The 64,713-nt window shown below is 46.2% G+C and overlaps 1 long non-coding RNA gene across 1 annotated transcript; it reads left to right on the top strand.

The window, feature by feature from the left end:
- Positions 1-4,079: 4,079 nt before the first annotated feature.
- Positions 4,080-30,881, top strand: LOC127395227 (uncharacterized). Its single transcript, XR_007891761.1, has 2 exons — positions 4,080-4,170; positions 30,410-30,881. It is a non-coding gene; the product is annotated as an uncharacterized LOC127395227 (long non-coding RNA).
- Positions 30,882-64,713: the final 33,832 nt, after the last annotated feature.

Here is a 64,713-nt window from a genome sequence, read left to right as displayed (position 1 = left end):
GGTGCTGAGACCTACAATGTGGATGAGAGAGAAGCCAAGCAGTTGGGATCCCTGGCCAGAGATGCTGGTATTGACAGAGCACTTAGTAGTAAGACAGGAACTACTACCCTGTGGGACCGACTTCTTTCAGCTGTGAGAGAGAGATATCCCCACAAGGGTGACATCGGATGGCGCCAAAGCAGAACGCCCAGTCTCGAGAAAGCCATCACCTACTTGAGAGAGATTGCTGTGCGAGAAGTGATCTATAATAACGATGGAATCACAGATCCTGATGATGTTGAGTGTGACACACAAATGTTCCGGAAGTTTGTTCAGGCTGTACCAGCAGCGCATGCCCATATATTCTCCTTCATGGGATGTTTTGAAGGTTACGAAATACCAACTGTACGTGAGGTAACTATTAAAGCACGACAGTATGGAGACATCCTCTCTGATTCCCTTTACTTCCACACCTCAGCCATTAAAAAAATGACTGACAGGAAGAATAAGATGCCAAATGGATGGGGAAGTAAACTCCAGATTCTTCCTAGAGACAACTGGTCACGTGTTGCAGCCATTAAGAAGAGACGTCCTGCTACGAGAGAGCAGCAAGGAAGACAGGACTCGCTGCGACGCCACCTGTGGTCTCTCTTGAAAAATCATTTTAAAGAGGACATGAGAGTCTGGGACAAGAAACCCACTGATGTTCTCCAGTTACGTGTGCAAGAGCTTCTAAACAGAACAAAGGCAGGAGATGGTTCTTCCAAGAAGAAGGTTGCACCAGTCAACAACCAGGATGGTTCATCGAGCTCTAGTGCTCAACCCTAGGGATGCCCTGCCTCCAGCCAGGAGGAGGAGAGGGACAACCGAGTTTATTGGACTGTGTGGATTCGGTGGCCTGGCACATTAGAACCACAAAGATATAAAGCTTTGGTGGACACTGGTGCACAGTGCACTCTAATGCCATCGAATCATAAAGGGACAGACTCTGTCACTATCTCTGGAGTGACAGGAGGTTCTCAACAACTGACTGTTGTGGAGGCCGGTGTGAGCCTCACTGGTAAGGAGTGGCAAATGCACCCTATAGTGACTGGCCCAGGTGCTCCGTGCATCCTTGGCATAGACTATCTCAGGAAAGGATACTTCCGTGACCCAAAAGGGTACCGGTGGGCCTTTGGTATAGCAGCTGTAGAGATTGAGGACACTGAACAGCTGCGTACTTTGTCTGGCCTTTCAGATGACCCTTCTGTAGTAGGGTTGCTGAAGGTTGAAGACCAACAGGTGCCAATTGCCACTTCAACAGTGCATAGATGACAGTATCGCACCAACAGAGACTCTGTGATCCCCATTCATAAGCTGATTCGGCAATTGGAAAGCCAAGGTGTGATTAGCAGGACTCATTCACCCTTCAACAGTCCTATCTGGCCAGTGCGAAAGCCTGATGGCGAGTGGAGGCTGACAGTGGACTATCGTGGCCTGAATGAGGTGACACCACCACTTAGTGCTGCTGTACCGGACATGCTAGAGCTTCAGTATGAGTTGGAGTCAAAAGCAGCTAGGTGGTATGCCACTATTGACATTGCTCATGCATTCTTCTCTATTCCCATAGCACCAGAGTGCAGGCCACAGTTTGCTTTCACCTGGAGGGGAGTCCAGTACACCTGGAATCGACTGCCCCAGGGGTGGAAACACAGCTCAACCATTTGCCATGGACTGATCCATGCTGCACTGGAGAAGGGTGGAGCTCCAGAACACCTGCAGTACATTGATGACATCATTGTGTGGGGTGACACATCAGAAGAAGTTTTTGAGAAAGGTAAAAAGATTATCCAAATTCTTCTGGATGCTGGTTTTGCTGTAAAAAGAAGCAAGGTCAAGGGACCTTCAAGAGAGATCCAGTTCCTGGGGATCAAGTGGCAAGATGGTCGTCGCCAGATCCCAATGGATGTGATTAACAAAGTAACGGCTATGGCCCCACCTTCAACTAAAAAGGACACTCAAACCTTTTTAGGGACTGTTGGTTTCTGGAGAATGCATATTCCTTGTTACAGTGAAATTGTGAAACCTCTCTATGAGGTGACCAGAAAGAAGAATGATTTCAAATGGGGTCCTGACCAACAGAAAGCTTTTGAGCAGATTAAAAAGGAGATTGTGCAGGCAATGGCCCTTGGACCGGTTCGAACAGGGCCAGACATCAAGAACGTGCTCTACACTGCAGCCGGACACAATGGTCCCAACTGGAGCCTCTGGCAGAAAGCACCAGGGGAAACTCGAGGTCGACCCCTGGGATTCTGGAGCCGGAGCTACAGAGGTTCCGAGGCCAACTACACAACAACTGAGAAGGAGATACTTGCAGCATATGAAGGAGTTAGAGCCGCTTCAGAAGTGATTGGCACTGAAGCACAGCTCTTTCTGGCGCCCAGACTACCGGTGCTGAGATTCATGTTCCAGAATAACCTTTCTCCTGTCCATCATGCCACCGATGTGACTTGGCGTAAATGGACTGCTTTGATCACCCAAAGAGCCCGAATAGGGAAACCTAATCGTCCAGGTATTGTGGAAGCAATTACAAACTGGCCAGAAGGCACCCACTTTGGAATGCCACCACAAGAAGTGGTGAGACAAGCTCAAGAAGCTCCACCATATGATCATCTACCAGAGACTGAGAAACAATTTGCCCTTTTCACCGATGGCTCCTGTCGTCTTGTAGGGAACCACCGGAAGTGGAAAGCTGCCGTGTGGAGTCCTACATGACTGGTTGCACAAGCAGCTGAAGGAGAAGGTGAATCAAGTCAGTTTGCAGAGGTAAAAGCCATCCAGCTGGCTTTGGACATTGCTGAGCGAGAGGGGTGGCCGAGACTCTACCTCTACACTGACTCGTGGATGGCAGCAAATGCCTTGTGAGGTTGGCTAAAACAGTGGCAGCAGAACAACTGGCAGCGAAAGGGTAAACCTATTTGGGTTGCTGACCTGTGGAAAGACATTGCAGCTCGGATAGAGAAACTGGAGGTAAAAGTGCGTCATGTGGATGCACACGTGCCTCTGAGTCGAGCCACTGAGGAACATCGACACAACCAACGAGCAGATGAGGCTGCTCAAATGTTCCAAGTAGACTTAGACTGGGAACACAAGGGTGAGCTTTTTCTGGCTCGGTGGGCCCATGATGCTTCAGGTCATCAGGGCAGAGATGCAACATACAAATGGGCTCGTGACCAAGGGGTGGACTTAACCATGGACACTATTGCACAGGTGATCCATGACTGTGAGACGTGCTGCAATTAAGCAGGCAAAACAGTTGAAACCTTTGTGGTATGAGGGGAGGTGGTCAAAGTACAGGTTTGGAGAGGCCTGGCAAATTGACTACATCACACTTCCTCAGAGCCGCCAGGGTAAGCGCTATGTGCTTACAATGGTGGAAACAAGTACAGGATGGTTGGAGACATATCCTGTGCCTCATGCCACAGCCAGGAATACTATTCTGGGTCTTGAGAAGCAAATTTTGTGGAGACATGGTACTCCAGAGAGAATTGAGTCAGACAATGGGACTCATTTTAAAAACAGTCTTGTCACTGACTGGGCTAAAGAGGATGGTATTGAATGGATCTACCATATCCCATACTATGCACAGGCCTCAGGGAAAGTTGAAAGGTACAATGGTCTGTTGAAGGCTCCCCTAAAGGCAATGGGTGGTGGAACTTTCAAAAACTGGGATAAAAATTTGGCAAAGGCCACCTGGTTAGTTAATACCAGGGGATCCATCAATCGGGCTGGTCCTGCCCAGTCAGACCTTTTGCATACTGCAGATGGGGCTAAAGTCCCTGTGGTATGTGAAAGAAACCTGCTGGGTAAAAGTGTTTGGGTCTATCCTGCTTCAGGCAAAGGCAAACCTGTCAGGGGTATTGCTTTTGCTCAGGGACCTGGACATACCTGGTGTGTGATGATGGAGGATGGTGAAGTACCTCAAGGTAATTTGACTTTGGGAGAGAATCCTTAATTTGACAGCTGGTAAAGTATAGAGCCTGTATGTAATATATGGTATGGAATAAGGGGTGGAATGTCCTGGTTTGAGCCAGGATTAAACCAGTTTTTCTTTTCACTGATTTTTTTTTCCTTCAGTAAGCTTTCTTTTAACTAGCAACTGTGTGTTCTGCTAGGCTGATAAGACAGTGGAATGTTTTTCTAACTACTGAGGTTTCAAGGTTACACCTTCACTCCGCCGGCTCAGACACTATGGGGAGATCTCTGACCCCCCCGTGGGAGGCTGAGTTAGACAGACAGCAAAATTGGCCAAAGATATTCCATTCCATATATCTACATAAGCTCAAAGGAAGGACAGAGATCTGAGAAGACAGTTTCCTCCTTCTTCTTCGCCTCTCTTCCGTCCATGGCCGGCGTCCGGGGAGGACTCTGCTCATCCATCACCGTCGACCCTTAGGCTCGAGCTCTCCTGACCCTCATAACTCTCCGCTTTCTCCAGCAGCAGCTCCGGGATTCCTCGGGACTCTTCCCGGTTCAGGGGAGTGCTGTGGGAGTTGCTGGGGGTGGGGGGAGGCGAGAGGCTTTTGCCCATATCTGAATATATCTGTATATAATTGTATATATTTTCTTGTATGATTCATTAGTGTTTTAATTAAAGCTGTGTAGTTTAGTTTTCAATCCAGCTAAGTCTCTCTCTTTTTCTCTCTCTCCTTCCCTGCCTGGGTGGGGGGGGGAGGGGATCGAGAGCATTGTTGTCGGACCTGAGTCAAATGGTGACATCCTCCTAATGCACCCCAAGATACCATTGGCCTTCTTGGCCACAAAGGCACATTGTTGTCCCATGGATAACTTGTTGTCTACCAGGTCCTTCTCCACAGAGCTGCTCTCTAGCAGATCACCTCCTAGCCTGTACTGGTGCATTTTGTTGTTCCTTCCCAGGTGCAGAACTCTACGTTTGCTGTTGTCGAACCTCATTATATTCCTCTTTGCCCAGCTCTCCAGCCTGTCCAAATCTTGCTGAATGGCCGCACAGCCTTCAGGTGAATCAGTCAATCCTCCCAGCTTCATGTCATCAGCAAACTTGCTGAGAAGACAGTCTGTCCCGTCATCAAGGTCGTTGATAAAGATGTTGAACAGGACTGAACCCAGCACTGATCCCTGAGGGACTCCACTAGTTACAGGTCTCTATCTGGGCTCTGCACCATTGATCACCACTCTTTGGGCCAACTCTTTGTTAGTAAACAGTAGGTCTAGCATGGCACTACCCCTGGTAGGCTCACTTAACAGCTGTAGCAGGAAGTTATCTTCCATACATTCCAGAAACCTCCTGGATTGCCCCCTTTCTGCTGTGTTGTACTTCCAGCAGACATCTGATAAGTTGAAGTCCCTCATGAGAACAAGGCCTAGTGAATGTGAGATATCTCTGAGTTGTTGAAAGAATGTCTCATCAGTGTCTTTATCCTGGTTGAGTGGTCTGTAGCAGACTTCCACTAGGATTTCAACCTCATTGGCCTTCCCCTTTATCCTTACCCATATACATTCTGTCTTGGTGTGTCTAACATTGAATTCTAGACAGTCAAAGCACTCAACATATAATGCCACCCCACCACCTCTCTTGCCTTGCCTGTTCCTTCTAAAGAGCCTGTAGCCATCCATTGCAGCACTTCAACCATGCGAATCATCCCACCATGTTTCCGCGATGGCAATTATATCATGGTCTCCCTGGTGCACAATAGCTTCTAACTCCTTTATTTCCCATGCTACGGGCATTGGCATATATACACTTGAGCTGCAGTACAGATATCCCGACCACTTGAGTGGTTACTAACCTATTATTGAACCCTGTGTTTTTGTTGTCACATTTACGCCCATTTCCCACCTTGAGTGGGATGGCAGACTGGCGGCCATCCTTAGGCTCATCTCTGGTGAGCCTGGTTTCATCCCCCTTCAAACCTAGTTTAAAGCCCTTTTGATGAGCCCTGCTAACTCGTGCCCCAGGATCCTTCTCCCCCTTCGGGTTAGGCTTCCCCCACCTATTGCCATGCCTGGTGTCCTGTAGGTCCATCTATGATCAATAAAGCCAAAGTCCTGTCGGCTGCACCAGTCCCAGAGCTGGGAGTTAATCTTCTGGCTTTTCCTGTTTATCCCCTCATCAATCCCTGCTACTGGTGGGATAGAGGAGAACAGCATCTGTACTCCCGATCCCCTAACCAAATGTCCCAGGGCCCTGAAGGCCTTCTTCATTGCCCCTAGACTTCTGGTAGCTAACACTGTCTACTTGGAATAACAGTAATGGGTAGTAATCAGAGGGCCGAAGTAGGGTAAGGAGTTTCTTCCGTGTATCCTTAACCCTGGCCCCAGGGAGGCAGCTGACCTCCCTAAGAAGTAGGTCCGGCCTGCATATAGGGCCTTCCGCTCCCTTTAGAAGTGAGTCACCTATGATAAGTACCCGCCTTTTTTTCTTAACTTTTTGATGCGAGGTACGGACTGACTTGGCCTCAATGACACCTCCAAATTTGGTGAACCATCATCCACATCACCATTTGGTTCTCCCTGCAGAGCATCATATCTATTTTGCAAAATCTTCAGTTTTCACAATGTTTTCTGAAACCATGAACTCTTACTATACAAGAAGGCAAAAAACAGATGAAAAAAAATTATTATGACAGTTTTATGATTATTGATCTTGCTGACAGTAAAAATGGGTTTTTAGCTGCTTATATATTTTCTTCTAGAAAGTTTGGTTCACAGGGGTTTTTTAGGGTCTTTTTGTTTGGGTTTTTTTGGTTAATTTTTTAGTTAATTTGTTAATTTTTTTTTTGTCAATTTTTTTTACGTTAATCTAGTGCCAAATAATTATTCACCAAAACAGGAAATAGAAATTTACTTTAAAAAGTGACAGTCTTTTAAAAAAAAATTTTCTTGCATACCTGGCTTGTTTGTCTACTTGTTTAAATGAAACAGGCAGACATGAGTGTTAGCATTATTCTTTCCTTAACTGTTCTGCTTCAGTTTCACACCTGGGGAAGACTGCATAGTTCCTCTCCTTTTCTGCTTTTCGTTCTATAAATCTTACATTTCTTTTTAAAGATAGAGCCTAAAGAAAACCTTTAATTTTGAAGCAATATTGTAAAGGTTTGAGCCAGGATTAAGCCAATTTTCCTCTTACTGATTTTTTTTTTCCCTTTATAGAGCTCTCTTTTAACTAGCAGAAAGTTTTCCAGTTAGTGGACTGATAACTCTGGAATGTTTATGCTATTGCTGAGATGCCAAGGCCACTGCTCTACTTGTTGAAACTGCAGCCTCTTCTGCTACAAGGAGGAGAAGAGTCGTATCTGCAGCCCTCCCGTAGGGAGGAGTGGGCTAGACAGACAGCAAAATTGACCAAAGTATTCCATTCCATATGTCTACGTAAGCTCAGTGTAAGGTCAGAGATCATGGAAGTCAACTTCCTTCCTGCTTCTTCTTCCCTTCTCTTTCGTCCATGGCTGGCATCTGGGGAGGACACCATCTATCCATCACCATTGATTTCTAGGCTCACGCATGCCTGACCCACATAACTCTACCCTCAGCTCCTGTCTGCTCTGCCTCTATCTCTGACAGCAGTCCAGGACATTTCAGAACTGCTCACAGCTAAGGAGAATGATGCAGGAGTTGCTGGGGGTGGGGGGAGGCAATAGGGTTTTGCACATTCTTGGACACATTTGTATATAATTATTACATATTTTCTTTTATCATTAGTATTTTATTAAAGCTGTCTAGTTTAGTTTTCAATCTGGAAAGTCTCTCTCTCTTCATTCTCTCTCTCCTTCTCTACCTGGGTGGGAGGGGGAGGGGATCAAGAGCATTATTGTCTCTGGTTCAATTGCTGATTCTCAATCAAACCATGACAACAATTTATTGGTGCCCAATGTGAGGCTTGATCTTAAGCCCAGGCTATAAATTCTCACTAATTGGTGAATGTAAAAAATTCTACCTCTGATGGGAGGAATCCCTCAGATAGCTATGGGCAATGCTTCTGCTGAATATACTGATGGATTGAAAACTGAACAGACACTTTCTGCAATGTTTCTGATGGACCTTTTCCCAACATGCAATTGTATATGTGGTATGCAGCCAGGATAATACTGCTCTGTGTAGCTGCTCTTGTTATTGGTTTATGGTTTATCAACAAGACTATAGTCAAAGCCATAATCTATCATGTGATAAGGTATTTAGTGCTCACAGGGTTTTTGATACTGTTGTATAGGGTGGCACTGTATAGTAAGGATTTTTATGTGAACAGAAAGATCTATGTTGGTAAAGGCAGGGTCAGCTTTACCTCTCCGTTTTCTCCCAGGCTGAATCTCCCAGCTTTTGATCTAAATGGCATTGCTTCAGTAGTATAAACACTCACTGCTGAATGTTTATAATGTACTGCGGATATGTAGAGTGATCACAATCCACTTCCTCACAGGCAAGGTTGCTGCCACCACTGCTGCTGCTGCTAAGACTAAGGCCACTCTGTCACCGTTTGACTCAGTTTGACAACAATGCTCTCGATCCCCTCCCCCTCCCACCCAGGTAGGGAAGGAGAGAGAGAAAAAAAGAGAGAGAGACTTGGCTAGATTGAAAACTGAACCGTGCAGCTTTAATTAGAATACTAATATGTGATATGAGAGTATATATGTATATATATATGTGATTATACAAAGGTGTGGGTAGAAGCCTCTTGCCTCCCCCCACCCCCAGCAACTCCCACAGCACTTCCCTCAGACGAGACAATTTCGAGGAATCCCGAAGCTGCCCCTGGAGAAAGGCAGAGAGTTACGAGGGTCAGGAGGGCTTGAGGTCGATGGGCAGATGGTGTTTTCCCAGACGCCGGCCACGAACAAAAAAGAAAGAGAGAGAGAGAGAGAGAGAAGAAGGAAGGCAGACAGAGAGGCGAAGCGAAGTGGCGAGAGAGCGAAGCAGGAAGGAAGGAAGTTTTCTTCTGTCATCTCCGACCTTCCCCCGAGCCCACAGAAGAAGTCAGGAGTGAGGAAGACATCACCTTGATTGAAGAAGATTGGGTTAAAGATCAGTTAAGGAAACTGGACATCTTCAAATCCATGGGCCCTGATGGGATGCACCCATGTGTGCTGAGGGAGCTGGCAGAAGTCATCGCTAGACTGCTCTCCATCATCTTTGAAAAGTCCTGGAAAATGAGAGAGGTGCCTGAGGACTGGACGAAAGCTAATGTCACTCCAGTCTTCAAGAAAGGCAAGAAACAGGACCTGGGTAACTACAGACCGGTGAGCCTGACCTCCATCCCTGGAAAGATGATGGAGTAGCTTATTCTGGGAGTCATCTCTAAGCACATGGAAGAAAAGAAGGTTATCAGGAGTAGCCAGCATGGATTAATCAAGGGGAAATTATGTCTAACTAATCTGATAGCCTTCTATGATGTTGTGACAGAATGGATAGATGCTGGGACAACAGTGGATGTTGTCTTCCTTGACTTCAGTAAGGCTTTTGACATGAAGCTGGGAGGATTGGCTGATACCCCTGAAAGCTGTGTGGCCATTCAGCAAGATCTAGACAGACTGGAGAGCTGGGCAAAGATGAACCTAATGAGGTTCAACAAGAATAAGTATAGAGTCCTGCACTTGGGGAGAAAAAACACCATGCACCAATATAGATTAGGGGTTGACCTGCTAGAAAGCAGCCCCATGGAGAAGGACCTTGGGGTCCTGGTGGACAAGAGTTATCCATGTGTGGAGAATGGCCCATCTTCCCCCCCCACAAAAGACTAGTGAGGTTGTCAGTCCACGACACAATGGAACAGCTATGTGCCCTTGTGGCCAAGAGAGCCAGTAGCACCTTGGGATGTATTAAGAACAGTGTGGCCAGTAGGTCAAGGGAGGTTCTCCTCCCCCTCTATTCTGCCCTTGGAAGACCACATCTGGAGTATTGTGTCCAGTTCTGGGCTCCCCAGTTCAAGAGGGATAGGGATATACTGGAAATAGTCCAACAGAGAGCTACAAGGATGATTAAGGGACTGGAACATCTGTCATACGAGGAAAGGCTAAGAGACCTGGGGCTGTTTAGTAATGAGAAGACTAAGAGGGGACTTTTTTAATGTCTACAAATATCTGAAGGGTGGATGTCAAGAATGGGCCAGTCCCTTTTCAGTGGTGCCCTGTGATAGGATGAGGGGAAATGGCACCAAGTTACAACACAGGAAGTCCTACCTCAACATGAGGAAGAAGAACTTCTTTACTGAGGGATTATGTTTCCTTTGCAAAGGCATTTCAAATCTCCGTGCTCTGGCTCAGGAGAATTGCTCTGGCTGTATGGGGCAGCAACACTTGTCTTCAAGTCAAAATGGAAAGTAATTTGGTTTAGGTAACTAACAGGGCTCCAGTCTTAACTCTCTATCAATTTTGCTGTGGTGAAAATCCCCCACTTTCAGTATGAGAACTTCCTGCTTGTGCATTAGAAATCACAGCTTCTCTCCAGCACAGCTTAAAAATAGCTTTATTATTTACCTGTGGTAGGACTTCTCCTTTGTGATCCTACTCTTAGGTGGGACCTGAACCCAGCCCAGCAAAAGCTCTGGCTTCATGTTGATGGAAAAGTTCTCATCCTTTGTGCCTCTATTATAGAATAAAGTTTAGAACTAAGCTAAGTTACACAAAGAAATAACAGCAGGATGACATCAGGGAAGAAACAACCCTCTTTGGATTTGTTATTATTTATTTCTATCACTTCCTATGGAATCTGAGGGTTCCCCATCAGCTCACTGCCTCTCACATCTTTTTTGGATGCTGTATAAATGTGATGTCCTGTAAGTGACTATTCCTGGAGGAGATGATCCTTTTTTCTTTGCAGTGATGAGCTGGACTGAACCCCAGTGTGGTGAAAGCTAAAGGACCTTAAACTCCAAAGAGGTGCTCATGTCCAGCAGCAGAGCATCCCACTAGAATGAAGGACATGGAGCTCCTGGAGAAAGTCCAGAGGAGGCCACAAAGGTGATCTGAGGGCCAGAGCAGCTCTGCTGTGAGAACAAGCTGAGAGTGTTGGGGCTGTTCAGCCTGGAGAAGAGGAGGCTCTGGGGAGACCTTAGAGCATCTTCCAGTGCCTGAAGGGGCTACAGGAAAGGGAAGGACATTGGACAAGGGCAGGGAGTGAAAGGACAAGGGGTAATGGATTAAAACTGGAAGAGGGGAGATTTAGGTTAGACATTAGGAAGAAATTCTTTAGTATGAGGGTGGTGAGACACTGGCCCAGGTTGCCTAGGGAAATTGTAGCTGCCCCATTGTGGTGGGTTAAGACATGAACTCCAGGGTGAGAAGCAATGGAATAATTTATTATGAGAAAACACTCCCTTATATACTTTTACAGTGGGAACTGAGAATAAGCAACTGGGGTACAGAGAGTGTAAACAGCACTCACACCTGCTTCTTGGCACATACACAGACCTTGGGTTCCCAGGATGTAGCCAATCACACACCGAGCACATGATAAACTGTGTTCTGATTTTTGTCAACATTCACAATGCTGCTCACAGCAAGCCCTGGCCCTTAGCTGGCCTCATATTGTTTTGTCTACTTCTTTACAGATAGAGAAGGACCCTTTTTCTTTTCCCATGGCTATTCTCCACACCACATCCCTGGAAGTGTTCAAGGCCAGATTGGGTGGGGCTTTGAGCAACCTTGTCTAGTTGGACATGTCCCTGTCCATGCATGGGGATTGGAAATAGATGATCTTTAAGGTCCCTTCCAACTCAAACCATTCTATGATTACACATGAAAAAGCTTGCATGTGTATTAGTAGAGGTAGCCTTCTGCAGTCGTTATACATTTGTATATGGACACACTTTTTCAACTAGCTGCCCCTAATCTGAAAACATAGGCACTGTGTCTCCTAGAAGGTATATTATTCCACCAAATATTTTGGCTGGAAGAAACTGTCTAGCAAGTGTACCCTTCTATTTCTTCCCATGTAAAAGGTTTGTTCTTTGCTCTCAAAGAATAGGTTTAACAAAATAGTAAATAATCATGATGAATTGCATACAAATATTCAAATACATTCAAAGACATAAATCAATATGAAAATATGGAATCCACATCCCTCAGTTGGTAATTACATTCTGACTGAAAATGTCCCAAACCAGACTTGGTAAAAGATGGGGGTGCCTGAGTTTAGGGTCCCAGCAACAGACCACCAAAAAATCTTGGAGTAGCTGCACCAGTCCTACTTGAGAAGGCAGAGGAAAGCAATGTGTCTCAGTGCACAATGTTCTTCTCTGGAGAGGAAACAGGATGCAGGAACACCTGCAGCACAAGAAGAGACAACTAACAGACAAAGCCAAAGCACACCAGCCAGAAAGTAGTGCTCTTAGGAGCCATTTTATACCGAGCACCATGGGAAGGAATATTGTGATTGGTCCAATTGGGTCACCTGTCCTATCCTCCCCATAGGCACAGCTGCTCCCCTCCATTGTAATTGCTACATCAATGGGCTTGGAGCAGTTGGTGGTGCTATTGGCAGTATCAGGTTAGTATAACCATAAGCAATTTTTATGCTGGTACTCTCAAACCAGGACACAAATGTATGCTTTACAACCATTATATAACTCTTGAGTGTGGTATTGCTCTAATAAGATCAATAAAGAATTACATATACTGTGAGCTTTATAACTAAAAGTGGAATATATCATTTTTTTCTTTTTGAGGCAAATAGGTCTGTGTGTACTTTCAGTGAAATTATTCTAGCCCGATGAATGGGTTTTCCTTAACAAGATGTCAGTCAATGGCCAATATCATGTATTTCTCTACCAGACTTGGCTAATGCAAGCTTCATTTCCTTTTATAGCTGTTTTGCTTCTGCAGGAACAGTTAAATACATTTTAAATAGGTATATTTTGCTTTTAAAGTATTTACATCAAAGTAACACTGGTTCATAAAACCTCTTTGTCCTTTCTATAACATGCAGCCTCAGTGTATTTCACCTGTATTTCTTCACAATGGCAAATTATTCTTTCAACCTATGATATTATTTTGGCTGGTAGTTCTTACTCCTTTCTTGGTCAACTTCTATCCTGCAATTCAATTCCCTCCTCCACTTCACCTTATTGCTACATTGAAATAGTTTGAGTTCTTGCACTTTCCTTAAGGCAGAAATTCCCTAAATGCTGAATATAATAGATTCCTTTTTTTTTACTTTGAAAAGTCTCACTTTCAACAAGTATTGAATCTGCAGATCTCCTACTTTCTAAATGTATGATAGAGAAGAACCAAAAGAATTAAGTGGAGTTATTTTTACTGGAGTGGTGTCATGGTTTAACCCTAGCCAGCAACTAAGCACCACCCAACCCCTGATTCTATCCTCCTGGATGGGACAGGAGACAGAATCAGAAGAGTAAAAGTGAGAACACTCATGGGTTGAGATAAAGACAGTTTAATAGGTAAAGCAAACCAAGGAATGAATTCACTACTTCCCATTTGCAGGTTCAGCCATCTCCAGGAAAGCAGGGCTCCATCACATGTAACCGTTATTCGGGAAGACAAACATCATCACTCCGTATGTTCCCCCTTTGTCACAGTTTGACTCAGGATCAACAACAATGCTCTCGATCCCCTCCCACTCAGGTAGGGAAGGAGAGAGATAATGAGGAGAGAGATGCTCTGTATTGAAAACTAAACTACACAGCTTTAATTAAACACTAATGATAAAAGAAAATATATACAATTATATACAAATGTATTCAGGTACGTGCAAACCCCTATTGCCTCCCCCCACCCCCAGCAACTCCCACAGCACTCTCCTTAGCTGCGAACAGTCCCAGAGCTGCCAGAGAGAGCACAGAGTTATGAGGGTCAGGAGAGCTCGAGCCTAGGGGTCGACGGTGATGGATGGACAGAGTCCTCCCTGGATGCCAGCCATGGATGGAAGAGAAAGGAAGTAAAAGAAGGAAGGAAGTTGTCTTCTGTGATCTCTGACCTTCCTCTGAGCTTACGTAGATATATGGAATGGAATATCTCTGGCCAATTTTGCTGTCTGTCTAATTCAGCCTTCTACGGGGGTGGGTCATAGATCTCCCCGTAGTGCCTGAGCCAGTAGAGCAAAGACATGACCTTGAAGTCCCAGCAGTTAGAAAAACATTCCAGCATTTGTTATCATTCCAAGCTGGAACACTTTGCTACTAGTTAAAAGAAAGCTTACTGAAGGAAAAAAATCAGTAAAAGTGGCTTCATCCTGGCTCAAACCAGGACACCCTTCCTTCTTCCCACAGCTTTATATGCTGAGCATGACATCATATGGTATGGAATATTCCTTTGGTCAGTTTGGGTCAGCTGTACTGGCTGTGTCCCCTCCCAACTTCTTGTGCACCCTCAGCCTACTCACTGGAGGAGTGGTATGAGAAGCAAAGAGGCCTTGACTCTATGTAAGCACTGCTCAGCAATAACAGAAACATCCCTGTGTTATCAACACTGTTTTCTGCAGAAATCCAAAACAGAGCCCCATACCAGCTGCTATGGAGAAAATTAACACCATTCCAGCCAAAACCAGCACAAGTGTTCAGTAAGGAATATCTGAATCTCAGAACTGAGAATTGGAAATTGCCTGGTATTCAGAAGCAGATCAAGTTCTTTAAGTAAACAAAACAATTAAACTGAAGTGAGATCCTAATGAAAATTTATTAGCTAAGGTCTTTAAACAAGCAGCAGCAATGAACTATGTAACAGTTGCTTTGTGGAATGTATATGTAAGCACATAATAATTCTTTAAGAGGAACTTATCTCTGAGAACAGAATGCAAGGCTACTACGAGATAAAGAGACACAGGATGCCTCAAGACTGCAGCAAGGAAGTAAAAGGCTAGAGTTCATTAAAAGGACACTGCGATGAAGAGGAATGAATGAAGTAAATGACCACCAGATGTCTCTGAAGCCCACCAAGAGATCACAGTGCGTATGAGGGAGTGGGTGGTAACCTATGACAATGAGTTCTCGAAAGATAATTAATATGCTAACCATTTCTTGGGCACCTTATGAATATGTATATATGTTTTGCATATAAGGTGTATAACTAACCCTTTACGGCACACACATTAGGAGGAGCGATCCCCTGAGCGTCCAGCGCTGCAATAGAGAATACCTACTTAATAGTCGCTATGACTGTTGTGTCCTGATTTCGGCTTTTCATGGCATCTTTTCTGGCACCTGAGATGGGACCGGCTCTGCTTGATTGCAGGACCCGCTGAGAACAGGACTCCCTAGGGTACCCCCAGGATTTCCTGGAGGGACTCCTCACCTCAGTCGGATCACTGCAGTAGCAGACAAGGACTGTCTAAAGGAATAAGGTATTCTTAAAAAATTTCTGGGTTTCTATTCTGGAATCTGGGATCGGTCATCAGGGGGTTCCCATAAGTCGTAGGAGACGTCCTATGTGGGGCACTGTGTACCAGGCTACAAATGCCCGAGAATATACGTTAGGTTTGGGTACAAAACTTGTATAAGCATTTGTACTTCTGGTTTCGTGCACGCTTGCTGGGAGTGGTGTACTCTGGTATTTGATACGTGGGTACGGGCATGGGTTGAGCTACGGACTTCTGCAATAACGTACTCTGAGGCGGTATTGATTTATTTGCTTTATCTTATTGATTTATCGTAAGGAACTTGTCCTGGTTTGAGCCAGGGCAAGTGTTGCAGAATGGCTTGAGCAGCAGGGCCATGGGCCCTTGCTATCTCCTCGAGAGGCCTTGAGAGTGTAACACAAATAGCAGCTGTACAAGCAATCTCTTTTTTAGCCTAACACAAGTATAAACAATCTCTCTGCTAGCTTAAACCAACTCAAGGACAAGGTAGAGAAGTAGAATAATAGAAAACAAGGAAGAACCCTGGAACTCAGTGTGTATGTTACTATCCAGTAAAATCACTGCAAGTAGTTACTATCCAGTGAAATCACTACAAGTAGTTACTATCCAATGAAATCACTACAAGTAGTTACTATCCAATGAATTCACTACAAGTAGGTTTGGAAAAGGGTATAAAAGTAACACTGTGTATTCAATAAATCGAAGCTTGCTTTATCAATCACATTGATTCTGGACTGCTTGCTTCCCTCGCCGCCGGCGGGCAAGGTGAATTTTCTCTTTGCTGATTTTTTTTTCCTTTCAGTGAACTTTTTTTTGGCAGTACCAGTGGACTGATAACAAACAAGGACATTTCTGAAGCTCATGTCTGCAGCCTCCCCGCCCCCCCCTCATGGGGGAGCAGACTAGACTGAAGGCAGGATCAGCAAATCAGAAGAATATTTTCTCTATTTGGCTTTCAGTATAAGTTAAGACATCACGGAAGTCAAGACTTTGGTTTCCTTTTTAGCTTTCTTTTTCTGCTTACTGTCGCTTCTATCGCCCTCTCTTTGGCTCGCTCTATTTTTTTTCCATTTTTCTTCACAGCCGACATCCGAGGACCCCGTCTGTGTGCCTGGCCACTCCCCCCTTCAGCCGGGAGTCTGTGAAAGTCACTGGGGGAGGAGGGAGGGGATCGGGTGTTGCACGTCCCTTTATAAATATATATATATATTCCCCTATCACTAATAATTAAAATCAATTTCTTTCACTTTTCAACCCAGAAAGCCTCCCTCTCTTTTTTTTTTAATCCCTCTTTCCCTATCTTGGGGGAAAGGGGGGGATCAAGAGCATTATTGTTATTGAATTGACTGCCAACTTGGAGCTAAACCGTGACAGAACTCTTTTCTCAAAATGTATTTGGATTTGACGCTTGTGTGAATGGACTGAGTAACTGAGATGTGGCACAGCTGTGAAGCAAGTGGGGCGTTCCAAGCTGTGGTTCCATTATCCTGTGAGGGGTGCAGCCAGAGACAAAGTGACTGCGTGACTGCAGGGTCTTAGGACCCCATGACTGTGGGGTCATTGTTGATTAGTTTGGGGGTTTTTTGTGGATTTATATACACATTAACATCCCGTGTGTTGCCTTAGTGAAAGTTTAAAATGGGGGGAAGGCTAAGTAGTGAGATTCTGAGAAAGAGCCCCCTAGGATGTATCCTAGCACACTGGAGAGATGTAGGGGGACCGTCATGTGGGAATGTGAACAGGAAGACATTAATCAAGTGCTGTAATCAGTGGTGGCCTTTGTACAAACTAGAGGATGGTGACCTTTAACAGATCTTTGTATTATAACACTATATTACAGCTAATGTTGTATAAGCAAAGATTTTGTTAATGTAATAATAGGAGCTACTGGCCAACAGAAAAGACATTATTTTTAAAACCCCTCAAATTTAAATTAGGAAAGCAGGCTGGGATACATTGATTCTTATATTTGCCAAATTCCCCCAAACCATTGTTGGGTCAGGACTTATTGGAACAATTGGGAGCAGTAACAGTTTTTAAGCAGGGAACCATGGAATTAAAGATAAAAGAGAACCAATTAATTGAGATTTTAAGTGTAGCCCTAATGTATTCTGAAAGGTCTGCTGCACCAGTGCCTGAAATAGAGGAAATTATTAATCAGGTATATCCAGGAGTATGGGCTGTGGGGACCCCAGGGAGGGCAAATAATGCCCTTCCCATAATAATAGAGCTCAAGGAAGGAGTAAGCCTGGTAAACAAAGGCAAGATCCCTTGAAATTAGAAGATCGTAAAGGGATAGAAGGCCCGATTAACAACTTTTTACAGCATGGACTGTTAGTGGAATGTGAATGAGTATAGCACCTCCATATTACCGGTGAAGAAGCCGGATGGGACTTATCGAGTGGTACAAGATTTAAGGGGAGTAAATAAGATTGTTAAAGACTTACACCATGTGGTGGCTAATCCCTATACCTCACTTACTAAATTGAGAAATAATCAGGTATTGTTTACAGTACTGGATTTGAAAGGTGTTCTTCTATTTGCCTTGAGTGCAATAGCATCCATGGTTAAATCCACCCCTTGGTCACGAGCCCATCTGTATGTTGCATCTCTGCCCTGATGACCTGAAGTGTCATGGGCCCATCGAGCCAGAAAGAGTTCGCCTTATGTTCCCAGTCTAAGTCAATTTGGAACACTTGAGCAGCCTCATCTGCTTGCTGGTTGTGTCGATGTTCCTCAGTGGCTCGACTCAGAGGTACATGTGCATCTACATGATGCTCTTTTACCACCTGTTTATCCGAGTTGCAATGTCTTTCCACAGATCAGCCACCCAAATTGGCTTACCCTGTCGCTGCCAGTTGTTCTGCTGCCACTGCTTTAGCCCACCCCACAAGGCATTTGCTGCCATCCATGAGTCAGTGTAGACACAGAGTCTCGGCCACCCCTCTCGCTTGACAGTGTCCAAAGCCAACTGGATGGCTTTTACCACTGCAAACTGACTCAGTTCCCCTTCTCCTTCAGCTGCTTGTGCAACTAGTCATGTAGGACTCCACACGTCAGCTTTTCACTTCAGCCAGTTCTCTACAAGATGACAGGAGCCATTGGTGAAAAGAGCAAATTGTTTCTCAGTCTCTGGTAGATGATCATGCGGTAGAGCTTCTTGAGCCAGTCTCACCACTTCTTGTGGTGGCATTCCAAAGTGTGTGCCTTCAGGCCAGTTTGTAATTGCTTCTACAAAACCTGGACGATTAGGCCTTCCTATTCGAGCTCACTGGATAATTAAAGCAGTCCATTTACTCCAAGTCACATCGGTGGCACAAAGGATAAGAGAAAGGTTACTCTGGAACACGAAGCTCAGTACTGGTAATCTGGGTGCCAGGAGGAGCTGTGCTTCAGTGCCAATCACTTCCAAAGTGGCTCTAACTCCTTCGTATGCTGCAAGTTTCTCCTTTTCAGTTGTCGTGTGGTTGGCCTCGAAACCTCTGTAGCTTCAGCTCCAGATTCCCAAAGGTCGAACTTGATTCTACCCTAAGTGCTTTCTGCCAGAGGCTCCAGTTAGGACCGTCGTACCCGGCTGCGGTGTAGAGCACATTTTTGATGTCTGGCCCTGTTCGAACTGGTCCAAGGGCCATTGCCTGCACAATCTCCTTTTTAATCTGCTCAAAAGCTTTCTGTTGGTCAGGACCCCATTTAAAGTCACTCTTCTTTCAGGTCACCTCATAGAGAGGTGTTCACAATTTCACTGTAACCTGGAATATGCATTCTCCAGAAACCAACAATCTTGGGAAATCAATTAGCACAAGAACATGAAAACGTGGACCCTCCCTCCAGAGACGGAAATCCTTCTGCAGTATGTGGATGACCTATTAATAGCAACTGAAACAAAACCTGACTGTATTCAATGGTCTATTAGTTTGTTGAATTTTTTGGGACTAAATGGGTATCAAGTTTCTCAACAGAAAGCTCAGATGGTGCACCAACAAGTAACCTACCTTGGATACAAACTGTCTGGAGGACAACGAGAATTAGGAAAAGAATGAAAGGAAACTATCTGCAGAACCTCCCTCCCCTGTTCTGGTTTGAGCCAGGATGAAGCCCTTTTTCCTTTTACTAATGTTTTTTTCCTTCAGCAAGCTCTGTTTTAACTAGCAGCAAGTTTTCCCGCTAGTGGACTGATAACACTGGAATGGTTATGCTGCTGCTGAGACTCCAAGGTTGCTTCTTTGCTTTGGTGCCTAAGATGCTGCTGGGAGCAGCCCATAGGGAGGGTGGACTAGACGGACGGCAAAATTGACCCAAGATCTATGACCCCCCTGTAGCAGGCTGAATTAGACAGACAGTAAAATTGGCCAAAGATATTCCATTCCATATATCTACGTAAGCTCGGTGTAAGGTCAGAGATCATGGAAGACAACTTCCTTCCTGCTTCTTCTTCCCTTCTTTTCCATCCATGGCCAGTGTCCAGGGAGGACTCTGTCTATCCATCACCATCGACCCTAACACGTCCCAGATTTAATAACCCAGGAAGGTTAGAACTGGGCCCCCTTGCTTTCTAAGCTCTTGCTGCAATAGAGGAGCCTAGGTGCGGCTGGATCCAGTCCTGTACATGTCACAACTCAGACTGGGCAGCCCAGGGAGATTAGGACTGAACCCCCTTGCTTTCTAGACTTCCTTCAGAGAGGAGCCTAGGTGCGGCTGGGCTCAAAATCCTTCTCTCAGACCTGGTCTTTTCCCAGAGAGAGTAAATGTATGACGGTCCGAGTAAAAGCTCGACCATCCAATATCCCTTGATCAGCTTAAGGTGCAGCGACACACAAGGTCTGCTTATAACAAATAAAGACATTTATTACACTAGTAGGAGTTAATACTGAACAACCTAAAGAAAACCACCTGCATATATATATTAAATAAGGAAAAGGGGATGAGAAGAAAAAGGTGAGAGGGGGGAGAAAGAGAGAGAGAAAGAGGACAGGAAAATCACCAGTCCTGGATCCAGCATCGTTGGTCCAGCCAACGGGGGAGGGTCGCTGTTGATGGTCAGTGTTGATGAAACTCCCAAAAGCCCACCATTGCAGCCCCCTATTTTATAGGCCTAGAATCTTGATTTCACAATGAGTACGTGTGTGACTGAGCCATACATGTGTGAGCAGCTGGAGTGGACCTCCTTCCCCCTCTGCCCCTCGATCATTGTCGTCATTATCTCATCTATGCAGGCCATTACTGCAGTTTCCATCCTTCCAGGCAGGCCTTTTAGGATGCATATGAGCAGGGGCTACAACAGGGTTTCGATACCATTTCCCAAAGTAGATCCGGAGGGCTGGTCCCTCACAGACTCCTAGGCTTGTGTGTTCCTGACCCTCATAACTCTGCGCTCTCTCCGGAGGTAGCAGTCTGGGACTCTACCCTCAGCTCTTGTCTGCTCTGCCACTATCTCCAGCAGTGCTCTGGGACATTTCAGGACAGCTCAGAGCTCAGGAGAGTGCCGTGGGAGTTGCTGAGGGTGGGGAGGAGCCAATAGGGGTTTGCACATTCATGAACATATTTGTATATAATTGTACGTATTTTATTTTGTCATTAGTGTTTAATTAAAGCTGTCTAGTTTAGTTTTCAATCCGGGAAGTCTCTCTCCTTGTTATCACTCTCCTTTCCCTACCAGGGGGAGGGGATTGAGAGCATTATTGTCGCTGGTTTAATCGCTGATCCTGAGTCAAACTGTGACAACAATTTATTGGCGCCCAATGCGAGGCTCGATCTTAAGCCCAGGCTATAAATTCTCACCAATTGGTAAATGTTTAAAATTGCTTGTCTGATGGGAGGAATCCCTCAGATAGCAATGGGCAATGCTTCTGCTGAATATACTGACGGGTTGAAAACTGAACAGACACTTTCTGCAATGTATCTGATGGACCTGTTTCCTGACATGCAATCGTATATGTGGTATGCAGCCGGGATAATATTGCTCTGTGTAGCTGCTCTTGTTATTGTTTTATGGTTTATCGACAGGATTATAGCCATAATCAACCGTGTAATTTCCTGTGTAGTGTTCACATGGGTTTTGATACTGATCTGTATGGTGACACTGTATGTATACAGTATAAATCCTCCTGTGAGCAGAAAGGTCTATGTTGCTACTTGCAGTAGCAAGTTCAGTTTTACCTCTACTTTATCTCTCAGGTTGAATCTCCCAGCTCTTGATCAAAATAGCATTGTTTCAGTAGGGATGCTTCTGCTGTATGTTTATAATGTGTTGTGGATTTGTGGAGCAAGATGTTCCACTCACTGCCACTCCCCCACAGGAAGCAAGGCTGCTGCCACCGCTACTGCTGCTGCAAAGACCAAGGCCACTCAATCCAAACAAACAAAAGTTAAAGTTATTCCTGTGACCAAGAGCAAAGCAAAGAAACAGCCATCTGAGACCACAAGAACACATTTAACAATAGAGGACTCTGATTTTAAAAAGCTGTTAAAAGACCTAATCAAAGGAAACCAGGAAGAGAGGGATGGAGAAGATTCTTCTAAAATAGATAAAGGAGCAGGCCCTTGTCAAGCAGATAACAACAATGATCTTGTCCAACCTTTCTCTCTAAAGGAACTGTGCCTCAAGAGAAAGGACTTTACCTGCAATGCAGCTGTCGCGGGCCGGTACCAAGAGCTACCGGCTGTCAGGATATTTTCGCGACTCCCCCCCCCAATGTGGAGAGGTTTATAAATGAGCCCTGAGTGTGGGATCGTTTCTTAGAGGGTAGATTAAAGTACCCCACCCCTACCACGCTCAGAAATTGTTACTGAGACCAATGTTTAGTTTGTAAATTAATCAGTTTATTAAGGGATAACACACACTAAGGGATCAAGGTTCAGGAGAGGTGCAAACCAATGGAGTGAAAGGGTAGGAGTTGAGCCCTGTAAGAAGGTAAAAGTATGTGTGTGTGTGCGTGTGTGCCTGTATATTTACCTTCCTTCCTTAATTTGATCGTCCGAAGTGCTGGCAGGCTCAATTGGAGATCTGCAAGGGGGCCGGCGTCCCAGTAACCGGGGTGACCCCTTCCTGCTACTGGCGGGCAAGGCTCCGGTCCCGTGGCAAGTGGCAGACGCAGGCTGGGCTGGCTTCTTTGGTCCGATTCGGTCCGGGCCAGGCAGGCAGAGTTCCAGGGAGCGGGCACGACCCCCGCGGGGCGAGCACAGGCGGCGCCCCCCTTTCTCCGTTCCTTCGAGCGCGGGAGTGGCGTCCAAGCAGGTCCAGGTGCTGCAGCGGGGTCTGTCCAAAGCAGGCAGAGAGGGCGAGCAGAGTCCTAAAAACCCCCGCAGATTTTTCTCTTTCTTCTTTTTTATAGACCAAAGACCATTATTCCAAAAGATACCATTGTCTGAATTAGCCAATCACTATTGGCCATGTATATTTACGTTTTTAATCTATTGTTTTTTCTTCTGCCAGTCATCATAACCTTTATGTTGTTCCTTTGCTATGCACCTGTCTCGCAGGGCAAGAGGCCTGCTCATTCTGTCCTTGAGTGAAGGCGTCACTCCTGTTTTGCTGGCTTGAAAGGCATCTTTTGTTTAGTCTTATGTGGGGTAAAGAAGATAGGGCGTTCCCCACAGCAGCTGAGCCACTTCTTTGGTTGCTCAGGTTCTTTGATGGTGGGGCTGAAATCCGTGATGTGGATGACAGAGAAGTCAAGCAGTTGGGATCCCTGGCCAGAGATGCTGGTATTGATAGAGCACTTGGTAGTAAGACAGGAACTACCACCCCATGGAGCCGACATACACCCAATAAATTTCACCTGAAATGTGGGGACAACACAAAAGAAAGATCACAAGTTTTATTATGCTCACTTTGCTGCTAGCAGATAGAGCAGCAAGGTAGGCCAAAAAGATGTTAATCGGACTTGGTGGGGCGTTGCTCATGGCTAACAGGGTACTTGTGGTTTGATCCAATCATTTCATATGTCCCCAGGTAATGTCAGTGGTCTGTACACAACTCCTCTTGCAGGTCCATTGCTGTTGTAGGGTCAACATCTGCATCTGTGGAACTGGATTTTGCATGTTGCTTTTTCAGCTCATTGTATGGTTTCACAAGTTTCACTGGTAACCATTTGGGACCTGTTGGAAGTAGAACACAAGCATACCCTTTCCCCCAAGTTGTTAGTTTTACAGGTCCTTGCCATTGACCCAAGGAAAAAGGATCCTTATACCACACCCTTAGGGGAATGACTAAAAAACTGAGATCCCTGAAAATGGTGTTGGACATGTTAAAAATTCTAGCGTGGGGTTGTGATTTAAAAAATCTAAGGTGTAAGTAGCATTGTCTAATTGTTCCTGAGGAGACATGTTCCCCCTTCTTTATTTAAATAACATTGCCTTTAGAGTGGCATGTGCACACTTGACAATGGCCTGACCAGTTGGGGAATTTGGAATGCCAGTCGTATGGCGCATGCCCCACTGTTGCAAAAACAGAAAAACAGAAGCAGAGGTATAGGTGGGCCATTGTCCATTTTGATTTAAACAGGAACACCTATCACCACAAAGCAATGGGTCCAGTGCCAGGTAACATTTCATGCCTGTTCCCCTGTATGGGCAGTAGCTACAAGAAAACCAGAAAAGGTGTCAATAGAAACATGTATATATTTCAACCTGCCAAAAGAATTAATATGGGAAACATAAGACTGCAAAATACCGTTAGGCTGAAGGCCACGAGGATTAACACAAAGCATCGATGTAGCTGGAATCACAGACTGACAGTCAGGACATGACTAAACTATTTATTTACCTTGCAACCTGGTAAGCTGAAACGTTTTTTGTAAGGCTGCAACATTCTGGTGAAAAAAAAAAAGAAAAATAATGAGAAGCAGTGGCAGAATCAAATTGTACAGTAGCTATGGTATGTGAATCCGCAACAGCATTTCCTTCTGTCAAGAGCCCAGGCAGCTTAGTGTGAGAACGAATATGCATGATAAAAATAGGATGAGAGTGAGACTCCAACTCTGTCTGCAAGGTCAGGAAAATGGTAAACAGATGGTAGTTATAAATTTCTTTAACATAAGAAAAAGGCAAACGTGATTGACATAACAACATAATGAGAATCAGAAATTATATTAAGAGGTTCAGAAAAAAGTTTCAAAGCGGTCAAAACTGCCTTAAGTTCCACAATTTGGGCTGAGCCGGTACCAAGTTCAACCTTTGTCACTGGCCGTTTTCCAGCCGTGCAACAACAGCTTTGTGTGATTTGCCTGATCCATAAAGCAAAACCGGAGAAAATATATGATAACAAATGGTGGAATGTTTTTCTAACTGCTGGGTCTTCAAGGTCACACCTTTACTCTGCTGGCTCAGACACTACAGTGAGATCTATGACCCCCCTGTAGGAGGCTGAGTTAGACATATGTCCTGGTTTTAGCCAGGATTAAGCCAATTTTTCTTTTCACTGATTTTTTTTTCCTTCAGTAAGCTTTCTTGTAACTAGCAACTGTGTGTTCTGCTAGGCTGATAAGACAGTGGAATGTTTTTCTAACTACTGAGGCTTCAAGGTTACACCTTCACTCCGCCGGCTCAGACACTATGGGGAGATCTCTGACCCCCCCGTGGGAGGCTGAGTTAGACAGACAGCAAAATTGGCCAAAGATATTCCATTCCATATATCTACGTAGGCTCAGAGGAAGGACAGAGATCTTAGAAGACAGCTTCCTCCTTCTTCTCGCCGCTCTCTCTTCCGTCCATGGCCGGCGTCCGGGGAGGACTCTGCTCATCCATCACCGCCGACCCTTAGGCTCGAGCTCTCCTGACCCTCATAACTCTCCGCTTTCTCCAGCAGCGGCTCCGGGATTCCTCGGGACTCTTCCCAGTTCAGGGGAGTGCTGTGGGAGTTGCTGGGGGTGGGGGGAGGCGAGAGGCTTTTGCCCATATCTGAATATATCTGTATATAATTGTATATATTTTCTTGTGTGATTCATTAGTGTTTTAATTAAAGTTGTGTAGTTTAGTTTTCAATCCAGCCAAGTCTCTCTCCTTTTCTCTCTCTCCTTCCCTGACTGGGTGGGGGGGGAGGGGATCGAGAGCATTGTTGTCGGACCTGAGTCAAACGGTGACAACAATTTAATTGGCGCCCAACGTGGGGCTTGATTTTAAGCCCAGATTACACATTTTCATCAATTGGGAGTGTCCAAAATTCCATCTCTGAGGGGAGGAGTCCCTCAGATAGCAATGAGCAATAATTCTGCTGAGTGTTCTGACGGATTGAAAACTGAACAGACACTTGCTGCAATGAATCTATTGGATCTTTTTCCAAACCTGCAATTGTACATGTGGTATGTAGCCGAGGGCATTCTGCACTTTGTAGCTGCTCTTGTGATTCATTTGTGGTTTATTGACAGAACTGTAGCCATGGTCAACCGTATCATTACCAGCCTAGTGATCCTAGGGATGATGATACTGTTCTCTATGGGGTCACTGTATGTGTACAGTTACACTGCTAGTCCTACTGGTACAACTCCTAAAGTGAATAGAACGGTCCATGTTGATAACAGCAATAGCTGGTTCAATTTTACCTCTCCATATTCTCTCAAGCTGAATCTCCCAGCTCTTGATGTGAATAGCATGGTTGCAGTGGGGATGTTTTTGCTGAATGTTTATAATATATTGTGGATGCGTAGGACCAGATGTTGTTCTGCTCACTGCCACTCCCCCACAGGCAATGTTGCTGCCACTGCTGCTGCCAACACCACTGCTGCCAATACCACCACTCCTGCTGCTACAAAAACAACTGCTTCTACAAAGAAAAAGCCTGATCCATCGCGAACCAAGCTAGTTAACCCTGTGACTAGGAGCAAGGCAAAGACAAAAGCAGCAGAAAGTGAGGGTGAGGAAGAAGAGGATCCTAATACAGATGATGGAGCAGGTACCTCTCAGACAGATAAAAAACCAGACCACTCTCAGACAGATAAAAAACCAAGCCACTCTCAAGCAAATAAAAGAACAGCAGGTCCTCCTCAATCAGATGACGACGATGACCTTGCCCACCCTTTCTCTATGAAAGAACTGCGCCTCATGAGAAAGGACCTCACCCGCATTGATGGTGAGGGAATCCTTCCTTGGCTGCTCCGATGCTTTGATAGTGGTGCTGAGACCTACAATGTGGATGAGAGAGAAGCCAAGCAGTTGGGATCCCTGGCCAGAGATGCTGGTATTGACAGAGCACTTAGTAGTAAGACAGGAACTACTACCCTGTGGGACCGACTTCTTTCAGCTGTGAGAGAGAGATATCCCCACAAGGGTGACATCGGATGGCGCCGAAGCAGAACGCCCACTCTCGAGAAAGCCATCACCTACTTGAGAGAGATTGCTGTGCGAGAAGTGATCTATAATAACGATGGAATCACAGATCCTGATGATGTTGAGTGTGACACACAAATGTTCCGGAAGTTTGTTCAGGCTGTACCAGCAGCGCATGCCCATATATTCTCCTTCATGGGATGTTTTGAAGGTTACGAAAGACCAACTGTACGTGAAGTAACTGTCAAAGCACGACAGTATGGAGACATCCTCTCTGATTCCCTTTACTTCCAAACCTCAGCCGTTAAGAAAATGGTTGACAGGAAGTATAAGATGCCAAATGGAAGTAAACTCCAGACTCTTCCTAGAGACAACTGGTCACGTGTTGCAGCCATTAAGAAGAGACGTCCTGCTACGAGACAGCAGCAAGGAAGACAGGACTCACTGCGACGCCACCTGTGGTCTCTCTTGAAAAATCATTTTAGAGAGGACATGAGAGTCTGGGACAAGAAACCCACTGATATGCTCCAGTTACGTGTGCAAGAGCTTCTAAACAGAACAAAGCCAGGAGATGGTTCTTCCAAGAGGAAGGTTGCACCAGTCAACAACCAGGATGGTTCATCGAGCTCTAGTGCTCAACCCTAGGGATGCCCTGCCTCCAGCCAGGAGGAGGAGAGGGACAACCGAGTTTATTGGACTGTGTGGATTCGGTGGCCTGGCACATTAGAACCACAAAGATATAAAGCTTTGGTGGATACTGGTGCACAGTGCACTCTAATGCCATCGAATCATAAAGGGACAAACCCTGTCACTATCTCTGGAGTGACAGGAGGTTCTCAACAACTGACTGTTGTGGAGGCCGGTGTGAGCCTCACTGGTAAGGAGTGGCAAACGCACCCTATAGTGACTGGCCCAGGTGCTCCGTGCATCCTTGGCATAGACTATCTTAGGAAAGGATACTTCCGTGACCCGAAAGGGTACCGGTGGGCCTTTGGTATAGCAGCTGTAGAGACTGAGGACACTGAACAGCTGCGTACTTTGTCTGGCCTTTCAGATGACCCTTCTGTAGTAGGGTTGCTGGAGGTTGAAGACCAACAGGTGCCAATTGCCACTTCAACAGTGCATAGACGACAGTATCGCACCAACAGAGACTCTGTGATCCCCATTCATAAGCTGATTCGGCAATTGGAAAGCCAAGGTGTGATTAGCAGGACACATTCACCCTTCAATAGTCCTATCTGGCCAGTGCGAAAGCCTGATGGCGAGTGGAGGCTAACAGTGGACTATCGTGGCCTGAATGAGGTGACACCACCACTTAGTGCTGCTGTACCGGACATGCTAGAGCTTCAGTATGAGTTGGAGTCAAAAGCAGCTAGGTGGTATGCCACTATTGACATTACTCATGCATTCTTCTCTATTCCCATAGCACCAGAGTGCAGGCCACAGTTTGCTTTCACCTGGAGGGGAGTCCAGTACACCTGGAATCGACTGCCCCAGGGGTGGAAACACAGCTCAACCATTTGCCATGGACTGATCCATGCTGCACTGGAGAAGGGTGAAGCTCCAGAACACCTGCAGTACATTGATGACATCATTGTGTGGGGTGACACATCAGAAGAAGTTTTTGAGAAAGGTAAAAAGATCATCCAAATTCTTCTGGATGCTGGTTTTGCTGTAAAAAGAAGCAAGGTCAAGGGACCTTCGCGAGAGATCCAGTTCCTGGGAATCAAGTGGCAAGATGGTCGTCGCCAGATCCCAATGGATGTGATTAACAAAGTAACAGCTATGGCCCCACCATCAACTAAAAAGGACACTCAAACCTTTTTAGGGACTGTTGGTTTCTGGAGAATGCATATTCCATGTTACAGTGAAATTGTGAAACCTCTCTATGAGGTGACCAGAAAGAAGAATGATTTCAAATGGGGTCCTGACCAACTGAGAGCTTTTGAGCAGATCAAGAAGGAGATTGCGCAGGCAATGGCCCTTGGACCGGTTCGAACAGGGCCGGACATCAAGAACGTGCTCTACACTGCAGCCGGACACAATGGTCCCAACTGGAGCCTCTGGCAGAAAGCACCAGGGGAAACTCGAGGTCGACCCCTGGGATTCTGGAGCCGGAGCTACAGAGGTTCCGAGGCCAACTACACAACAACTGAGAAGGAGATACTTGCAGCATATGAAGGAGTTAGAGCCGCTTCAGAAGTGATTGGCACTGAAGCACAGCTCTTTCTGGCGCCCAGGCTACCAGTGCTGAGATTCATGTTCGAGAATAACCTTTCTCCTGTCCATCATGCCACCGATGTGACTTGGAGAAACAATTTGCTCTTTTCACCGATGGCTCCTGTCGTCTTGTAGGGAACCACCGGAAGTGGAAAGCTGCCGTGTGGAGTCCTACACGACTGGTTGCACAAGCAGCTGAAGGAGAAGGTGAATCAAGTCAGTTTGCAGAGGTAAAAGCCATCCAGCTGGCTTTGGACATTGCTGAGCGAGAGAGGTGGCCGAGACTCTACCTCTACACTGACTCGTGGATGGCAGCAAATGCCTTGTGGGGTTGGCTAAAACAGTGGCAGCAGAATAACTGGCAGCGAAAGGGTAAACCTATTTGGGTTGCTGACCTGTGGAAAGACATTGCAGCTCGGATAGAAAAACTGGAGGTAAAAGTGCGTCATGTGGATGCACACGTGCCTCTGAGTCGAGCCACTGAGGAACACCGACACAACCAACGAGCAGATGAGGCTGCCCAAGTGTTCCAAGTAGACTTAGACTGGGAACACAAGGGTGAGCTTTTTCTGGCTCGGTGGGCCCATGATGCTTCAGGTCATCAGGGCAGAGATGCAACATACAAATGGGCTCGTGACCGAGGGGTGGACTTAACCATGGACACTATTGCACAGGTGATCCATGACTGTGAGACATGTGCTGCAATTAAGCAGGCAAAACGGTTGAAACCTTTGTGGTATGAGGGGAGGTGGTCAAAGTACAGATTTGGAGAGGCCTGGCAAATTGACTACATCACACTTCCTCAGAGCCGCCAGGGTAAGCGTTATGTGCTTACAATGGTGGAAACAAGTACAGGATGGTTGGAGACATATCCTGTGCCTCATGCCACAGCCAGGAATACTATTCTGGGTCTTGAGAAGAAAATTTTGTGGAGACATGGTACTCCAGAGAGAATTGAGTCAGACAATGGGACTCATTTCAAAAACAGTCTTGTCACTGACTGGGCTAAAGAGCATGGTATTGAATGGATCTACCATATCCCATACTATGCACAGGCCTCAGGGAAAGTTGAAAGGTACAATGGTCTGTTGAAGGCTCCCCTAAAGGCAATGGGTGGTGGAACTTTCAAAAACTGGGATAAAAATTTGGCAAAGGCCACCTGGTTAGTTAATACCAGGGGATCCATCAATCGGGCTGGTCCTGCCCAGTCAGACCTTTTGCATACTACAGATGGGGATAAAGTCCCTGTGGTATGTGAAAGAAACCTGCTGGGTAAAAGTGTTTGGGTCTATCCTGCTTCAGGCAAAGGTAAACCTGTCAGGGGTATTGCTTTTGCTCAGGGACCTGGACATACCTGGTGTGTGATGATGGAGGATGGTGAAGTACAATATGTACCTCAAGGTAATCTGACTTTGGGAGAGAATCCTTAATTTGACAGCTGGTAAAGTATAGAGCCTGTATGTAATATATGGTATAGAATAAGGGGTGGAATGTCCTGGTTTTAGCCAGGATTAAGCCAATTTTTCTTTTCACTGATTTTTTTTTCCTTCAGTAAGCTTTCTTGTAACTAGCAACTGTGTGTTCTGCTAGGCTGATAAGACAGTGGAATGTTTTTCTAACTACTGAGGCTTCAAGGTTACACCTTCACTCCGCCGGCTCAGACACTATGGGGAGATCTCTGACCCCCCCGTGGGAGGCTGAGTTAGACAGACAGCAAAATTGGCCAAAGATATTCCATTCCATATATCTACGTAGGCTCAGAGGAAGGACAGAGATCTTAGAAGACAGCTTCCTCCTTCTTCTCGCCGCTCTCTCTTCCGTCCATGGCCGGCGTCCGGGGAGGACTCTGCTCATCCATCACCGCCGACCCTTAGGCTCGAGCTCTCCTGACCCTCATAACTCTCCGCTTTCTCCAGCAGCGGCTCCGGGATTTCTCGGGACTCTTCCCAGTTCAGGGGAGTGCTGTGGGAGTTGCTGGGGGTGGGGGGAGGCGAGAGGCTTTTGCCCATATCTGAATATATCTGTATATAATTGTATATATTTTCTTGTGTGATTCATTAGTGTTTTAATTAAAGTTGTGTAGTTTAGTTTTCAATCCAGCCAAGTCTCTCTCCTTTTCTCTCTCTCCTTCCCTGACTGGGTGGGGGGGGAGGGGATCGAGAGCATTGTTGTCGGACCTGAGTCAAACGGTGACAACATATATCAATTTTCTTAGCAGGCTCACATAGTCTCTCAAAAGAGATTGAAAATGCTCTGTCAGATGTCCTGGTTTGAGCCAGGATGAAGCCAATTTTCCTTTTACTGATTTTCTTTTTCCTTCAGTAAGCTTTCTTTTAACTAGTCACTGAGCCTTCCGACTAAGGCTGATAAGAGAGGAATGTTTTTCTAACTGCTGGGTCTTCAAGGTTGCATCTTTACTCTGCCGGCTCAGACATTACAGGGAGATCTATGACCCCCCCGTAGGAGGCTGAGCTAGACAGACAGCAAAACTGGCCAGAGATATTTCATTCAATATATCTATGTAAGCTCAGAGGAAGGTCATAGAATCATAGAATCATAGAATCCTAGGGGTTGGAAGGGACCTCGAAAGATCATCTAGTCCAACCCCCCTGCCAGAGCAGGGTCACCTAGAGTACATCACACAGGAAGGCATCCAGGCGGGTTTTGAATGTCTCCAGCGAAGGAGACTCCACAACCTCTCTGGGCAGCCTGTTCCAGTGCTCTGTCACTCTTACAGTAAAAAAATTTTTCCTGATATTCATCTTAAACCTCCTATGCTCCAACTTGTATCCATTACCCCTTGTCCTATCACTGGTCTTCACTGAAAAAAGCTTAACTCCATCGTCTTGACACTCACCCTTTACATATTTGTAAACATTGATGAGGTCCCCCCTCAGTCTCCTTTTCTCCAAACTAAAGAGACCCAGCTCCCTCAGCCTTTCCTCATAAGGGAGATGTTCCACTCCCTTAATCATCCTTGTGGCTCTGCGCTGGACTCTTTCAAGCACTTCCCTGTCCTTCTTGAACTGAGGGGCCCAGAACTGGACACAATATTCCAGATGTGGCCTCACCAATGCAGAATAGAGGGGGAGGAGAACCTCTCTTGACCTACTAACCACACCCTTTCTAATACACCCCAGGATGCCCTTGGCCTTCTTAGCCACAAGGGCACACTGCTGACTCATGGTCATCCTCCTGTCTACCATGACCCCCAGGTCCCTTTCACCTACACTGCTCTCCAGCAGGTCAGCCCCCAACCTGTACTGGTGCATGGTGTTTTTCTTCCCCAAATGCAAAACTCTACACTTGCTCTTGTTAAACTTCATCAGGTTTTTCCCCGCCCAAGTCTCCAGCCTGTCTAAGTCTCTCTGAATGGCAGCACAGCCTTCTGGTGTGTCAGCCACTCCTCCCAGCTTGGTGTCATCAGCAAACTTGCTGAGGGTACATTCTGTGCCCTCATCCAGGTCGTTGATGAAGATGTTGAACAACACCGGTCCCAGTACCGACCCCTGAGGGACTCCACTAGTCACAGGCCTCCAACTAGATTCTGCCCCATTGACTACAACTCTCTGACTTCTTCCTTTCAACCAGTTCTTGATCCACCTCACTGCCTGATCATCAAACCCATACTTGATCAACTTATCTACAAGGATGCTGTGGGAGACGGTGTCAAATGCTTTACTGAAATCAAGATAGACCACATCTACCGCTCTACCATCATCTATCCACCTAGTAATTTCCTCATAGAAGGCTATGAGGTTAGTCAAACATGACTTACCCTTGGTAAAACCATGTTGACTGCTCTTGATGACCCCCATCTCCTTGATATGTCTAGAGATAGTGCCAAGGACAAGTTGTTCCATTACCTTTCCAGGGATGGAGGTGAGGCTGACCGGTCTATAGTTACCCGGGTCCTCCTTCTTGCCCTTCTTGTAGACTGGTGTGACATTTGCTATCCTCCAGTCCTCAGGCACCTCTCCAGTTACCCATGACTTACCGAAGATGATGGAGAGTGGACTAGCAATGACCTCCGCCAGCTCCCTCAGCACCCTTGGATGCATTTCATCCGGACCCATCGATTTATGGATGTCCAGATTATGCAACTGATCCCTAACCCAATCCTCATCTACTATGTCCTCACCTATCTTGACTACTTCTGGGGTTATATGAATCTGGGGCTCATGGGAAAAGCCTGCAGGAGTAAAGACAGAGGCAAAGAAGGCATTCAGCACCTCTGCCTTCTTCATATCCTCTGTCACCAGGGCACCCACCTCATTCAGCAGTGGGCCTATATTGCCTCTGGTATTAGCTTTGTTGGCTATGTATTTGAAAAAGCCCTTTCTACTGTCCTTAACCCGACTTGCAAGGTTAAGTTCCAAGGAGGCCTTAGCTTTCCTAGTTGCCTCCCTACATTCCCTGACAACATTCCTATATTCCTCCCAAGTGACCAGTCCCTCCTTCCATGATCTATAGATTTTCCTCTTCCACTTGAGTTTCCCCAGCAGTTCCTTTTTTAACCACGCTGGTCTCCTAGCTCCCTTACTAGATTTTCTACCCATTGGGACACACTGATGCTGTGCTTGCAAGAAGTGGTCCTTGAATATTGTCCAGCTATCTTGAGCCCCTTTACCTTCTAGCACTCTGTCCCATGGGACTTCCCTTAACAATTGGTTGAGGAGGCCGAAGTTTGCTCTGTAGAAGTCCAGGGTTCTGGTCCTGCTGGAAATTCTGTTCCTCCCACACAGGATCCTGAACTCCACCATCTCATGGTCACTGCAGCCAAGGTTGCCATTGACCACCACTGCTTCAATAAGGCCCTCCTTGTTGGTGAGCACAAGATCCAGCAGCGCTCCTCTTCTAGTCGGCTCATCCACCATTTGCATTAAGAAGTTGTCATCAATGCATTGGAGGAACCTCCTAGACTGTGAAAGGCTGGCTGTATAAGTCTTCCAGCAGATATCGGGATAGTTAAAATCTCCCATGAGGACCAAGGACTGCAGTTGTGAGGCTGCTTTCAGCTGCCTGTAGAAAGCTTCATCAACTTCCTCATCTTGATCAGGAGGTCTGTAGTAGACCCCCACAACTGTGTCACCCATACTACCCTGTCCTTTAATTCTTACCCACAGAATTTCAACTTGCCCCTCATCAGCCCCTGTACAAAACTCAATACATTCTAGTTGCTCTCTCACATAAAGAGCAACTCCACCACCTCGCTTCACCGACCGATCTTTCCTAAAAAGCACATAGCCATCCATGGCCACATTCCAGTCGTGTGAGCTGTCCCACCATGTCTCTGTTATTGCTACCAGATCATAACCCTTAGACCGCACACAGACCTCTAACTCTTCCTGTTTATTCCCCATGCTGCGTGCATTGGTGTACAGGCATTTCAGGAAGCAAGTAGAGCACATCGGTGGGACTAAATCCTCCTTAGCCCATCCTCCTACAGGCCCTGGTATGTTCCTCTTGGGCTTGTCCCTAACAGACCCAGTTTTCTCCCCTTCCCCCTTCACATCTAGTTTAAAGCTCTCTCAATGAGCCCTGCTAAGTCCTGCCCCAAAAGCCTTTTCCCCCTCTGGGACAGGTGCATCCCACCCGCCACCATCAGGCCAGGTGTCTCATAGAGCAGCCCATGATCAAAAAAGCCAAAGCCCTGCCTTTGGCACCAGTCTCTTAGCCATTCGTTCATCATTAAACTCTTCCTGCTTATCTCTCCACCCATTCTTGCAGGAGGTATGGAGGCAAACACGACTTGTGCTCCAGACCCCCTAACTAGCCGTCCCAGGGCCCTGAAGTCTCTCTTCATTGCCCTTACATTTCTTGTAGTAATTTCGTCACTGCCAACCTGAAAAATCAGCAGTGGGTAGTAATCAGATGGATTTACCATACTAGAGAGTTTCCTTTTAACATCTCTAATGCGAGCCCCAGGGAGGCAGCAGACCTCCCTGTGGGATGGGTCAGGTCTACAGATGGGCCCCTCTGTTCCCCTCAGAAGGGAGTCACCCACCACAACTACCCTCCTTTCCTTCTTAGTTGAAGAAGTCCTAAGTCGTGGAGCTGAGCGACAAGTCATAGGCGGTTCACTAGACAAATCTGTCACTCCAGCTTCATTTTCCTTTCCCTGAAGTTCCAAGACCTCGTACCTATTCTTCAAGGGCAATTCGGAGGATGGACGGAGTTGGGAGGGTTTTTTCTTGCCTCTCCGAGGACGGACCTCCCTCCATTCCTCCATGTTCCTAAAGTTCTCTCCTTCTGTCTGAGAACAGGAGGGGAGGGGATCCATCACTTGTTCTAGCATCTCTTCCTCCTGCCCTTGCCTCAGGGTTTGACTCCACCAATCTATTTCATTCTCACATTCTCTGATAATTCTCAGTCTTTCAACCTCCTCTGTCAGTCTAACCACCTGCCTGAGGAGATCATCGATTTGCTCGCACCGCACACACGCGGTGCCACTGGCTCCCTCTGGCACCAGTGCCAGGCTCAGGCACTCGCTGCAGCCAGAGACCTGCACGGCTGCGTGCCTGCTCAGAACCTCCGTCTGAGTTCCCATATCCTTCTTCAATACAGTTTTAGGGCGTGTTGCCACCATGCTAGAGAAATTTACTGGTGTTCTCTGCTTCCTGCCTCCACTCACGCCGCTCTCCCCCTGCCCTCGCGCTACTTCACTTCCTGTGACGGCCGCTGCCGCTCTGCGCTCTCACCGCTGCCGCGTGCTCTGAGGGAGCTGCCGAGATGGCCGCTTTTAAACCTTGCTGCGGTTCTCAGCCACACCCCCTGCCACGTCAGCCTTCCTGCTCCTCTCAGGATTCCCGCTCAGACTCGGGTCTCCTCGCTCTGCTCCGGCTTCGCCGTCTCCGGGAAGCCCGGTCTCTTCTCTAATCCTCAGTAATTAAAGGAGCAGCTCTCACCGCTGCCGCTCTGCGCTCTCACCGCTGCCGCGTGTCAGAGATCACAGAAGACAACTTCCTTCCTCTTTTCTTTTTCCCTTCTCTTTCGTCCATGGCCAGTGTCCAGGGAGGACTCCGTCCATCCATCACCGTTGACCCTTAAGCTCGAGCTCTCCTGACCCTCAGAACTCTCTCTCTGTCAGGGAGCAGCTCCAGGATTTTTCGGGACTGTTCGCAGCTAAGGAGAGTGCTGTGGTAGTTATTGGGGGTGGGGGGAGGCGAGAGGCTTTTGCATATACCCGAACACATTTGTATATATCTGTATATATTTTCTTATATCATTAGAGTTTAATTAAAGCTGTGTAGTTTAGTTTTCAATCCAGTAAAGTCTCTCTCTCATTCTGTCTCTCCTTCCCTACATGGATGGGAGGGGATCCACAGCGTTGTTGTTGAACCTGAGTCAAATGGTGACACTGAATGAGAAGGGTGGCAAAGACTTTTTCTCCACACAGACTCTTGGATGGCAGCAAATGCCTTGTGGGGTTGGCTAAAGCAGTGGCAGCAGAACAACTGGCAGCGAAAAGGGAAACTTATTTGGGTTGCTGATCTGTGGAAGGTCACTGCAGCTCAGGTAGAGAAACTGGTTGTAAAAGCGTGTCATGTAGATGCACATGTGCCTCTGAGTCAAACCGTGACAATAATTTATTGGCACCCAATGTGGGGCATTGGTTGAGTCGAGCCACTGAGAAACAGCAACACAACCAATGAGCAGATGAGGCTGCTCAGGTGTTCCAAATAGACTTAGACTGGGAACATAAGGGTGAACTCTTTTTAGCTCGATGGGCCCACTGACACTTCAGGTTGTCAGGGCAGAGATGCAACATACAAATGGGCTTGTGACCAAGGGATGGACTTAACCATGGACTCTACTGTGCAGGTTATCCATGACTGTGAAATGTGTGCTACAATTACGCAGGTGAAACGATTGAAACCTTTGTGGTATGAGGGGAGGTGGTCCAAGTACGGGTATGGAGAGGCTTGGCAAATTGACTACATCACACTGCCTTAGAGCCAGCAGGGTAAGCGCTATGTGCTTACAATGGTGGAAACAAGTACGGTATGGCTGAAAACATTCTATGCCTCATGCCACAGCCTGGAACACCATCTTGGGCCTTGAGAAGCAAATCTTGTGGAGACATGGTACTCCAGAAATAACTGAGTCAGATAATGGGACACAGTTCAAAAACAGTCTTGTGACTGACGGGGCCAAAGAACATGGTATTGAGTGGATATACTATATCCTGTACTATGCACAAGCCTCAGGAAAGATTGAAAGGTACAATGGTTTGTTAAAAGCTACCCTGGTGCAACTTTCAAACATTGGGACAAACATTTGGCTCAGGCCACTTGGTTAGTTAATACCAGCGGATCCATCAATCAGGCTGGTCCTGCTCAGTCAGACCTTTTACATACTGCAGATGGGAATAAAGTCCCTGTGGTAAGTGAAAGGAATCTGCTGGGGGAAAGTGTTTGGGTTTTTCCCAAAAGGGCAAGTGTAGAGTCTTGCATCTGGGAAAGAACAACCCCATGTACCAATACAGGTTGGGGGGGCTGACCTGCTGGAGAGCAGTGTAGCAGAAAGGGACCTGGGGGTCCTGGTGGACAGGAGGATGACCATGAGCCAGCAATGTGCCCTTGTGGCTAAGAAGGCCAAGGGCATCCTGGGGTGTATTAGAAAGGGTGTGGTTAGTAGGTCAAGAGAGGTTCTCCTCCCCCTCTATTCTGCCTTGGTGAGGCCGCATCCGGAATATTGTGCCCAGTCCTGGGCCCCTCAGTTCAAGAAGGACAGGGAACTGCTTGAAAGAGTCCAGCACAGAGCCACAAAGATGATTAAGGGAGTGGAACATCTCCCTTATGAGGAAAGGCTGAGGGAGCTGGGCCTCTTTAGCTTGCAGAAGAGGAGACTGAGGGGTGACCTCATCAATGTTTACAAATACATTAAGGGCGAGTGTCAGGAGGATGGAGCCAGGCTTTTTTCAGTGATTTCTAGTGACAGGACAAGGGGCAATGGGTGAAAACTGGACCATAGGAGGTTCCACGTAAACATCAGAAAAAACTTCTTTACTGTGAGAGTGACAGAGCACTGGAACAGGCTGCCCAGGGAGGTTGTGGAGTCTCCTTCACTGGAGACATAAAAAACCTGCCTGGACGCATTCCTGTGTGATGTACTCTAGGTGACCCTGCTCTGGCATGGGGGTTGGACTAGATGATCTTTCGAGGTCCCTTCCAACCCCTAGGATTCTGTGATTCTATGATTCCTTCTTTGTGTAAAGGTAAACCTTTCCAGAGTGTTGCTTTTGCTCAGGGACCTGGACATATCTGGTGTGTGATGATAGAGGATGGTGAAGTGCAATATGTACGTCAAGGAAATCTGACTCTGGGGGAGAATCCTTAATTTCACAGTTGGTAGACTTTAGAGCATATATATATTGAGACTACGTGTAATATATGAGCTGGAATAAGGGGTGGAATGTCATGGTTTAAACCAGGATGAAGCTAATTTTCCTTTTACTGATTTTTTTTTTTCCTTTTAGTGAACCCTCTTTTAACTAGCAGCAAGTTTTCCAGCTAGTGGACTGAATGGAATGTTTATGTTGCTGCCGGGATTTCAAGGTCACTTTGCTCTACTTGTTGAAACTGCAGCCTCAGATGCTACCATGTTTTGGACATTCGTGCACACACTTGTTTAAAATTGTACATATTTTCTTATCATTAGCATTTAATTAAAGCTGTATCATTTAGTTCTCAATCCGGGAAGTCTCTCTCCTCCTATTCTCTCTTTCCTTTCCCTACCTGGGTGGGAGGGGATCAAGAGCATTATTGTCGCTGGTTCCATTGCTGATCCTGAGTCAAATTGTGACAAGCTGCTATACCAAGGGCCCACCGGAACCCTTTCAGGTCCCAGAAATATCTTTTATTGAGATGCCAAGGATGCACAGAACTTTTGAACCAGTCACTATAGGTTGCATTTGCCAATTTTTACTAGTGAGGCTGTAGGGAAACGGTCCATCTTCTCTCCCCCTACATAAAATTAAACAAAATGCCTTTCAAGCCAGCAAAGCGAGAGTGGCATCTTTTTTGCTGATTTAGCCAAGGACAGAATGGAACAGGCCCCTTGCTCTACCAGATAAGTCCACAGCAAGAAAAGAGCATAAGGGTTATGATAACTGACAAAAAAATGGACAATAGGTTAAAGACTGCCTCTGACAGAGTATGTACCTGGCCAGTGCTAATTGGCTAATTTGAACTGTGGTACTTTACTTGAACAGTGACTTCTGATCTATAAAAGAGGGCAAGTTCTGCAGGCCCGGGGCTTTCTGCCTGCCCGGGAGGAGACCCTGCTGCAGTACCATAAGCCACCTGGAACGCCAGCACCGCTGTCCGGAGGAGCTGAGAGGGAAAGGGGAGGGGCCGCCTGTGCCCGCTCCGCGGGGAGCATGCCCGCTCCGCGGGACCCTGCCTGCTCCGTGGGGATTCAAGCCTGCCCGATCCCGAGGGATTGCTGCCTGCCCGAGCCTAAACCAAACTGGACTGAAGTAGGAGCTTGCCCAGCGTGCGCTTGCCACCTGCTTCAGGACTAGAGCTGTGTTTGCCGCATCTGCCTGCTGCTGGGAGTGGTCACCCCGGTTACCGGGAAGCCGGCCTCCCCACGGATCTCCTGCCGAGCCCTGCCAGCCGCATCCCGGGAATCACGCGCTATGGAAGGAGGGTAAACGCGCACACACACACTCTCTAACTTCCCTGCCAGGCTCAACTCCTACCCTTTTACTCCATTGATTCTACACCTCTCCCTCAGAGTGTGTATTTAATAAGACCATAGTAGCTTTGAATCACTTTTCTGATATACACCTAGACTACCTCTCCTGAACCTTGATCCCTCAGTTTGTGTTGACCCTTAATAAACCGATTAATTCATAAAGTAAACATTGGTCTCAGTAGCAATTTGTGAGTGTGGTGAGGGGGTATTCTAATCTACCCTCTAAGATACGGTCCTGCAGTGGCCGTTCCTCTGTGAGAGGCGAGCGCCACATGTGAGCCTTCAGTCTCATTCACAAACCTCTCCACATTGAGGGGGGAAGTCACGGAAGCATCCTGACAGCCAGTAGCCCAGATACCGGCCTGCAACAGAGGCTCACATCGGCCTCCACAACAGTCAGTTCTTGAGATCCTCCTGTCACTCCAGAAATAGTGACAGATTCTGTCCCTTTATGATTCGATGGCATTAGGGTGCACTGTGCACCAGTGTCCACCAAAGCTTTATACTTTTGTGGTTCTAATCTGCCAGGCCATAGAATCCACACGGTCCAGTAAACTCAGTTGTCCCTCTCCTCCTCCTGGCTAGAGGCAGGGCACCTCTAATGTTGAGCATTTGAGGTTGATGCACCATCCTGGTTGAAGGACCAGGCAATGGAGACTGGTGCAGCCTTCTTCCTGGAAGGATCGACTGATAGGAATCAGAGGTCATCAGATATAATTTCTCCATACTGTTGTGCTTTCAAAGCCAATTTACACACGGTCTTTCGTAGTCATCAAAGCATCCCATGAAGGAGAATATATGGGCATGTGTTGCTGGTACAGCCTGCACAAACCTCCAGAACACAGACGTGTGTCGCGAGCCAATGCCATCACAGAGGCTACCAGCAGTCAGGATGCTTCCGTGACTTCTCCCCCTAATGTGGAGGGGTTTTTAAATGACACCGAGGGCACATATGGCACTCGCCTCTCACAGAGGAACGGCCGCTGCGGGACCGTATTTTAGAGCGGAGATTAGAATACCCCCCTCACCATGCCCACAAATTGTTACTTTACTAATTAACCGGTTTATTAAAGAACGGCTACACTAAAGGATAAGGTTTAGGAAAAATATGGAAATGGCAAACGGCTACCAGGGATATATCAGGGAAGTAATGCAAAAGTACTGTGCCGATCAAAGGAGAGGGAGGGAGGAGGGCAAGCCCGACAAAATTCCTCCTTAAAAGAGGTCGCAAAGTATGTGCAAGTATAGGGAGTGGAATTGTAGTAGGGCAAAAAGGGGGTTGTACGATTTCGTTACCCTCCTGTTTAGATATGCAGCTCCTGGGGGGCGGTGTGGTTCCGGCGGCAAAAGCGGCGGCGGCAGTTCCCCTCCGGCTTCTGGCTTGTGGGGGGCGGGGTGCAGCCTCCCCAGTGCAGTCCCTGACGGCTTTTTCCCCAGAGGCAGCAGAAGCAGGGGCGGCAGTGGGTGGCCCCCCCCCTCTCAGCAGGTGATGGCAGCTCCTCTCCTTGGCAGGCAGTTGTGGTGGCAAAAGGGGGGTGCTCCGGCCCCGGCCCCGATGGCTGCGGGAAGGACCCGGTAGTCCAGGGGTCAGAACCCGGCGCGCTCACCGTTAAGACTTGAATTCGACTCTCGGGGCAGGCAGGCAGGCAGGCTAGCAGGCTTGGCAGAGTCCCGGCGCCAGGCTTCGCATCAGGGGAAGTCTGATGAGCAGCAGGGGGGTGTCCCACGCAAGAAGCGTCCAAGCAGGCCGCCTGCTCACCCGCAAAACCCATTGCTTTTTATACCCCAGTGACCCCCTGTCCAGTCAGTGTCACCACTGCAGTGCATGAACATAATGTCCAGAGCCAATTAGCATCCATGATCCCCAAGTTAGGGCGGTAACTATTAGGGGCAATTCATAATTTGTTGCCCATTCTTCCTGCCTTGTATCACATCTTTTGTTTTGCTTTCATTTGTTCTCAATGAGCAGCAGGCCTGTTTTTGTCCGTTAGCTGGGTATAATCAGCAGAAGGCCTTTGCTGACTTAAAAGGCATTTTGTTTAGACTTATGTGGGGAAGAAGAACTGTTTCCCACATCTCACCCCGTGGCTTTTAAGGCAGCAGGTTGTAATTTGAAGTATTTTATGTTCATTAATACTTGTTTCTTTTGGTCTTCCATCCAAACCCTTTTTCTCAACGTTTAATCCTTCCCCTCAGGTGTTGAAATAAATGTAGAAGGGAACAATTCCCAAACAGTATATGCAATAATATGTCTAACAATCCAAAGTATCATTAAAGTTTCATAGCTACTACTTTCATTTTAACCAATGAATAATACAAAACATTAATAAAACTTTGAAAGCATCAAAATTACGGAACATTCAATCTAAATTGTACTCTTACTAATATATTGAAGTCTCACTACTTCTAACAATCTTTTATTTACAACAAACTGTTTTAATTATTATTCTTAGGCCTGGGTAATAGCGTTTAGGTTTTTGTCATTTACCCCTGGATCTTGATGTACTTGTTCTGGTGGGAGTCTCTGGCGAAGTCGCCTTACTCGAGCACAATTAATCCACAAGGAACAAACAGCTACACACTGGAACAAGTTTAGGAATAGAATCATTGAAATTATAACATAAACCCAGACCTCAATTCTGTCAAAAAAGGAAAAGAAAGCAGACCATTTAGGGGATTCCCAAATTTGAACCAGAGTTTTTGCCACTTCAGTGAGTTCTTTAGCAATGTTCTTAATGATTTTACCATTATTGTCTATTTTAAGACAACAATTGGTTAAGTTCAGCTTTGCACAAACACCTCCTTCTGAAGCTAACAAATAGTCTAAAGCAAATCTGTGCTGGTATACAGCATCCTGTAGTTGATTCAATTCCACTGCTATCAAGGACAGAGCTTTGCTAGTTTCATTAGCAACCACTTCTACCACTGCTTGTAGTCTGATAATCCAGTTTAGATTGTAAATAGGGTCACGTGTCCCATTTATAATCTCATAGAATCATAGAATCATAGAATCATAGAATCTTAGGGGTTGGAAGGGACCTCGAAAGATCATCTAGTCCAACCCCCCCTGCTAGAGCAGGGTCACCTAGAGCACATCACACAAGAACGCATCCAGGTGGGTTTTGAATGTCTCGAGTGAAGGAGACTCCACAACCTCCCTGGGCAGCCTGTTCCAGTGCTCTGTCACTCTCACAGTAAAAAAATTTTTTCGTATATTCACCTTGAACCTCCTATGCTCCAATTTCCACCCATTACCCCTTGTCCTATCACTGGTCATCACTGAGAAAAGCCTAACTCCATCTTCTTGACACTCACCCTTTACGTATTTGTAAACATTAATGAGGTCACCCCTCAGTCTCCTTTTCTCCAAGCTAAAGAGACCCAGCTCCCTCAGCCTCTCCTCATAAGGGAGATGTTCCACTCCCTTAATCATCTTGGTAGCTCTGCGCTGGACTCTCTCAAGCAGATCCCTGTCCTTCTTGAACTGAGGGGCCCAGAACTGGACACAATACTCCAGATGCGGCCTCACCAATGCAGAATAAAGAGGTAGGAGAACCTCTCTTGACCTACTAACCACACCCTTTCTAATACACCCCAGGATGCCATTGGCCTTCTTGGCCACAAGGGCACATTGCTGGCTCATGGTCATCCTCCTGTCTACCAGGATTTCCAGGTCCCTTTCTCCTACACTGCTCTCCAGCAGGTCAGCCCCCAACCTGTACTGGTGCATGGTGTTTTTCTTCCCCAAATGCAGAACTCTACACTTGCCCTTGTTGAACTTCATCATGTTTCTCCCCGCCCAAGTCTCCAGCCTGTCTTAAGTCCCTCTGAATGGCAGCACAGCCTTCTGGTGTGTCAGCCACTCCTCCCAGCTTAGTGTCATCAGCAAACTTGCTGAGGGTACATTCTATACCCTCATCCAGGTCATTGATGAAGATGTTGAACAACACCGGTCCCAGTACCGACCCCTTGAGGGACTCCACTGGTCACACACCTCCAACCAGATTCTGCCCCATTGACTACAACTCTCTGACTCCTTCCTTTCAACCAGTTCTTGATCCATCTCACTACCTGATCACCAAACCCATACCTGATCAACTTATCTACAAGGATGCTGTGGGAGACGGTGTCAAATGCCTTACTGAAATCAAGGTATACCACATCTACCGCTCTACCATCATCTATCCACCTAGTAATTTCCTCATAGAAGGCTATGAGGTTAGTCAAACATGATTTACCCTTGATAAAACCATGCTGACTGCTCCTGATGACCCCCATATCCTTGATATGCCTGGAGATAGTGACAAGAACAAGTTGTTCCATCACCTTTCCAGGGATGGAGGTGAGGCTGACCGGTCTATAGTTACCCGGGTCCTCCTTCTTGCCCTTCTTGTAGACTGGTGTGACATTTGCTATCCTCCAGTCCTCAGGCACCTCTCCTGTTACCCATGACTTACCAAAGATGATGGAGAGTGGCCTAGCAATGACCTCCGCCAGCTCCCTCAGCACCCTTGGGTGCATTCCATCCGGACCCATCGATTTATGGATGTCCAGATTACTCAACTGATCCCTAACCCAATCCTCATCTACCATGGCAAACTCCTCCTCTATCTTGACTTCTTCTGGGGCTATATGAATCTGGGGCTCATGGGGAAATCCTGCAGGAGTAAAGACAGAGGCAAAGAAGGCGTTCAGCACCTCTGCCTTCTTTATATCCTCTGTCACCAGGGCTCCCACCTCATTCATCAAAGGGCCAACTTGCTGGATCATAGTATCTAATAATTCTCTCCAGGGTCCATTTCTCTCCTTTCCATTTTTGAGAGCCAGATTGTGCTACATCCAAATTTATTGTGGACCTCCTTGCTCTAGCCAATTTTAAGTATGGTGTAATTTCATGTGGTAAAACTTTAAAATAAGGTCGAATTGCCCCCACATAGCACTTACCTCCCCATGTTCGTGGTAACTTTCGGTAAGCCTTGTGGCCACAAACAAAGCAGTGCCCCTTGATAGCAAATATATCATCATGGAAAGGACAGTTATAATAGTAATATGTCTCTTCCCAGCGAGTGGGAGTTGCTGTTTTATAAGACGGGGTACATAATCATACTCCTTCTGTAAAATTGCATTTGACCTGAGCATGATGAGCTATTTTAGAATCATCACTTGATGACCAATAATACTTGAAAGTGGCAGGGTAGCTGAATTGGTCTTTCCAGGAAACACCGTGACAGACTTGTTTGACATCATCATGCAAGGGTCTTTTGAGGCAGTTCACTGGAACAAGCGTGTATTTACATTTTGAGTAACCCAAAATCTTTCCATTCCCTTCTTTGATTTCTGTATCTCTCAATTTCCTTGTGATACAAAACTCTCCCTCTGGGACATAATGGAGGTCCCAGGCAGGGGCATCCTTTTCCCATACAGTAGGGTTCTTAGACATTCGTGCCATGGAGCTAGGATGTAAAATCCATTTAGGGTGAACAGGGTGCGCCATCCAGGGCCACTGTTCGAATCCCTGATGCGACCCACACACCCAGCACCTTTTTAAAGCCAAAACGTCACTGATATTTTGTCCTAAGTTAATTAATTTATTTCCCAGGGCTCATGTACTAACGTGTCCTTTGACATATTAACCAATCCAGTTATTACCCATTCAATACAACACATTGCAGACAACAACTTAAAGGCAAGTATCGAAGGCAACATGATGTAGTAGAGTACCCTGTTTAGGCTAAGGGGTGATCAGTCCCATAGCAGTCACAAAGTAACTCCTCCAGGAGTCAGTATCAGGTTGATCAAGTTTGATACTGCAGCTGGGATGTCTCTGGCTCCTTAAGTTGTCAGACCTGCAATATATTAACTACCATCACTAAACACAAATACATAGAAATAACTGATTTTCCCCCCAAAAAAAACCTGACTTACTCAATATGAATTGTCCATTTTGTACTGATTTTATGTAGTTTGTAATTTAAATCAGATGCTACCCATGTATTTGAATTCACTGGTGTTTGTAAGGTAAGCTTGACCTTACCAATATTTGGCAGGTTTGCCAGAACAGTTTGTCCTGGCTGGAGAGAGGTTTTTTGATTTTTTAAAAGACCTTTTGTTTTCTTTATGATCTTGAATAGGTAACTCAGGGAAAAAAGCATTTAGGTGGCACCCATTCACCCCCCACCTATTGCTTATTGTAGTGATTGCATACCTCAATCTTTCATCCCATTTTGAGTCCTGTGGGTGAATTAGACTTTTAATTAACCCATTAGTGCCCTCTACTATCCCATTAGATTGTGGGTAGTATGGGACATGAAATGTCCATTTAATACCTTCCCTTTTAGCCCATTGTTGTACAAGATGTGAGGTGAAGTGAGTTCCATTGTCAGATTGAATATTTGTGGGTTTAGGCAGAACCCCAAATACATTTTCCAAAAAGCAAACTGTTTTCCCCATTTGCCTTGGAAACAGCTTCAGCACAGGTTAATCCTGATACCACCTCCACAATCACAATGATGTATTGTTTGTTTCCTGATTTTCAGAAGGGACCAATGTAGTCCACCTGCCATGTGGACCACAAGGGTTTTCCTTCCCTGATATGCAGATTGTCAGTTGTTAGGGGATGTTCCCCAAGTCTGATTTTGCAAAGATCACATGAAGAAATAACTGTCTTGCACTGCTTACAGGTGACAGGCCACCCACGGGCTTGTGCCTCTTTGTATAAGTCAAAGATTCCTTAATTACCTCTTTTACAGTGGAGCCATACAAGTAATCTTTTCCACTTCTGAATTTCTCCTCCTGTGATAGCTGCTATGCTCTCCAGCCTCCTTGGGCCTCCCCCACCACGGGCTTCACCTCAGGCATTGTCCTTCCTGGCCCTTCCCAAGAGGATTGCCATGATGGCAGTATGCCTGTTGCTCCCTGGGATGCTGGTGCTGTCCATTGTCCCCCAGGCTAGCAGGGGCCAGCTGTGATTTCCCTGTGGAAGGGCAGAGTGGGGTGGAATGAGAATATCAAAAGGAGTTTCTGTTGGGCTGACTGTGATCCTATTGTCATCAGTTGCTCTTGACTGCTCATCACTGGCTTTTGCAGGAGCAAAGAGAGACCAGCTCTTGGTATTTTTGAGCTGATCACCACCCTGTCAGCAACTGCTGTCAGAGCAGCACCGTGTGACCTTTGGGTAATGACTGCCCTCCACAGGAAAAAAAACTCAACACAGCTGTGAGAGACTGGGAGGTTATGTAGTCCATCCTCCTCCCTCAGTGTTGATTTCAATGTTATCTGGTTTTCAAGTCAAATCTAAGCTTTAGGCTGTGGTTTGAGGTGAAGCCTAAGGCTGTAGAGTTACTGGATCTCTTTACTGATCATATGAAGATGGCCATTTGTCTGGCTGGTGAGTCTTTTTTTTACAAATGAAGCAGGCAATAAGGATAAGGGAATCCTTGGGACCCTTAATCTGAGTTCCAGATGTTCAGTGCTACTATGTATTTTATTACTATTTTGTAGTGCTACACTGGGCTTGTGTGTGCTGTTTTTTTTTCCTAGCTTTCTGAGAATTCTTTTCTAATGGGCCCCAACAATTAAGTGCGATCTTGTCTTTAACACAATAACGTTATTTCTTGTGCAAAACTGTAGGTCTCTGTCATGGTTTGGGCCTAACCTGACAACAGAGAACCAGCCACGTGGCCGCTCACTCAGCCCTCCCCCCCACTGGGATGGGAAGGACAAAGGCCAACTAGAAGCTTGTGAGTTGAGACAAAGGACAAGGAGGGTTTGCTCATCAATTATGGTTGTGGGCAAAACAGACTCAATTTGGGGAAAAATAGTAATTCAATTTATCACTACTCAAATGCAAACAGCACACAGACAAAACAAAGAATGGTGCTTAAATACATTGCCCCACCCATCCCTTCTTCCCAGGCCCAAATTACTTTGTTCCTGATTTCTCTACCTCTTTCCCCCCAGTGGCACAGGGGACAGGGAATGGGGTTTAGAGTCAGTTCACAGTCTGTTGTTTCCTGCTGTTACTTTCTCCTCATGGAGAAGGATTCCAGTCGGGTGACTGGGAGGCGGGGGGCCGTGTCCCGCTGTTCATGCCCCTTTAAGATAAGCAGTCAAGGTGGAGGGACAGCTTGTTGATGTGCATGTCCCTTTTGAAGCATCGGACCTGTTAAATTGGAAGCAGTTTGTGGGGCCAATGCGAAGAAAAGTGTTGGAGCTACTCAAAGCAATAATGATAATTTTAAAAATATAATAATAACAATAAAAAAATCCACTTCAGTAATGAGAATAGTGAATAGTTGAAAAAGTTAAAGAAGTGGAATATAAATATCCACAAGATTATATTAACCATCTTTTGCCCAGGGAGAACCCGGACTAGAATACTAACTCCAGGAGGGACCTGGACAGACTAGAGGAATGTCAACAATTAATTTTGTATGGGGTCCAGGATGGGACCCACAAACCAAACAAACTTGTGCATGAGGTTAAACAGGGGTCTGACAAAGCATTTTCAATGTCTTTTGAGAGACTATGTGAGCCTGCTAGAAAATCGATATATTGGGACCCGGAAGCTAACTGTAAATGTTTAACATGTTGTTTACATGTCAGCCTGCCCTGGATAACAGAAAGCAAAAAACAGAGGCCAGGCCAGAGTGAGATCATAGTCTATGAGTCACTGCTGAAATCGAGCCTGGTTGGGTTAAATCAGTGTGTATATTGTAAGCAAGAAGAGCATTGGAAAAGGGATTGTCCCCGATCCTGGCAGAAGCCTCTAGGTCTAAATTAGATCCTATCTTGACAATAGATCAAGATAGGGACTCAGACTGGCTGGAGGTGGAATTAAATTCCCTAGCAGAACAATAAAGCTGGGGAAGGACTGGGTTAATTTTTGGTGAATACAGGAGCTAGTTCTGCCGTTCTAAACTCTTGCAAGGGACCCTTAGGTAAGTTTTCTGTACCAGTTGTTGGTGCTGTGAGAAACATTTGTCGCACCAATGAACAGGCCCACACAGATCCTTCAACGAAGCAGTTTATTTACATTCTTGCAAGAATGGGTGACCTAAGCAAGTAGGCACACCCATAGTAAGGTGAATAACGGTTTATATTCCCTATTCCCGATGCAAAGTTCCCTCCCCTGTTTCCCCACTGGCTGGGTACTCCAGGGTTTACAGCCTATCCGACGCTTCAAATTATCCTATAAGTTTCCCGCCCCTGTTTACACATTCCATTCTAGCAGTTTACTTTTTACCTTTTAAGGTAAAATTTTGACCTTTCTTGCCCCCTTGGCTGTCTTCCCAATTAACAAATCTACTGGTGTCATCCTGCCCTGAGGAGCAAGATAGAAGTGGCTTTGTTCGGTCTTATCTTGGGCCATAAATCCTTCTTCCCCAGATGGAGCCCAATTAAGTCCCTCTGTTTCTTGGGCCGTAAACTACTCCCGGTGTCCTTGGAATGTGCAGATATCTCACTTATCTCAAACTATTATATTCCTAACACTAGGATATATATATAAAAAAAACAAGCCCAACACTATGTTTCTAACACTAGAATGCAAAAACAACACTACATTTCATTTCTAACAGTGCGACAGGGAAAAGAGATGTTACGTCCTTTTTCCAACTCCTCAGGAGAGAGCTGGCAAAAACGGACCTGGACCTTGCTATACATACCTGAATGCCCGGTGCCGCTTTTGGGCGTGAGAACAGGAGGCTGAAATGGGGGGCTTGGGCTCACTGACACCAACCCCCACCCTCTTCGTTGGCTGGCCCAAGGCTGGATCTGCAGTGTGTTTGAGCCACAGGGTGGTGTGAGGAACCAGCCCTCAGGCGGGAATATGTGTCAAAGCTCCATTGTAACCCCTCTCGTTTGCATCACAAAAGGCCTTCCTGAGAGAACTGAGACACCGATAAGGACTTGAGGAGTGGAGGGGGTGAAGGCCCACTTCAGCTGCTTGGCCTTCCCACTGCAAAATGGATACAGGTATTTGTTTGCATTAGTAGATACCTTCTCAGGTTGGCCTGAGGCTTTTCCATTTTGCACCAATCAAGCAAAGGACGCAAGTAAAATTGTATTAAAAAAAATAAAAATAATTCCTAGGTTTGGAGCGCCAGAAGTGATCTCCTCTGATAGGGGTCCACACTTTGTGTTACAAGTGTGAAACAAAAATTTCGGAGCTTCCAAACCCCCTTGCTTTCTAACACTCCTCACCAAAGTGGGAGGCTAGGTGCGGCTGGGTAAAGATTCCGAGATCAAGACCCAATAACAACAAACAAGCTGTTATTGAGCAGGCATTCTTTATTGCAGCGCTGGGCAGCACTGGGGATTCTCCACCATGAGTGCTCCCACGAGTCAGTGAAACACCTCGAGTAATATACACCAAAAACATGCATATTCAATTCCATGTCAATGAGTTCCCAGAATTCTTTTACATAGTAATTTCATTTTCTGGAATTGGCTATCTTCTAGTCCTTTGTCGTCTTTGGCAAAGATAGCCAATTCCAGGAACTCATGGTGGAGAATCCCCAGTGCTGCCCAGCGCTGCAATAAAGAATGCCTGCTCAATAGCAGCTTGTTTGTTGTTATTGGGTCTTGATCTCAGAATCCTTACCCAGCCGCACCTAGCCTCCCACTTTGGTGAGGAGTGTTAGAAAGCAAGGGGGTTTGGAAGCTCCGAAATTTTTGTTTCACCCCTATCTGCAAGACTGATCTGAAACTGTTAACGTAGCTAACTTCAGGTTTATGGGAGCATTCATTCCTAGTTGGCCCTTGAGAAGCAAATGGCCTTATGTGGGAAACTGTTCTTTTCTTCCCCACATAAGTCTAAACAAAATGTCTTTTAAGCCAGCGAAGGCCTCTCCTGATTATCCCCAGCTAACGAACTAAAACAGACTTGCTTCTCAAGGACAACTGAACCCAAAACAACAGCTGTGGTCCGGGACAGAAAGGATGGACGACAAGCCATCCTGTGCCCCTGGCAGTCACCGCCTTAAAGTGGGGCTCATGGACGCTCATTGGCTCTGGACAGTGACACTGACTGGACAGGTGGGTCAGGGGGTATAAAAGGTGGCGAGGGCAGCAGGTGGGCCCTTCCCTCCTCCCTGAGGCCCGTTCGGACGCTTTCTGCGTGGGACACCCCCCTGCTGCGGACACTGGTGCTGGGACCCTGCCTGCCTGCCTGCCCCGGGTCCAGCCTGAGCCTCAGCGCCGAGCGTGCCGGGGTCCCGAGCCCTGGGGTCGGGGCCGGAGCCCCCTCCCCGTGTTGCTGCCGCTGGAGAGGAAACCAACGGGCGCTGCACCCGCTGCCGAGAGGCTGCCCCTCCGACACCACGGACCTGCCGTCCTGCCTTCCGGCCACCGACCGACGCTGGACAAGTCGCCGGAGGGTAACATCACCTCACACACACACACACACACACACACACACACACATATTCCTTTCCTCATACTTGCACACACAGCGCGACCTCTTAAGGAGGACCGGCGTCGGGTTTCCTTCCCTCCTCCCTCCTCCCTTTGGTCCTTAATCCTCTCCCTTAAAAGCACCTTTGCATTGCCTCCCTAAAGGACACTTGCTCACCACATACATATTGATATCCCTGGTAGCCATTCACACCTGCATTGTCCCTAAACATCATCCCTCGGTTTGTGTTAACCCTTAATAAACCTATTAGTTTGTGGAGTAAATCTTGGCTTTAGAGGCAATTTCTGAGCGTGGTGGGGTGGGGGTGCTTTCTAGCTACCACCCGGAAATACGGTCCCGCGGCGGCCGTTGCTCCGTGAGAGGCAGCGCCGCGTGTGACCCTCGGGCTCATTCACAAACCCCTCCACATTGAGAGGGGGGAGTCGCAAAAGTATCCTGACAGCCGGTAGCCCCCCGGTACCGGCTTGCGACATCTGGTGTCAGAAGTGGGATAACGGGGGTCGTTAGAAGCCCCCCACGCTCTGAAATTGCTTAACTAGTAAAAAAAAAAAAAAAAAAAAAAGTAATTAATTAAATAATTATATAAAAGAAAATGGCTACCAAGGGGGATATAGGTGATGCAGATGCTGTAAGTGCTGGTGCAGAAAATGTAGAAAATGAGATTAGTGAGGAAAGCACTGAAGTTCAGGAGGCGCCATTTTCATCTCCCTCTAGTTTTGAGGAGGAATTGCAGAAATGTGCATTTGTGCGTCCCTTCTGGGAGCACCTTAAGAGGCGCGGGTACGCTATACAGAGGGAGCAGTACAAAGTGATTTACGATGCCTACATGGGGGGAGACCTCAGTAGACTCGCAAATTACATCATGACTTTGGAAGATGGTACTCCTCTGTCTAAAGAGCTTAAAAAGGAGATTAAGAAACACGGGCTTGATTTCATCAATGCCCGAAATTTCTTTATCCTGGCCATGGTGGTGCAGCAAGCAAAGGAGGGATTACAGCAAAGAACTGAAGGGTTACAGTGAGAGAATAAAGAGTTGCAGCAAAGAATTGAAGGGTTGCAGCAAAAACCCGAAGAGTTGCAGCAAGAGATTGAATGGTTGCAGCAAGAGATTGAAGGGTTGCAGCAAGAGAATATAAAGTTGCAGCAAAGAATTGAAGGGTTGCAGCGAGAAATTGAAGGGTTAAGAAAGCAGGGAAAGGAGAGAACTGGTGCCACCCTGTCTCACTTAGGTGATAAATGTGGGGAACTTGCTAATTTCGAGGATTCCTCAGGTTCTGGTAGTCAGGATACTGAGGTCTTGGATGACTTTAACACACTAAAGAAATGTAAGCCCGTAAACTCTGAGCAATCAGATAGGAAAAGTGTGAGTTTTCATTTCGGGATGGAAAAGCAGCGCCCGATTTTGGAATCAAAGCCACAGCCGCAAGAGCAGCAAGCCCCCGCACAGCTGCAGCCCCCCCTCTCCAGGGAGCAGGAGGAGGGACTAAGGGCAGATTTTAGGATATTACACGAGGCAGTTAAGGACTTCATGACACATAACACTCAAAGAATTAGCAATTTGGAGATAAATGTCCATAAAGTTTCCACGATTATGGACAATAGGTTTAGTGATTTGGAGATGGATATTCACCATAGCATTCGAAGGATTGGTGAATTGGAGAAATATGTCCACCGACTTCCCATAAATAGGGACAAAGTCCCAACTAATTTACCTTCTCGCTATACCGGTTCTGAGGATGAGGAGGAGGAGAGAATAGAGCATAAACAACTGCGCCCGGTTATGAGAACGACTTTTGCTCTTGATGAAGATACTGGTAGGAAGAAAGATAAGGTAGTCAAGGAAGTAGCTTACACACCATTAGAATTGGCACAAATTAGAAAACAATACAGCAGGCGCCCATCTGAGACAGAAGCTGAATATGTAATGAGAGTGTCCCTCACAGGAGGAGACGAGATCAGATTAAGTGAACAAGAAGCTAGAGGGTTCTGGGGATCTGGAATTATTCTAACGACTGGAGAAGGGGGACACCCCTGGTCCCTAACCCAGCGAGCAGCTTTCTTTGTTGGCTCGACTGATCCCCTTAGCAGAGGAGAGCCAAGGACCCTGCGGGGGGGCTATTCTAACATTTTGGACAATGTCCAAAAGGCTGCTGCAATTCAAATGATTTATGACCATGATTTAGTACCAGATCAAGAAAGTCCTATGAATCTTCGAGTGAAACCAGACAGAATGAAGGCCTTAATCAGGGGGCTCCCTCTGTTACTTAAAGAGGCAGCCGTGAAAATCAAACTTAGAATCGAAAAAGGAGATCTGCGAGGATTTACATGGTCTGATTTGGCCAAAGAATTGATAAAATACGGCAAGGAATATGAGGATACATCTGATTCTGAAGATGTTCCCAAGCCTTCTGCAGCCAGACAAAAGATTCGACCCTCCTATGCTGATGTGGCTGCCAGGTCACCCCGGGATCCTCCTAAGCAGCGGGAGAAATCACGGGGTGACTGGACAGTCGTGGATAGATCTAAAAACAACAGAAAGCCAAACAGCACCCATAAAAGCCAGTACCCTGAAAACAAAAGTGCTTCATCTCGAGGTGATGACAAAGGGCCCTACGCTAAGCTTAAGGAGGAAGCCAGGCATAAAGGTATCCCATCGAAGCTTTTGTCTCAGGATTATTCTTATCAGCTTCTGAAAGACCTGGTAGAAAGTTGGCCTACACGGCCCAGCTCAAGGTCTAATTCAAGAGAGAGATCCAGGGAAAAACCCAACAAGTCGGGAAACTAAATAGCCCTCCTTCTGCCAAGAAAAAGAAATCAAAAAGAAAGAAAAAGAGACAGGGGGGGGGAGAGGAAAACCAAAATTTTGACATAGGAAATGAAAATGATCAACAGGAAAATGACAAACAATCAGGCCCTAAAGCTCCCAACCCTCCAAAAGATTGGCAGAATGTACTACGATTAGTTCAAAACAAAAATGGGGACTTGGAGCTTACTTGTGCTGTTGGGCCAAGACGCTATCCTGTAACATTTGTGGTGGACACAGGAGCACAGATTTCCACGCTAAAAGCTGATGTAGCTGAACAATGTGGTATTAAACCAGCTAAAAAGCCAATATATGTAAGTGGAGCATTTGGTAACTCTGCTTTACAAAAAACAGCTAAAGTCACTTTAAATCTACCAGGAGAGGAAGAACCGATTCGGACTGAAATGATTGTGGGTGACATTCCTTACAATTTGTTAGGAATGGATGTTCTCTTGGGCCGAGCGTGGAGAGATGAGAACGGTCGCTACTGGAATTTTGGCACACCCACACTAAAGCTGAGGTTGCTACAACGTGCTCCCCGTCTGCCACAAAGCAGGATCACAAATATTAAACAATATTCCATTCCTGTTGCTGCTAAGGAAGGCATCAAAGAAGTCATTTCTGATCTAAAACAAAAGGGCATTATTGTGCCCTGTCATTCACCATTTAACTCCCCAATTTGGCCTGTAAGAAAACCCAATGGTAAATGGAGAATGACAGTCGACTACAGGAAATTGAATGCCAATACAGATGCACTCACAGCTGCTGTACCTAACATTGCTGATCTGGTGTTAGAGATCCAGGAAGCAGCACACCCAGTGCTGGCCTCCCTGGACATAAAGGATATGTTCTTCCAAATCCCTATTGATCCTGAGGACCAGAAGTATTTTGCCTTCACTTGGGATGGGGTGCAGTACACTTTCACAAGGTTGCCCCAGGGATATAAACACTCACCCACACTAGCTCATCACGCGCTTGCGTGTGAACTGGAAAACATTCCAGAAATCAGAAATAATTCCAAGGTAAAAGTCTATCAATACATAGATGATGTGCTGGTAGGGGGCCAGAGTGAGGGGGAGGTAAAAGCAGTTTATGATGCTATCATCAAGCATCTCACCGATATGCAAATAGAAATCCCTGAAGAGAAAAAGCAACCTCCATCCCAAGAGGCAAAATTTCTGGGAATAAGATGGAAAGGGGGGACCTGGAATATTCCTTCCGATACTTTATCTTACTTAGGAGAGATAAAGGCACCCACCAATAAGAAAGAACTACAAGGAATACTAGGAACCTTCCAGTATTGGAGAAAGCATATCCCAGACCTATCCATCATAGCACGTCCTCTTTTTGATCTATTAAAGAAAAATCGTCACTGGGAATGGGATCAATCTCATGATGAGGCCCTTGAACTGTTGTTATTGGAGGCGCAGACATACCAAACTCTGGGGCCCCTTCACCCGGAGGATCCAATAATAATAGAGTGGGGGTTTTCAACCAGTGCCCTATCATATCATTTTTGGCAACAGGGACCTACTGGGAGTACTCGACCAATTGGCTTTTACTCTCAGTCATTGAAAGATTCAGAAAAACGATATTCTATTCTGGAAAAGGGATTGCTAACAGTGTGTACAGCACTAAAAGAAATCAGCAAGATCATTAAAAAACAAAAAGTAATTCTTCGAGGCCCTTTCAAGGTAGTTAACCAAGTACTGTCTGGAAAGGCCCCTCCAGAAGGAATATCCCAAAAGGGTACAATCAGAAAATGGTATAGTCAAATTGAGTACTATTCTGGACTGTTCCAACTTGAAGAAGGCCCAGATAAACAATTGAAAATCCAGGAACAAATTGAATCTACAAATGAAAAGGATCTGATAATGAAAGTTCCCAGTCCTATCAAAGAAGCCCCAGAATATAGAAGTGAACTGGTTAATGCTTGGTTCACAGATGCTTCATCCCGAAGAGAAGGGAAAACTTGGTTGTTCAAATCTGCTGCAGTTAAACCTGCCACAGGCGAACAAATCATAAACCAAGATAAGGGCAGTGCCCAAGTGGGAGAATTGGACGCTGTTCTTAATGTTTTCCTAAAAGAAAAAGCCTCCAAGGACGCTGTGTACATTTACACAGACTCCTTTGCGGTTTTTAAAGGCTGTGTGGAATGGATTACTTTCTGGGAAAGTAACAATTGGGAAATTAACGGAGTGCCTGTCTGGCATAAAGAGAAGTGGCAACAAATTCTGAAAATTGCCAAAAAGAATCCTAATTTTCATGTAGGATGGGTACCTTCACACCAAGCTGCTCTAAAAGATGAAGCCAGTAAGTGGAATAACTATGTTGATGAGCTAGCTAGGATTGATGTGAAGGAAATCCGATTAGCTATCACAGAAGGAGAAAATCAGGAATGGAAAAGATTGCTCGAATGGCTTCACTGTAAGAGGGGCCATTCAGGAATCCTTGATCTATACAAAGAGGCACAAGCCCGGGGATGGCCTGTTACCCGTGAGCAGTGCAAAACAGTCATCTCCTCATGTGATCTTTGCAAAATTAGACTTGGGGAACATCCCCTAACAACTGACACTCTGCATATCAGGGAAGGAAAACCCTTGTGGTCCACATGGCAGGTGGACTACATCGGTCCCTTCCGAAGATCAGGAAACAAACAATATGTCATTGTGATTGTGGAAGTGGTGTCAGGATTGACCTGTGCCGAAGCTGTTTCTAAGGCAAATGGTGAAAACACGGTTTGCTTCTTAGAAAAGGTCTTTGGAATTCTACCTAAACCCACAAATATCCAATCTGACAATGGAACTCACTTCACCTCACACCTTGTACAACAGTGGGCTAAGAGGGAAGGTATTCAATGGACATTTCATGTCCCATACTACCCACAAGCCAATGGAATAGTGGAACGCACTAATGGGTTAATTAAAAGCCTTATTCGCCCACAGGACTCGAAATGGGATGAAAGGTTAAGGTATGCAGTCACTACTATAAACAATAGGTGGGGGGTGAATGGGTGCCCCTGCCTGAATGCCTTTTTCCCTGAGTTACCCACTCAAGATCACAGAAAAAATAAAAGGTCTTTTAAGCAATCTAAAACTCCTCTCCATCCTGGACAAATTGTCCTGGCAAATTTGCCACACATTGGTAAGGTCAAGCTCACCTTACAAACACCGGTGAATTCAAATACATGGGTTGCATCTGATTTAAATGACAAGCAACACAAAATCAGTACAAGGTGGATAATTCATGTTGAGTAAATCGGTGTTTCAGTTTTGTATGTATGTTTGTATCTCTGTGTATTTATGTCTAATGATGTTAATCAATATATTGCAAAGCATGACAGCTTAAAGAGCCAGAGACATCCTGGTGACAGTACCAGGCCTGATCAACCTGCTACTGGACTCCAGAGGAGTTACTTTGTGACCGCTGTGGGACTGATCACCCCATGGCCTAAACAAGGTGCTCTGTAATATTGTCTCCTTCTGTACTTGCCTTTGAGTTGCTGTTTGCAATATATTATCTTGGATGGAAATAATTCAGAACATTATTACAAAACTCACTGAAGTGACAAGAACTTGATTTAAGTTTGGGAATTCCCTAAATAATCTATTTTTCTTTTCTTTTTTTTTTTCCCAATAGAATTGAAAATTGAGTTTGTGTTATAATAACTGCAATTATTCTATTCCTAGTCTTGTACCCATGTGTAGCCAGCGTTATGTCCTTCCTGAATGAACTGTGCTCGAGCAAGACGACTTCACTCAAGATTCCCAGTGATCGAGTCTGATACTGCAGCTGGGATTCAAGGGTGAATGATAATATAAATGCTCTCTTCTGGTTCAATAATAACCATTGAACAATCTGATGACTGCCAAAAATAACAAGAGTTTGACATGTTGATAAGAATGTGGTTTAGACTAGATGATTGGTAAATCTAAGTGTTTTCAATGTGTGTATAACTTATTTGTTAAAACTAGTAATAATTAGTGATCATAGAGCTTTTGAAGATATGTTAGATTGTTAGACATGTGATTGTATATACTTATACTATATGGGAATTGTTCCCTTGTTCATACATATGTGTATTCCAGCCAACACCCACGGAGGGTGAGGATCAAATGTGGAGGAGAAGGATTTGGGCAGGAATCCAGATATAATATACATTTATGCATATAAAACTTAACTTTACACCTTGCTGCCTTAAAAGCCACGGGGTGAGATGTGGGAAACTGTTCTTTTCTTCCCCACATCAGTCTAAACAAAATGCCTTTTAAGCCAGCGAAGGCCTCTCCTGATTATCCCCAGCTAACGGACTAAAACAGACTTGCTTCTCAAGGACAACTGAACCCAAAACAACAGCTGTGGTCCGGGACAGAAAGGATGGGTGACAAGCCATCCTGTGCCCCTGGCAGTCTCCGCCTTGAAGTGGGGCTGATCGACGCTCATTGGCTCTGGGCAGTGACACTGACTGGACAGGTGGGTCAGGGGGTATAAAAGGTGGCGAGGGCAGCAGGTGGGCCCTTCCCTCCTCCCTGAGGCCCGTTCGGACGCTTTCTGCCTGGGACACTCCCCTGCTGCGGACACTGGTGCTGGGACCCTGCCTGCCTGCCTGCCCCGGGTCCAGCCTGAGCCTCAGCGCCGAGCGTGCCGGGGTCCCGAGCCCTGGGGTCGGGGCCGGAGCCCCCTCCCCGTGTTGCTGCCGCTGGAGAGGAAACCAACGGGCGCTGCACCCGCTGCCGAGAGGCTGCCCCTCCGACACCACGGACCTGCCGTCCTGCCTTCCGGCCACCGACCGACGCTGGACAAGTTGCCGGAGGGTAACATCACCTCACACACACACACACACACACATATTCCTTTCCTCATACTTGCACACACAGCGCGACCTCTTAAGGAGGACCGGCGTCGGGTTTCCTTCCCTCCTCCCTTTGGTCCTTAATCCTCTCCCTTAAAAGCACCTTTGCATTGCCTCCCTAAAGGACACTTGCTCACCACATACATATTGATATCCCTGGTAGCCATTCACACCTGCATTGTCCCTAAACATCATCCCTCGGTTTGTGTTAACCCTTAATAAACCTATTAGTTTGTGGAGTAAATCTTGGCTTTAGAGGCAATTTCTGAGCGTGGTGGGGTGGGGGTGCTTTCTAGCTACCACCCGGAAATACGGGCCCGCGGCGGCCGTTGCTCCGTGAGAGGCAGCGCCGCGTGTGACCCTCGGGCTCATTCACAAACCCCTCCACATTGAGAGGGGGGGGTCGCAAAAGTCTCCTGACAGCCGGTAGCCCCCTGGTACCGGCTTGCGACACCTTATAAAGACAACACTGGGACATCTGTATCTCAAACTCATCAGGACCTGGAAGGGAAATATAATGAGGAAGGGTGGGCTATTACTCTAAATCCTAGAATAGTAATACCCTCTCATATGATATGGGCAGCAGTTTGAGAGGAACATAGAAAAGGTCATTGGGGAGCAGAAGCACTGTTACAAATATTTGATTAGGAAAATATCTTTGCCTTCAGACTACCCCTAAAGGTGGTCCAAAACTAGAAATGGGCCAGATAGGCAGAGGTAACCTACCTGGGCAACAGTGGCAAATTGATTTCTCAGAACTCCCAAGAAAAGTAGGGTACCGGTATTTCTTGGTATTAACTGATACCTTCTCACAGTGGCCAGAAGCATTTCCCTGCTGAACAGCAGAAGCCCAGGAGGTGACCAAAGTCTTGCTACAAGAAATCATCCCAAGGTTTGGTGTACCATCAGTAATGTCCTCAGATAGGGGACCACACTTTATATACAATTAGGGATTGGTTGGCAACTGCATACTCCCTATAGGCCTCAATCTAGTGGCCAGGTGGAGAAAATGAATCACCTGATCAAGCAACAAATTGTAAAATTAGGGCAGGAGACAAACCTGGCTTGGCCACAGTCCTTGCCTCTGGCTCTTTTACACAGCACAAGAGGTAGGAGAATTGATGGGCCAGGACAATACTTCTTGGACATTTACAGAGCTATGGGAGAAACTTAGTTCATGGCTTCCTGACCTTGCCTGGCCGAGACAACTGTTTGTGGTATTAGTGGTATTATTGATTTGGGGAATTCTACCCTGCATATTGTTAAAATGTTTTCTTTGGTGCTCTCAGAACACGGGAGACACCTATAGTCATTGTAAGAAGCACCAATTATATCAAAAGTTGGAATCTAACAAATATTCTCAAAAGATGTTTGACAAAGGATCTATGTATGAGTGAAAGTTAAAATAATTTACTAACTGTATAGAAAAGGGGGGAATAATAAAGGGGAATACCACATAAGGAGTAAATAGGATGGCATTGTTTAGCTTAGATAAGACTTGGAATGTAAATGAGGGTATTGTGTGAGGGGATGTTTAAACAGGAGCTTGCTGAGAAAGCAGAAACGTCGTGCAGACCTCGGCAGATCAACCAGATTCGAAAGAAAGGAATGCCAGAGGTGAAAAGTGCACAGCGATGAAGACATACGGCCTTCATCCCAAAGACCCCTGCCCGCGACCCCCAGGAGACACTTCGCAGACAGAGCAAGGAGGAGTCCGGGGTGGCAGCTATGATAATGATTTCCTGAAACTAATTGTAATAACGCCTTCCTATCCTCGGACACCTAATGTATATGCAACAACATGGATGAATATGTATGACTTTGTGGCATATAACGAGCTTGCCAACAGCTCTAGGACGTGCACGTTTGTGGAGGCGCGATCCCCCGTGCACCCAGCGCTGAATAAACATACCTTCTTTATAACCTTATAGATTGTAAGATCGTTATTCCGCACGTCAATTAGACTTAGTGAAATTGTTGGTATGGAATAGAAAATATTGTACTTGGTTTTCTATTGCTGGTGCTTATGATACTGCTGTCTGGGCAAGAGTCGGGGAAGAGTTAAAAATTCGGAAAGACCTTCAGTTCCCCGTTTTAGACGAGTTGGAAATCACCTGGAAAGCCGTGTATACTGCTTTGAAAACGTTGCAGCCCGCTGAGGATCTGTTGCAGTCTAAGGCGGCGCCCCCGCCTTCTCGGGCTGATGAGGAAAAGGGCTCATGTGGGATTTTATGTGATAAAGTTAGAAAACCTAAGGATGCTTTCGGCCCCGGATCTGTTGATCGGAAGGGCAAGTGGGATCTACACCCCTCCCCGCTCCCCCCAACCCGGAGATTTTCCCCGCTCTCCCTCCCTCTGACCCCCGTGCGGCTTTTGCGGATGCTGCTCCCGCTGCTCGAGAGCTTTTAGAATTACAAAGTCGTAAGTCAGTGGGGGGTCAGTGTTGCTTGGAGAACGCGGTAGTTCCTTCTGCACCGCCCCGTGAAACAGTTGAGAACATTAGGGGACCTCTGATTGATTTGGATACTCAGATAAATGAACCTAAGGCATTTGCAGTTAGCAGTCAGATGTTTGATCAGTGTCGTCGAGATGCTTTAGAGAATGGTGATGTTGCTTTGTTAATTGCCATGCCGGTCGTGATTGGGGACGGTCGACCCCCGGAGCATGCAGCGCTTTCCTATGAGGTTGTAAACGAGATCAGGAAGGCAGTCCGCGATTATGGCTTGCAGAATCATTTTACCATTGTTAGAAATGAAATGTAGCGTTGATTTTGCATTCTAGTGTTAGAAACATAGTGTCAGGTTTGGTTCATATATATATATATACACACATATATACTCTAGTGTTAGGAATATATAGTTTGCTTGAGATAAGTGAGATATCTGCACATTCCAATTACACCAAGAGGGGTTTACGGCCCAAGAAACTGAGGGACTTAATTGGGCTCCATCTGGGGGATCTGAACATGGAGCAGGATTTATGGCCCAAGATAAGACCGAACAAAGCCACTTCTATCTTGCTCCTAGGGGCAGGATGGCACCAGTAGGTATAGATCATTTTGTTAATTGGGAAGACAGCCAAGGGGGCAAGAAAGGTCAAAATTTTACCTTAAAAGGTAAAAAGTAAACTGCTAGAATGGAATGTGTAAACAGGGGCGGGAAACTTATAGGATAATTTGAAGCGTCGGATAGGCTGTAAACCCTGGAGTACCCAGCCAGTGGGGAAACAGGGGAGGGAACTTTGCGTCGGGAATAGGGAATATAAACCGTTATTCACCTTACTATGGGTGTGCCTACTTGCTTAGGTCACCCATTCTTGCAAGAATGTAAATAAACTGTGCTTCGTTGAAGGATCTGTGTGGGCCTGTTCATTGGCACGACAGACGTTTCTCACACCATTAATCTTATTCCAGCTATTGGCGATAGTTGTATTATGGCACCAACCGATTGGAAAGCCCTGCTGCGTGTGATTGTATCAGCAGCTCAGTATACCGTTTGATGGGCTGAATATCAAGAGTTAGTCAAGGTGCAGGTCTTGGATAACATTACAGCTGGTTCGGCAATTGGCGAGAATAACCATTTAGGACAGAACACGAGAGCTACAGCCCAAGCGCAAACGGAGATGCCGCGGGCAGCGTTTCAGCAGGGTGCGGACCTGGTGTTAAAAGCTTTACGTAAAGTACCCGAAGCAGGGCGGTGGGAATCTTCTTTTGCCCCTATTAGACAGAGGCCGCAGGAGCCCTATGTTTCTTCAAACTGCTATTTCAAGACAGGTAGACAATGAGGAGGAAGCTCGAGTGTTGTTGTTTCAGATGGCCTTTGAAAATGCAAATGCAGACTGTCAGAAGGCAATTACCCCGATTAGGCACTTTGTTAAGTCAATAGATGAGCTATTAAGACGTTGTCAAAATGTGGGCTCAGAGAAAAATAATGCATCTGTCTTGGCTACAGCCCTTGCTTAGCAGCTTACGGTGGACAGAGAGGGTTTGAAGTGTTTTGAATGTGGCAAAGAGGGTCATCTCAGAATAGAATGTCCAATCGGGGGAGGCGGTCAGAAAAGACACAGCAGGCGTCCCACATCCCGGGCCTGAGAAGGGGACCGGCGGCTGCAGAAGCCGCCCCGCCCCTCGCCTTTGCCCTCTCCAGCGTCGGCACCGCCCGCCCAGGCGCCGCCGCGGGCCTTTTTTAATAGCCACCTTGTACTATTTCCTCTGGTCAGTTAGTGGCGCAGCTTTTATTATTGCCGTTCTCTGTCCCCGATGCTGTGATCGTAAGCGAGGGCAGGGGGTTTTTGGGAGTAGTGGTAACCCACAGGTATTTTGGATACCGAAAAAGAACATCTGGAAGATGGCGTTTGTTACAAGATCTTAGGGCAGTGAATGATGTCATGCAGCCAATGGGGGCCTTGCAACCTGGAATGCCAAATCTTTCTATGATTCCTGCAGAGTGGCCTTTATATGTGATTGGTCTAAAGTACTGTTTTTTCTACCATATTGTTGCCTCCTGATGACTGCACATTTTGCCTTTTCAGTGCCTTCCATTAACAACCAAGGGACCATGCAAAGATACCAGTGGGTGGTACTGCCACAAGGAATGATGAACAGCCCCACCATATGGCAGATTGTGGTAGACAGTGTCATTTCTCCCATTAGAGGAGAATTTCCACAAGTAACAATTTATCATTACATGGATGATACATTGTTAGCTGCTAAACAGCAAGCAGATTTGTTACAGGTGCTGACTCAGCTGAAACACTCTCTGGCAACTTATGGTTTGCAAACAGCACCTGAAAAAAATCTAAGAGGAAGCTCCCTGGAAATATTTGGGTTGCCAGCTGTATGCAGGTACAGTTTTCCCTCAACCTCTCCATATTGCTACCTCTGTTAATACTTTACATGATCTGCAGAAGTTGTTAGGGACCATCAATTGGATTAGACTGTTATTGGGAATCACTACAGAGGAAATGTCTCCATTTTTTTCACTCTTAAAAGGTGAGGCTGACTTAATGTCATCTCGGTGCCTCACAGCTGAGGCGAAACAAGCTTTAGACCATGTGGCTGAAAACATTGCATCTTCTCATGCGCATAGGTTGCAATCTGCTTTGCCCATCTCTCTGTGATTTATAGTTCTTTCTAACCATATGGACTGACTGAACAATGGAGAGAGACAGACATGAATCTCTTTGTCCTGGAATGGGTGTTTCTGTCGAATGCTTTTACCAAAACAGTGACTACTGCATTGGACATGGTCATCAGTGTGATTTCTTGAGGCAGGTTGAGAATTCATCAACTGTCAGGAGAAGATCCTAATTGCATTTATTTCCTGCCGGCAGCGAGGGAAGCAAGCAGTCCAGAATCAATGTGATTGATAAAGCAAGCTCCGACTTACTGAATACACAGTGTTACTTTTATACCCTTTTCCAAACCTACATGTAGTGAATTCATTGGATAGTAACCACGCATAGTGGATTCATTGGATAGTAACCATGCATAGTGAATTCATTGGATAGTAACTACTTGTAGTGATTTCACTGGACGGCAACTACTTGCAGTGATTTTACTGGATAGTAACACACATCTGAGTTCCAGGGTTCTTCCTTGTTTTCTATTATTCTACTTCTCTACCTTGTCCTTGAGTTAGTTTAAGCTAACAGAGATTGTTTATACTTGTGTTAGGCTAAAAAAAAAGATTGCTTGTACAGCTGCTGCCGGCGGCGAGGGAAGCAAGCAGTCCAGAATCAATGTGATTGATAAAGCAAGCTTCGATTTATTGAATACACAGTGTTACTTTTATACCCTTTTCCAAACCTACATGTAGTGAATTCATTGGATAGTAACCACGCATAGTGCATTCATTGGATAGTAACTACTTGTAGTGATTTCACTGGACGGCAACTACTTGCAGTGATTTTACTGGATAGTAACACACATCTGAGTTCCAGGGTTCTTCCTTGTTTTCTATCATTCTACTTCTCTACCTTGTCCTTGAGTTAGTTTAAGCTAACAGAGATTGTTTATACTTGTGTTAGGCTAAAAAAAGAGATTGCTTGTACAGCTGCTGTTTGTGCCACACTCTCAAGGCCTCTCGAGGAGATAGCAGGGGCCCATGGCCCTGCTGCTCAAGCCATTCTGCAACAATTCCCCCTTTTTCTTTTTGT

The sequence above is a fragment of the Apus apus genome, chromosome W (genome assembly GCF_020740795.1).
Source record: "Apus apus isolate bApuApu2 chromosome W, bApuApu2.pri.cur, whole genome shotgun sequence".
Taxonomy (NCBI): Eukaryota; Metazoa; Chordata; class Aves; order Apodiformes; family Apodidae; genus Apus; species Apus apus.
Note: the sequence above shows the minus strand (reverse complement) of the source record. Positions and strands in the feature narration are given on the sequence as shown.